This window comes from Cherax quadricarinatus, chromosome 6 (genome assembly GCF_038502225.1).
Source record: "Cherax quadricarinatus isolate ZL_2023a chromosome 6, ASM3850222v1, whole genome shotgun sequence".
In the NCBI taxonomy this organism is placed as follows: domain Eukaryota; kingdom Metazoa; phylum Arthropoda; class Malacostraca; order Decapoda; family Parastacidae; genus Cherax; species Cherax quadricarinatus.
The window spans coordinates 59,903,553-59,975,641 of NC_091297.1; positions in this window are offsets into that span (position 1 = coordinate 59,903,553).

The following is a 72,089-nucleotide window of genomic DNA, read 5'->3' on the forward strand; positions in this document are numbered from 1 at the left end:
ACGCCACCAACCACTCCATAAGTCTCAGTAGTACTAACAACTGGGGGCATCACCCTATCCACATCGTCCAAAACGCCCCTACCGTACTTTTATCACCACCCGGAGTAGGTAACAGTATCTATACGTTCACTGTTTTCATACCTCTCTCCGTTACCCTCCCTCCTCCCCACAACAAGGGCGGGAAATAGTCTCTACCACGGAAAAGATCCTGGACACGGCTTCAACTATGCTGACACCCCTGACACCCCCACCAACCCAAGACCTGAAGAATCCTCCCTGATAGAAGGCTTCCACCCACTCCCCCACTTTATCGGAACAAAATATGCACACAGGAAGGAGTGTTTCTCTCAGCTTATGTATGCTGAAAGCTTACCTTAATCACTATTTTAGGGATTAACTTTTTTGTCAGGTGATGAAAAGGTTTCACGCATCTTTAATGACCCTAATGTAATAGATAGATATTAAACCCCATTATCCAACCAACCACTCTGGCAGGTAATTCACTAATATACTGACTCCAAATCCTACATAGGATCCCACCCCCCTCATTCAGCACTCACCTGAAGCTCTGGGAGGCCTTCATCAGAGTTATTATTGACACGTCACCATCCCTCCCTTGACAGGGGTTAGCAAAGTACCCATCACGATCACAATTCTGTCACACAATAACCTGCACAGAACAGTAGAGCACTCAGCTCACATACTGAGTGTCCGTGGTTCGATCCTCGGCATGAGTGAAAACGTTGGACATGTTTTCTTACACCTGCTGTCCCTGTTCACCTAGCAGTAAGTAGGTACCTGGGTGTTAGTCGACTGTTGTGGGTCGCGTCATGAAGGGGAAGGGGTAGTGTACCTTAGATAGATCTGGGATTTGAAATAAACTGAGATAGGATAACAGCTTTTAGCTTATAAAAATGTTGTGAAAAAATGTATCATCGGCTGCCTCAAACGTCATTTGTGGCACCTTAGCACCACAGTCTGGATCGCAAGTTCCTCGCTGCCTCACAAGAGAACGAAAAGATTATGAATTGTTCCATATTGTTGTAAAATCCGATGCAAGTCTTGCACATTTTGGACTGTAAAAGTATTATGGCGCTGTGAAAAACCCAGTCACCCAAACTAACACTGCAGCCGACACAGAGATATCTTTACCTTCAAGACTTCTCCAAGAATTCTTCCTACACAATCATCATCACAAGCTTCATAGTCAACCAGTGATAGTTTACTTGCATGGTGCACATGAGATTGTCTCATCTACGATGACCAGAGTTTTCACTAAAAAGGCCGGCAACACTTCCTCACCGCGCCATCTGATAAATCAACTCAATTACGTTGATGTATCCGTGGTGCTGCCATGGTCTCACACCAGCTGCCATGGTCTCACACCAGCTGCCATGGTCTCACACCAGCTGCCACATCCATACCCAACCAACTCAGGAAGGGTAGAAAATAAAGAGCGCCCGACAGACAGTGTCAACAGCCAGGTGTCACCTGCGTCCCACCACTGACAGAGTAGCTCTGATTGTGTGGTAGGCAGGTATAATTTGTAGACAGTTAGGTAGGGACGTAGCCAGATAAGTAATTAGGTAAGTAGACAAGTAAATAGATATATAAGCAGGCATATAAATAAAGAGCAAACCTTTTAGGATGGGAGAAGAAAGGAAAAAAAAGAATTTTTTTATTACAGTTATAATCTGTCTTTTGTAGACAGGTCAGAGAGAGAGAGAGAGAGAGAGAGAGAGAGAGAGAGAGAGAGAGAGAGAGAGAGAGAGAGAGAGAGAGAGAGAGAGAGAGAGAGAGAGAGAGAGAGGCTGCTACTGCTAAGTACAAGGCATGGCGAAGGAAGAAGAGACATCCTACCACCTATAACAGGAACTTGCACAGGCAAGCCTGTAAGCATATGGGTGAAGTTCAACAGTGGGCCATCGGTAAATGGGAGGTGGACACTAAAAGAAAGCTAGCATCAGGTAGGGTAGGCACCAAAACTTGGTGGTCCCTGGTCAAGGACAGACAAGGTTATCTGCCTGATGAACTCATTCCACCTCTAAATCGACAAGATGGGACCACCTCTACTAGTAGACAAGAGAAAGCGGACCTCTTTGCCGAACACTTTGCTACCAAAATGCAAGTTCCTGATCCAGCAAGGGACCCTCCTTGGCTAGCTGCAAGAACTGTGTCAAAACTGTCAGTGGTGACAATAAGGCAGGAGGAGATGCATTTCCTTCTTAAATCGCTTGACCAAGAAAAGGCTGTGGGCCCAGACAAGTTGAGCCCAAGATTGCTGAGAAGATGTGCAGACCAGCTAGCAGCACCTCTAACTCGCATCTTTCAGCACTGCCTAGTACAGTGTAAATGGCCTTTTCTGTGGAAAGAGGCAAATGTAGTCCCTGTTCACTAAAAGAAGAGCAGAGCAGAAATCAGCAACTACAGATCAGTGTCACTGCTGTCAATCACTTACCTCTGATATACCTTTGAAGAGTTTCGAGAGTTTGTCTACTCTCTGAGCCCGGCCATGGGCCAGGCTCGTCTGGTGCTTGCCTGGTCAACCAGGCTGCTGCTGCTGGAGGCCCGCTGCCCCACATATTCATCACAATCTGGTTGATCTGGCACCTGGTGAAGATACTTGTCCAGTTTCCTCTTGAAGGCTTTTACACTTGTTCCAGCAGTGTTTCTGATATCTTCTGGTAAGATGTTGAAAAGTCTGGGACCCCGGATGTTGATACAGTGTTCCCTTATTGTCTTCACCGCACCCCTGCTCCTCACTGGGTTTATTTTACCCTCCTCCCATCTCTCTCACTCCAGTATGTTATTATGGCAGTGTGCAGATTTGGGACCAAGCTCTCGAGTACCTCTCAGGTATATATTATCATGTACCTCTCTCTCCTCCGCTCCAATGAGTACATGTTCAAGACTCACAGGCGTTCCCAGTAGTTTAGGTGCTTTACTGGCTCAGTGCGAGCCGTAAACGATGTCTGTATTTGTTCCAGCTCCGATATTTCTCCTACCTTGAACGGGGCCGTCAGCACTGAGCAATATTCTAAGTGAGGGAGCACTAACGATTTGAAGAGTGTCACCATCGGCATTATTTCCCTTGTTTTGGAAGTTCTCAATACCCACCCCGTCATCTTCCTGGCTGTCGTGATCTTTGTCTTATGATCTTTAACAGAAAGGTTCGCTGACATAATTATTCCTAGGTCATTTACGTGTTCCTTACGTTCTATTTGGTGACACTCTTGAGTTTTGTATATAGTGTTCCTTTTGAGTTCTTCATTCTTTCCATACCTAAGCAGCTGGAACTTATCACCATTGAACGTCATGTTGTTCTCCACTGCCCACTGGAAAACCCTGTTTATGTCTTCCTGTACTTTTTCAGTGTCCTCTACCGTACTGACTTTCATGCTTATTTTAGTGTCATCTGCAAATGATGATACAAAAGTGTGCCGAGTGTTTTTGTCTATGTCTGCTATGAGGATGAGGAACAGCAGAGGTGCCAGGACAGTACCTTGGGGCACTGAGCTTTTGACCTCGCTGATGCTGGATCTTGCCCTATTCACTACTACTTTTTGTGTTGTGTGTTAGGAAACCGAAAATTCATCTGCCTACCTTCCCCGTCACACAGTTAGCTGTGTGGTAGCACTGGACATTGCTGGTGCTTTCGACTGGGTGTGGCACCAGGGCCTCTTAGCAAAACTGCAAGCTCTGGGAATTGCAGGCTTTACGTTATGTCTTCTCAGTGATCACCTTCATGGTAGATTCCGGAATCAACAAGACATCCTATTGAGGTAAGTGTTCCACAAGGAAGCACGCTGGGACCATTGTTATGGAATGTCTACTTCAATGACTTTCTTCATCTCTTCCCAGAATCCCACGCATATGCAAATGACTGTACACTGACATTCACTTATCCAAGAGAAGAAATGCTAGCTGCTCTTATCTACATCAATCACCAGCTAAGAGCTTTATCAGCTTGGGGAAATAGATAGCAAGTAACTTTTGCACCTGAGAAAACACTAATGATGATGGTCTCTAGGCACCATGATGGTAATGCCGGTGCAGTAGTAAGGATGAATGGGTGGGTGTTGGTACCTGGGGAAGAAGTTGATATCCTTGGGGTGAAATTTGACTCCAAACTGTCCATGAAGAACCACGTTGTAAATCTTGCAAACAAGGCAGCCAGAAAGCTTACAGCACTTCGCCGAATTTCGCATCTGCTTTACAGTAGAGGTTGCAAGATTCTGTATGAAGCACAAGTATGCTCACACCTTGAGTATGCTCCACTTGCTTGGTTTGCTGCCCCCCCTTCATCTGTGACTGCTTGACAGAGTAGAGAACCGAGCAAGACGTCTCATCTCTCACCTGGACCAATCCTGGATAGATCTGTCATTTCAGCAGAGACTTCATCACAGGAGGGATGTGGGTGGCCTTACTGTTATGTACAAGGTCAATATTGTCAAAGTACCACACTTGGAACCACTTCGAGGACAGCGTGAAACAAGCTTCTATACCACCAGACGGGCAGAAAGCAGCAACTTCACTCTGGCTGTACCCTTCTCCAGAATATCACTTCATCTGAGATCATTTATCCCCAGGATGACTCGAGTATGGAACACATTCGCACAGCATAATGATGTCAACGAGATGAAGTCAGTTGATCAAATGAAAATACTGGCCCACAGATGGCTCCAACTTCATCCTGTTCCCTACTTGTATGTTTCATAACAATAAAAATGCTTTCAAATGAGCTGATGTAGGTAACAGCTCTTAGCTTGTCAATAAAGTTAGGAATCCTTAACCTGTACATAGCTTGTCAATAACGCTGTCAATAAAGCTAGGGATCCTTAACCTTGCCAAACCCTGTGTAAGAGAGAGAGAGAGAGAGAGAGAGAGAGAGAGAGAGAGAGAGAGAGAGAGAGAGAGAGAGAGAGAGAAAGAACGAATGAACTTTTACAGAGCGATTTGTGTAGCTAAAGTTGCGGAGTTCTGCCATCTGTCTCTCAGGGGTCGATCCCGCATTAAAAAGTTGAGGCAGCCAGCCTGCCTCCGAGTAAGTGATCTGATCCCATTACAACTTATACTTTGCTAAATTGCAAGAGTGTTCAAGTCTGGTGAAGAGGCACAAAAAATAGCTAAAGCCTTCATTAAAAGGAAGTTTCGCTCGATGAAGCTTCGATAGAGCGACATGTCGACGTGAGGTTTTGTCTCTGCGTCTCGCCATTTCCCATCAACTATCCTTTAACCTCCCCTCCTTCCTCCCGTCCCTCACCCACCCACCTCAGCCCCCTCCACAAACACGTCAAATCTTTCACTTTCCAATTTCCCCTCAACACTTCCCCTACCCCTCTCCTCCTCGCCCCTTCCCCTCCATTATTTCCCCCACCATGCGCTGATTAACTTCCTAGTTCCTACAACGGGCAACATGATTAGTGCCTTTCCTCCCTCCTTCTCTCCCTCCCCCCTCCCTTCTTCCCTATCTTCCTCCCTCCCAATCTCCCTCCATAAATGACAAAAAGGCACAATACTGTGACTGGAGCAGTACACAAATAACCCGCGCAAAAGAGAGAGGAGCTTATGACGACGTTCCGGTCCGACTTGGGCCATTTACAAAGTCACACTGCTTCCTTCTTTCGTTTCTGTTAGTGTGACTTTGTAATTGGTCGAAGTCGGACTGAAACGTCGTCATAAGCTCCTCTCTCTTATGTGCGAATTATTTGTGTAAATACTCCTTCCATAACTCCTTCATCTCTCCTCTTCCTGTAGGATGGCATTGTGCAGGAAGCAAGAAGAGAAGGGTTATTCTCTAAGGTTTCAACTGCTGTCTTCACTCTCAGTGGTGATCATTCTTCAGCACCATCTGTGATCACTCTTCAGCACCATCTGTGATCACTCTTCAGCACCATCTGTGATCACTCTTCAGCACCATCTGTGATCATTCTTCAGCACCATCTGTGATCACTCTTCAGCACCATCTGTGATCACTCTTCAGCACCATCTGTGATCACTCTTCAGCACCATCTGTGATCACTCTTCAGCACCATCTGTGATCACTCTTCAGCACCATCTGTGATCACTCTTCAGCACCATCTGTGATCACTCTTCAGCAACATCTGTGATCACTCTTCAGCACCATCTGTGATCACTCTTCAGCACCATCTGTGATCACTCTTCAGCACCATCTGTGATCACTCTTCAGCACCATCTGTGATCACTCTTCAGCACCATCTGTGATCACTCTTCAGCACCATCTGTGATCACTCTTCAGCACCATCTGTGATCACTCTTCAGCACCATCTGTGATCACTCTTCAGCACCATCTGTGATCACTCTTCAGCACCATCTGTGATCACTCTTCAGCACCATCTGTGATCACTCTTCAGCACCATCTGCTACCATCACTGTCCACCTGTTAGAAGCGCTGTCCACTTGTTGCCAATGGTGTCCACATGTTACTAGCAGTGATTACCTAATAACCCAGGATCTCTCTAGTTTTTAATTAGTTCTTCATTTAGTGACCAGACTAGGTGACGGTAGCTAGTTCACCTCCAGCCTTCGTAACCAGACTAGGCGATGGTAGCTAGTTCACCTCCAGTCTTGGTGACCAGACTAGGTGATGGTAGCTAGTTCACCTCCAGTCTTGGTGACCAAACTAGGTGATGGTAGCTAGTTCACCTCCAGTCTTGGTGACCAGACTAGGGGACGGTAGCTAGTTCACCTCCAGTCTTCGTGACCAGACTAGGTGACGGTAGCTAGTTCACCTCCGGTCTTCGTGACCAGACTAGGTGATGGTAGCTAGTTCACCTCCAGTCTTCGTGACTGTAAATAGACTGTCACTGGATAAAAAGACAGGAAACAAAAGCATCAGGTAGCTCAGCCCTCAGCCCTAGGGCTGACCCAGACTCAGCCCCCAGCCCTAGAACTGACCAAGACTCAGCCCCCAGCCCTAGGGCTGACCCAGACTCAGCCCCCAGCCCTAGGACTGACCCAGACTCAGCCCCCAGCCCTAGGGCTGACCCAGACTCAGCCCCCAGCCCTTGGGCTGACCCAGACTCAGCCCCCAGCCCTTGGGCTGACCCAGACTCAGCCCCCAGCCCTTGGGCTGACCCAGACTCAGCCCCTAGTCATTGTGCAAATCCAGATTTTGGCTAAAGACTCTTACACACCCACCACAGCCATAGCCCTTATTACAGATGTAGTAGAAGGGGAGTCCTCTTTCGGGGAAAATGTTGGCCTCCTTGAAACAGATGACGGTGTCTTTGGCTTGGCTATCGAAGACTGTAGTGCAGTTCTTGAATCTGCACAAATTGGGAATACATCCACCACGAATTGTATCCAACCAAAAGCAAAATGGTGCAAATTCTATGCTTGGGGCATCTGTAAGCATGGAATATCGGGAAAAACAAATGGGACATGCAACCTTGAGCATCCAAATGCCGCGACCTCCTGTCGAAATGAGTGTGTCTTTCTACGTCTTGCAGATTCTTCCACCCTGAGATGTGCCACTCTTCAGTCGTTAAAAAAACAATTTAACAACACCAGCTACCCCGCATACCACTTAAAAGGGACCAGGAGGTACACACCCCGTAAAATAAATCATAGTAGTTGCAGTAGTTACGACAACCCCACTCACAGTGATTTTTTAGTGACAGGAAACGAAGAAAGAAAATGGAAGGTACAGCCAGTGGCGTCCCCATGGCCCTCCATAACCACAGCTACTGATGCCAACAAGAAACATACAATACGACCTCGTTCATATTTACTAATATACAGGGCCTTAAGCCATACACGAACAAGAAAATACCTTTCATCAGTGGACTTCTAGGGGAGTCAAATGCGAGGTTTGGAGCCTTCACAGAGACCCACAAAAAAGATTACTTTGATAATCAAATATGGATAACTGGGTACAACCTTTTCAGATGCGGCAGAAAGAACAGGCAGCAAGGTTGGCCTGTATGTCAAAGAGTCGATCATTTACACGGAGATACTGAACGCCACAGATGATGTAGTTGAAGTTCTAACAATAAAAATCGAGAACAAAACTTAGTCATTGTGCTTGTATATAAGCACCAAATGCAACTTCCCAACAGTTCAAGGAACAACTAACGAAAATTGACTACTGTCTGGAAAACATTCCAGCCTCATCCCCAAACATCTTGCTGCTTGGTAGCTTCTATCTAAGACATACAAAATGGAAGAATGTAGCAAATACTGTTGTAACAGAAATAGTCCCTGGAAGCAGCCCAGATGAAAAGCCACACACACATGAGCTGCTGAATTTCTGTAATAAACACACCCTAAGTCAACAATTAGTGGAGCCAACAAGACTGGAGAACACACAAGACCTTATTTTCACAAATAACGAGGACCTGGTAAGAAACATAACAATATAAAAATCAACTAATTCTGATCACAATCTAATCGAAGTCCAGACTTACATGCACAGTGGTCCTGATCAGCAAAATGCATACAGCTATGAGGGTACCTTCACCAAATTCAACTTCAACAACAAGAATATCAACTGGGACCAGGTAAACCATGTCCTAAATGAAACATATTGGGAAAATATCTTAAATAACATGGACCCTAACTAGTGCCTTGAAAAGATCAACTTTCAGGTATCTGAAGTATGTTCAAAGAAGAGAAGAAGTAAACTGGAAAGAGAGAGTCGCACCCTGTACAGTAGAAGGCGAAGGACCACTGAGCCTCTTAAGAATGCTAGATTATCTGGAACACAGAAAGACGCGCTAACGAGGGAAGTGGAAAATATTGAGCTTAAGTTAAAGGACTCATACAGGATCCAGGAGAGACAAGAGGAGCAAAATGCAGTTAGTGACATTGAAGGAAATGCGAAATATTTCTTTTCACATGCCAAAAACAAGGCAAAAACCAAATCTAGTGCAGGGCCCCTGCTCAGACAAAATGGATCCTACATAGATGAGAACAAAGAAATAACTGAGATACTGAAATCTCAATATGACTCTGTGTTCAGCGAGCCACTAATCAGTCTGAAGATAGACAATCCATATAATTTTTTCATGAATGAGCCTCAAAACCCTGTCAATGTATGCCAAATTTCTGACATAACCCTAACTCCACTAGACTTTGAGAAAGCCACTGACAACATGCCCATGTACTCAGCCCCAAACCCAGACTCGTGGAACTCTGTGTTCATTAAGAACTGCAAGAAACCCATCTCGCAGGCTCTAAGTATGCTATGGAGAAGGAGCATAGACACAGGTGAGATTCCACAGTTACTAAAGACAATGGATATAGCACCACTCCATAAAGGTTGCAGTAAAGCAATAGCTAAGAACTATAGACAAATGGACAAATAGCTTTAAAGTCCTACATCATAAAAATCATAGAAAGAGTTCTAAGAAGCAGGACTGCAAACCACTTGGACTCCCAACAATTGCACAATCCAGGGCAACATGGGTTCAGAACAGGTCATTCCTACCTCTTGCAACTACTGAATCACTGTGATATGGTCTTGGATACACTGAAAAACAAACAGAATGCAGATATAGTATGCAAAGATTTTGCAAAAGCCTTTTACAAGTGAGATCATAAAATGTATGCCTAAGGGATAACTGGCAAAGTGGACAGATGGATCTTCAACTCTCTAACTCATCCAACACAAAGGGTAGGGGTAAACAGAGTTAAATCGGAAGCTGCCATAGTGAAGAGCTCTGTTCCACAAGGCACGGTACTCGCCCCTATCCTGTTCCTCATCCTCATATCAGACATAGACAGAGATGTAAACCATAGAACTTTATCATCCTTTGCAGACGATACTAGGATCTGCATGAAAGTGTCATCCACTGAGGACACGGCAGATCTCTAAGAAGATATAATCCAAGTTTTCCAATGGGCAACAGAGAACAATATAATGTTCAGTGAAGACAAGTTCCACTTCCTCCGTTATGGTAAACTGGAGGAAATAATAGCTAGAACTGAGTATAGTACAAACTCTAATCACACAACATAGTGGAAAAGTCATGCGAAGGACCTAGGAGTGGTAATGTCTGAGGATCTCACCTTCAAGGAACACAACAGTGCCACTATCACATCTGCGAGGAAACTGATAGGATGTATAATGAGAACAAGAGATGCCAAGCCAATGATGATCCTTATTACATCACTTGTTCTCTCTAGGGTGGAACACTGCTGTACATTGACATCTCCGTTCATGGCAGGTGAAATTGCAGATCTAGAGAATGTACAGAGAACCTTTACTGCACATATAAGTTCCATCAAACACCATAACTACTGGGAACGCTTGTAATCGCTTGACTTGTATTCACTGGAGCGCAGGCGAGAGAAATACATTATAATCTACTCCTGGAAAATCCTAGATGAACTGGTCCCTAATCTGCACACAAAAATCACTCCCTACGAAACCAAAAGACTTGGCAGGCGATGCAACATACCCCCAATGAAAAATAGGGGCACCATTAGTACATTAAGAGAAAACACAGTAAGTGTCCGGGGGCCAAGACTGTTCAACAGCCTCCCAGCAGCCATAAGGGGAATTACCAATAGACCCCTGGTTGTCTTCAAGAGGGAGTTGGACAGATACCCAAAATCAGTACTGGATCAACCGGGCAGTGGTTTGTACGTTGGACTACGTTCGGCCAGCAGAAACAGCCTCCTTTATCATTCCCTGATCCACCGGGAGGCCTGGTCATGGACCGGGCGGCGGGAGCGTTGATCCCCGGAGTACCCTCCAGGTAGACTCCATTTAGGTGACCAGGCTAGGTGACAGTAACTAGTTTACCTACAGTCTTCGTGACCAGGCTATGCGATGCTAGCTAGTTTACCATGGAGGGCAGAAACATCGGGAGTGTTTACACCGGTTGTCTATGTTCACCCATCAGTGAAATGGGTACCTGGGTGTTAGTCGACTGGTGTGGGTCGCATCCTGGGACAAAACTGACCTAATTTGCCCGAAATGCTCTGCATAACAAGCGGCTTTCTATATAGTAGTATGTCATTGATGTCAGCTAGGCCTGTATACCTTGTACATGTACTTGTAGTAAATATTATTATTATTATTATTATTATTATTATTATTATTATTATTATTATTATTATCATTATTATCATTATTATTATTATTATTATCATTATTATTATTATTATTATTATTATCATTATTATCATTATTATTATTATTATTATCATTATTATCATTATCATTATTATTATTATTATTATCATTATTATTATTATTATTATCATTATTATCATTATTATTATTATTATTATTATTATCATTATTATTATTATTATTATTATTATTATTATTATTATTATTATTATTATTATTATTATTATCATTATTATTATTATCATTATTATTATTATTATTATCATTATTATCATTATTATCATTATTATTATTATTATCATTATTATTATTATTATTATTATTATTATTATTATTAAGAGTCAGTCTGCTGGCAGTTACTCACAATGTCCTGTGTGATCGTGTTTGGGTTTGTAACTGGGTACTGTAATTTTTGTTATTAAATCATGTCATTATTTTTATCAGCACTGATTTTTATTTACTTCGTAAAGTAATCCGAACAACGTTTACGTCATCCTGTCCATGTGGACCTCAACAGTGCAATAAATGTTTTGATAAGTTGATAACTGAGACACTTGTACAACATTCAGGTGTCTTTCTGGAAACATTTCGGCAGATAGTGGCTTCTTCAGACCAGTGAAGAGAAAGCTGGAAGATAAGTTGGAGTTATTACGCTGTTTTTATTCTGTTATTTTCGAAAGAGAGATGATTTAGCTTTCTTCCCCGACACCTGTTCACTTTAACTTCCTATCCTCCTTGGTTTCTCCCTCCATAAACTCTCCTCTCCCCTCTTTTACCCCTCACAAATCCCTTCCTCGTTCTATGCCCTTTTTCTCTCCTTTCCCCTCCTACACAAACCTCTAGTTTCATATACGTCTCTTTATTTACCTTTCTATACCCCTCCCTTTCAGACAGCCTTTATCCCTTTTAATTTCAGACCCTCTTTCAATCTTCCTTTTCTTCTTCCCTTCTCCGTATATTCCTCCTTTACTTATCTCCCTCCCTGTTTACCTCACTTTTCTCTACTACCTTCTAAAAGTGATACCCTGACCTCTCTTCTTACAGCCCACTTTTACCTCCTTCCTTACTTCCCTTATCTCCTTCCCTCCTTTCTGTCTGTCTGTCTGTCTGTCTCTCTCTCTCTGTCTGTCTGTCTCTGTCTGTCTGTCTGTCTGTCTGTCTGTCTGTCTCTCTCTCTCTCTCTCTCTCTCTCTTTTTTTTTTACTCAGGGTTTGACAAGGTTAGGTTAAGGATCCCTAGCTTTATTGACAAGCTATTTACAGGTTAAGAATTCCTAACTTTATTGGCAAGCTAAGAGCTGTTACCTACATCAGCTCATTTGAAAGCATTTTTATTGTTATGAGACATACAAGTAGGGAACAGGATGAAGTTGGAGCTATCTGTGGGCCAGCATTTTCATTTGATCAACTGACTTTATCTCGTTGACATCATTATGCTGTACTAATGTGTTCCATACTCGACTCATCCTGGGTATATATGATCTCAGATGGAGTGATGTCCTGGAGAAGGGTACAGCCAGAGTGAAGTTGCTGCTTTCTGCCCGTCTTGTGGCATAAAAGCTTGTTTCACGCTGTCCTCGAAGTGGATCCAAGTGTGGTACTTTGACAATATTGGCCTTGTACATAACAGTAAGGCCACCCACATCCCTCTCTCTGTCTCTCTCCCTCTCTCTCCCCCTTTCTGTCTCTCTCTCTGTCTCTGTCTCTCTCTGTCTCTCTCTGTCTTTCTCTGTCTCTCTCTGTCTCTGTCTCTCTGTCTCTGTCTCTGTCTCTCTGTCTGTCTCTGTCTCTGTCTGTCTGTCTCTCTCTCTCCCTCTCTCTTCCTCTCTCTGTCTCTGTCTCTGTCTCTGTCTCTGTCTCTCTCTGTCTCTCTGTCTCTCTCTCTCTCTCTGTGTCTGTCTCTGTCTGTCTGTCTGTCTGTCTCTCTCTCTCTCTCTCTCTCTCTCCCTTCTCTCCTCAATCATCTCTTTTGCTTCTATGCAGTTCAACAATCAAGAGAACTTCCCAGATTTCTTCTTCCTCTATTCCTCTTTCCTTTTCTTCATTACCCCTTTCCCCTACATCTCTTCCCTTCTCCTTCCATCCATCTCCTCCTCTCCCTTCGCCTGTACTCCCCTTCCTCTGCAACACTCCCTCCACCCCCCCCCCCCGGTCCCTCCACTCCCAGCATCAGTCCTCCCACAACCTCGAACTTATTCCCCCAACGATCCAATAATATTGAATCAGAAGGGGGGGGGGGGGTAAACGGATGTTTTGAGCGTGACGGTCGAACTGAAACTGAACCTCTACAGTAACACAGTACACGGACACGGTGCAGCAATCACAGTACAGCATTCACGGTACAGCAATCATGGTACAGCAACCATAGTACAACAATCATGGTACAGCAATCACCGTACAGCAATCATATTGCAGCAATTACGATGCAGCAATCATGGAACTGTAATCATGGTACACTAATCATGGTACAGCAATCAGGGTAAAGCAATCACCATATAGCAATCATGGAACAGCAACCATTGTACAAAAATCACGTTACAGGAATCATAGTACAGCAATAACGGTACAGAAATCACGTTACAGTAACCATAATGCAGCAATTATGGTGTAACAATCATGGTTCAGTAATCACGGTACACCAGTCATGTTAGAGCAATCATTCTACAGTAATCACGGTACAGCAATCACGGTATAACAACCATAGTACAAAAATCATGGTACAGAAACCTTGGTACAGCATTCATAAAGCAGCAATTATGGTGCAGCAATCATGGTGCAGTAATCTTGGTACACTAATCACGGTACAGCAATCATGGTACATCAGTCATGGTACATCCATAATGGTAAAGCAGTAACAATACAGCAACCATAGTACAGGAATCACAGTATGGCAATCACAGTACAACAATCATAGTACATCAATCGTGGCACAACAATAATGGTACGGTAGTCATGGTACAACAACCATAATACAGCAATTATGATGCAGCAATCATGGTACAGCAATCATGGTACGGTAGTCATGGTACAGCAATTACGTTAGAGAAATCACAGTAAGGCAATCATGGTACAGCAATCTCGGTACAGCAACAAAGGTAGAGCAATAACGGAACAGCAGTCAATGGTACAGCAATCATGGCACAACAATTATGTTGCAGCAGTCATGATATAGCAACACACTGCAGTGAGTGTGCCGTGAAAAAGCACTGGGTAGAAAAATCATGGTACAGCAGCCATGTTACAGGAATCACGGCTCAGCAGCCATGGTGCAATAATCATGGTACAGCAGTAACGGTACAGCATCCATTTTACAGCGATGATGGCACAGCAATCATGTCACAGCAATCACCATACATAAATCACGGTCAGGAATCATGGTACAGCAATCACTGTACAGCAATCATGGTGCAGCAATCACTGTACAGCAATCATGGTGCAGCAATCACCATACAGAAATCACGGTCATGAAGCATGATGCATCAATCGCAGTATAGAAGTCACGGTACAGCAATCATGGTACAGCAGTCACGGTACAACGACCATGGTACAGCAATCACGGTACAGAAATCACGGTACAACATTCATAATACAACAATCACGGTACAGGAACCATGGTACAGCAGTCACGGTACAGCAATCATGGTACGGCAATCATGGTAGAGCAACGCAAGGTAGGGAGAGTGCGGTGAAACATCAATGGGTACAGCAATCACGGTACAGCCATCATGGTACATCAGTCATGGTACAGCAATCATGGTAAAGCAATCACGGTATAACAATCATGGTACAGCAATCATGGTGCAGAAATCACGGTTCAGCAATCACAGTACAGTAACCAAAGTAAAGAAATCATGATACAGCAGCCATAGTACACCAATTATGGTGCAGCAATTATGGTGCAGCATTCAAGGTGCAGAAATCACGGTCCAGTAATCAGAGTACAGCAACCAAAGTAAAGAAATCATGGTACAGCAGTCATAGTACACCAGTTATGGTACAGCAATTATGGTGCAGCAATCATGGCGCAGTAATCATACCTGGAGTATACCTGGAGAGTATTTCTGGGGTCAATGACCCCCGGCCCGGTCTGATATCAGGCCTCGTGATGGATCAGGTTATGATCAACCAGGCCGTTACTGCTGGCCGCACGAAAACTGACACACGATCCACGCCCGGCTGGTCAGGTACTGACCTTAGGTGCCTGTCCAGTGCCTTCTTGAAGACAGCCAGGTGTCTATTGGTAATCCCCCTTATGAATGCTGGGAGGCCCTGACACTTGTGTTGTCTCTGAGTGTACTCGTGGCGCCCCCGCCGAGTATGTCAGCCTGTGACATACCTGTAACTCACACAGGCGGGCCTCACTTTACTGTGCTTCTCTTTACAACATTTGGTAATACAGTGGTTTTCAAATCTTCTCATTCTTCATTTTGCAGACAATAAATATATTCAAAACTCACTATGAGCTAGGACGAAAATGTTTTAAAGTAAGCAATGTGTGTAATATAAATACATTTTTTAGGCCTACCTCTATTGCTCACTTAGTATATGACAGTGTAATCATGTTATCAGGCTTATATATGAATTGAAAGTGAAAAAGGCTATGTTTCACTTTACAAAGATTTCTCGCTTTACAGCGGTAGCTTGGAACCTGCCGTATAAGCGGGGCTCCTGCATCAATAGTTCTACTTGCGAAGCTCAGCCTGAGACCAAACTTTAGCACTGACTGCCTGATCAACCAAACCATTTCTACCATCATTCCGTAGTCCTAATAGCCATCATATCCTGATTGATCTGCCACAATTTGCATAAGTCCATCCATGAATAACTGTTCTGATACCAACAGAAACCAAAAACTAAGTGATTAAATAACAAAAAATCAACTGAAGCCGCAAAGTTATATACATAAATAATTTATGTGAACAAAACAATGGTGAGCAATTACAAAAAATATCTATATAGAGTATTGTTCTCCAGCTTCACAACAAATAAAAATTAAAAGACTGCAATGATAAGGAATGAATCCCATGCTGATTGTTTCACAGTATTATCGAATATATTAATTTCAAAAGGCATTAATGTAAGTTGTAAATATTTTTTTGAAATTTTAGTCAGCCTCAGATCTGGCTTTCAGATTACCAGTGACTGGGCAGCACATGACACATAACTGCAATACAAGATTTTGTTCTCACTTTTCTGTTAATGTGAGAAGAAAAAAACAAAAAAGTTCTGATGATATATCAGTTCAAGAAATTTTGTTAACAGCAACCATCACTTAAACAATTGTGTTAACAGCAACCATCACTTAAACAATTGTGTTAACAGCAACCATCACTTAAACAATTGTGTTAACAGCAACCATCACTTAAACAATTGTGTTAACAGCAACCATCACTTAAACAATTGTGTTAACAGCAACCATCACTTAAACAATTGTGTTAACAGCAACCATCACTTAAACAATTGTGTTAACAGCAACCATCACTTAAACAATTGTGTTAACAGCAACCATCACTTAAACAATTGTGTTAACAGCAACCATCACTTAAACAATTGTGTTAACAGCAACCATCACTTAAACAATTGTGTTAACAGCAACCATCACTTAAACAATTGTGTTAACAGCAACCATCACTTAAACAGTTGTGTTAACAGCAACCATCACTTAAACAATTGTGTTAACAGCACCCATCACTTAAACAATTGTGTTAACAGCACCCATCACTTAAACAATTGTGTTAACAGCAACCATCACTTAAACAATTGTGTTAACAGCAACCATCACTTAAACAATTGTGTTAACAGCAACCATCACTTAAACAATTGTGTTAACAGCAACCATCACTTAAACAATTGTGTTAACAGCAACCATCACTTAAACAATTGTGTTAACTGCAACCACCACTTAAACAATTGTGTTAACAGAAACCACCACTTAAACAATTGTGTTAACTGCAACCACCACTTAAACAATTGTGTTAACAGAAACCACCACTTAAACAATTATGTTAGCAGAAACCACCACTTAAAAAATTGTGTTAATAGCAACCACCACTTATACAATTGTGTTAACAGCAACCATCACTTAAACAATTGTGTTAACAGAAACCACCACTTAAACAATTGTGTTAACAGAAACCACCACTTAAAAAATTGTGTTAACAGCAACCACCACTTAAACAATTGTGTTAGCAGCAACCATCACTTAAACAATTGTGTTAACAGAAACCACCACTAAAACAACTGTGTTAACAGCAACCACCACTTAAACAATTTTGCTAACAGCAACCACCACTTAAAAAATTGTGTTAACAGCATCCACCACTTAAACAATTGTGTTAACAGCATCCACCACATAAACATTTGTGTTAACAGCAACTATCACTTAAACAGTTGTGTTAACAGCAACCACCACTTAAACAGTTGTGTTAACAGCAACCATCACTTAAACAGTTGTGTTAACAGCAATCACCACGTAAACAGTTGTGTTAACAGCAACCACCACTTAAACAGTTGTGTTAACAGCAACCACCACTTAAACAGTTATGTTAACAGCATCCACCACTTAAACAGTTGTGTTAACAGTAACCACCACTTAAACAGTTGTGTTAACAGCAACCACCACTTAAGCAGCTGTGTTAACAGTAACCACCACTTAAACAGTTGTGTTAACAGCAACCACCACTTAAACAGTTGTGTTAACAGCAACCACCACTTAAACAGTTGTGTTAACAGCAACCACCACTTAAACAGTTGTGTTAACAGCAACCACCACTTAAACAGTTATGTTAACAGCAGCCACCACTTAAACAGTTATGTTAACAGCAACCACCACTTAAACAGTTGTGTTAACAGCAACCACCACTTAAACAGTTATGTTAAGAGCAACCACCACTAAAACAGTTATGTTAAGAGCAACCGCCACTTAAACAGTTGTGTTAACAGCAACCACCACTTAAACAGTTATGTTAACAGCAACCGCCACTTAAACAGTTGTGTTAACAGCAACCACCACTTAAACAGTTGTGTTAACAGCAACCACCACTTAAACAGTTATGTTAACAACCACCACTTAAACAGTTGTGTTAACAGCAACCACCACTTAAACAGTTATGTTAACAGCAACCACCACTTAAGCAGTTATGTTAACAACCACCACTTAAACAGTTGTGTTAACAGCACCACCACTTAAACAGTTACGTTAACAGCAATCACCACTTAAACAGTTATGTTAACAGCAACCACCACTTAAACAGTTGTGTTAACAGCAGCCACCACATAAACAGTTATGTTAACAGCAACCACCACTTAAACAGTTATGTTAACAGCAACCACCACTTAAACAGTTATGTTAACAGCAACCACCACTTAAACAGTTGTGTTAACAGCAACCACCACTTAAACAGTTGTGTTAACAGCAACCACCACTTAAACAGTTGTGTTAACAGCAACCACCACTTAAACAGTTGTGTTAACAGCAACCACCACTTAAACAGTTATGTTACCAGCAACCACCACTTAAACAGTTATGTTAAGAACGACCACCACTTAAACAGTTATGTTAACAGCAACCGCCACTTAAACAGTTGTGTTAACAGCAACCACCACTTAAACAGTTGTGTTAACAGCAACCACCACTTAAACAGTTATGTTAACAGCAACCACCACTTAAACAGTTATGTTAACAGCAACCACCACTTAAACAGTTGTGTTAACAGCAACCACCACTTAAACAGTTATGTTAACAGCAACCACCACTTAAACAGTTGTGTTAACAGCAACCACCAATTAAACAGTTATGTTAACAGCAACCACCACTTAAACAGTTGTGTTAACAGCAGCCACCACATAAACAGTTATGTTAACAGCAACTACCACTTAAACAGTTATGTTAACAGCAACCACCACTTAAACAGTTATGTTAACAGCAACCACCACTTAAACAGTTATGTTAACAGCAAGCACCACTTAAACAGTTGTGTTAACAGCAACCACCACTTAAACAGTTATGTTAACAGCAACCACCGCTTAAACAGTTGTGTTAACAGCAACCACCACTTAAACAGTTGTGTTAACAGCAACCACCACTTAAACAGTTGTGTTAACAACCACCACTTAAACAGTTGTGTTAACAGCAACCACCACTTAAACAGTTGTGTTAACAGCAACCACCACTTAAACAGTTGTGTTAACAGCAACCACCACTTAAACAGTTATGTTAACAGCAACCACCACTTAAACAGTTATGTTAAGAGCGACCACCACTTAAACAGTTATGTTAACAGCAACCGCCACTTAAACAGTTATGTTAACACCAAGCACCACTTAAACAGTTGTGTTAACAGCAACCACCACTTAAACAGTCATGTTAACAGCAACCACCACTTAAACAGTTGTGTTAACAGCAACCACCACTTAAACAGTTGTGTTAACAGCAACCACCACTTAAACAGTTATGTTAACAGCAACCGCCACTTAAACAGTTGTGTTAACAGCAACCACCACTTAAACAGTTGTGTTAACAGCAACCACCACTTAAACAGGTATGTTAACAGCAACCACCACTTAAACAGTTGTGTTAACAGCAACCACCACTTAAACAGTTGTGTTAACAGCAACCACCACTTAAACAGTTATGTTAACAGCAACCACCACTTAAACAGTTATGTTAACAGCAACCACCACTTAAACAGTTATGTTAACAGCAACCACCACTTAAACAGTTATGTTAACAGCAACCGCCACTTAAACAGTTGTGTTAACAGCAACCACCACTTAAACAGTTATGTTAACAGCAACAACCACTTAAACAGTTGTGTTAACAGCAACCACCACTTAAACAGTTGTGTTAACAGCAACCTCCACTTAAACAGTTGTGTTAACAGCAACCACCACTTAAACAGTTGTGTTAACAGCAACCACCACTTAAACAGTTGTGTTAACAGCAACCACCACTTAAAGAGTTGTGTTAACAGCAACCACCACTTAAACAGTTATGTTAACAGCAACCACCACTTAAACAGTTATGTTAACAGCAACCACCACTTAAACAGTTATGTTAACAGCAACCACCACTTAAACAGTTGTGTTAACAGCAACCACTACTTAAACAGTTGTGTTAACAGGAACCACTGCTTAAACAGTTGTGTTAACAACCACCACTTAAACAGTTGTGTTAACAGCAACCACCACTTAAACAGTTGTGTTAACAGCAACCTCCACTTAAACAGTTGTGTTAACAACAACCACCACTTAAACAGTTATGTTAACAGCAACCACCACTTAAACAGTTATGTTAACAGCAACCACCACTTAAACAGTTGTGTTAACAGCAACCACCACTTAAACAGTTGTGTTAACAGCAACCACCACTTAAACAGTTATGTTAACAGCAACCACCACTTAAACAGTTGTGTTAACAGCAACCACCACTTAAACAGTTGTGTTAACAGCATCCACCACTTAAACAGTTATGTTAACAGCAACCACCACTTAAACAGTTGTGTTAACAGCATCCACCACTTAAACAGTTGTGTTAACAGCATCCACCACTTAAACAGTTATGTTAACAGCAACCACCACCTAAACAGTTGTGTTAACAGCAACCAAGACAGTGCTCTTTCTCATGTATAAAATTTCCGTATAATATTACTCTGAATTTACCTGTAAAAATGCTGACATTACTGTGTAGTTACAACTGTACAGAAAACATAGTTCAGCAATAATGGTACAGCAATCAGGGTACAGCAATCATTGTACAGTAGTCACAGTACAGCAGTCACGGTACAGCAATCACGGTACAGGAATCATTGTACAGTAGTCACTGTACAGCAGTCATGGTACAGCAATCAGGGTACAGCAGTCATGGTGCAGCAGTTATAGTGCAGCAATCATGGTACAGTAGTCACAATACAGCAGTCATGGTACAGCAATCAGGGTACAGCATCATGGTGCAGCAGTTATAGTGCAGCAATCACGGTACTGCAATCATGTTACAGCAATCATGGTTCTGCAATCACATTGCAGTAATTATGGTGCAGCAATCAAGTTACAATAATTATTACCAACACAGGTAAAGAATGGCCTGTAACCTGGTTTTAATGTTTTTTTGGGGATCAAAACAAACTCAGCGGTACTATTTAACTTGTATTTTCCTTCATCAGATATATATATATATATATATATATATATATATATATATATATATATATATATATATATATATATATATATATATATATATATATATATAAAACTATGTACACTTAAGTACACTATGTACAGGAGTTGAATATAAGTGTATCATGGTGACAAAGACTGGCAAACAGAAGCCAGAAAGAGAAAGTACCGTACTCAATCAGCTGCTAGACGAATCTGGCAAATGCTGACCACGAGTGATGCCACTTCGCCTCAGCACTTGGCGGGCCCACCTGTAATTGGTTAATGAACCAAGGTACTGATTTAACGATTGGTACCATTATCGTTAAACCCTTAGCACCTGGTTCGCTGGCTGGGATGCAGCCTATGTGGGAGTGTGCACATACACCGAATAAACTGTAACACTCTTTGCATGCCACAGTAATCATGGTACACCAATCATGGTACAACAATCATGGTTCATCAGTCATGATACAGCAATTATGGCAAAGTATTCACGATATAGCAGTCATGGCACAACTGTCATGGTACAGCAATCGCAATACAGTAATCACAGTACAGCAATAATGGTAGAGAAATTATAGTACAGTAATTACGGTACAACAATCACGGTATAGCAATAATAGTACAGCAATCATGGTACAATGGTACAACAATCACTGTGCACCAATTATGGTGCAGCAATCATGGTACAATAATCATGGTACAACAGTCATTTTACAGCAATCATCGTGCATCAGTTATTGTACAGCAATCACTGTACAGTAATCATGATAGAGCTATAATGGTATAGCAGTCACGGTACAGCAACCATGGTACAGCAGTCACGGTACAGCCATTATGGCACAGCACTCACTGTACATCAGTTATGGTACAGCAATCACGGTACAGAAATCTTCGTACAGCAATCAAGGTACGAAAATAATGGTACAGCAATCATGATACAGGAGTCATGGTACAAGAATCATGATACAGGAATCATGGTACAGCAATCATGGCGCAGCGATCATGATAAAACAGCACACTACAGTGAGAGAGTGCAGTGAAACAGCACGGGGTACAATAATTTTGGTACAGCAATCATGATACAGGAATCATGGTACAGCAATCACGGTGCAGCAATCATGATACAACAACACACTACAGTGAGAGAGTGCGGTGAAACATCACTGGGTACATTAATTATGGTACAGCAATCACGGTACATCAGTCATGGTAAAACAATGATGGTATAGCAACTATGGTACAACTATCATGATACAAAAATCACGATAGAGCAATCATAATACAGCAATCATGGAACAGCAACCGTGGTACAGCAATTATGGTACAGCAGTCGCGGTACAAAAATCACGGTACATCAATCATGGTACAGGATTCACGAAACAGTAGCCATGGTACAGCAGTAACGATACAGAAATCACGGTACATCAATCATGGCACAGCTTTCACAGTACAGCAACCATGGTACAGTATTCACAGTGCAGCCATTATGGTACAGCAATCACTGTACATCAGTCATCGTACAGCAATCATGGTACACAAATCATGGTACTTCACTCATGGTACAGTGTTACAAAAAACGCGATGTCTAATAATGGTAGAGATCTCCAATGAATACTAGCATCCAACCTGTTACTGGGTGTTTGTAACAAGTAGCCAGTATGCTGGTCCAATTATCCATTAGAATTTAATAAGATTCAATAGTGCTTCAGGATTACAACTGGTAGGCTACTAACTAAAGAAATTAAAATTTAATAAGTTTATTAATAACAATAAAGTTGAAGATTGAGACACTTATGCAACATATGAGAATCTTTGTTTAGGAAACGTTTCGCCACACAGTGGCTTCATCAGTCCAATACAAAGTAGAAAGGCGTAAGGAGAGGAGTTTGAGGTAATCAGTCCCTCAGCCTGGAGTCGATGTGTTCAGTCCATCATTCTTGTAGAGTGTACAGCATAGGGCCGTAGACGTGGCTTATATACTGTAGTGAGGTGAGATGAAGCAGGAGGAGGTGGGGTCATAGTGGTACCATCCACTAGTCGAAGTAGGTCCTCGTCCTCGTTACAAAGAATTCTTCAACACTTGTCCAACCTTTGGACGAGGACCTACTTCGACTAGTGGATGGTGCCACTATGACCTCGCCTCCTCCTGCTTCACCTCACCTCACTACAGTATATAAGCCACGTCTACGGCCCTATGCTGTACATTCTACAAGATTGATGGACTGAACACATCGACTCCAGGCTGAGGGACTGATTACCTCAAACTCCTCCTCTCCTTACGCCTTTCTACTTTGTACTGGACTGATGAAGCCACTGTGTGGCGATACGTTTCTGAACAAAGATTCCCATATGTTGCATAAGTGTCTCAATCTTCAACTTGTCGGTTTTTCAAACCATTCATCACAACAATAAAGTTGTCTAGGCATATATTACCAAAGTAAATTAAAGTAATCAACTGAATATAATATAGGATGCAAGTTGCTACACTTCTCTCGTGTACAGTAGTATTGTGCTGAAGGCACATATCACATCTTTATGTCTTTTAAGTACCGTCTGGTACATTGTTAGCATTAATAACATAATACAAATACATACAAGTAAGTTTGTGTGTGTGTGTGTAAGTGCCCTAAGTAGTTCGCTATGTCTCAAGACTCGACTAGACTTAGCCAGTGACTGACTAAAAGTCTTCACATAAACTAGCTTCTTGACCAACCTGGCAATCAGAACAGCTTGCTTGAACAATAAAACGACTGATAAGCTGAACAGCAATATAACAAGCAACAGCGACACAGAATCAGGAACAAGGAGATAATATAACAGATCCTCCACAAAAATCACAAAACTCCCATACAACTGAATCTAAGTTCAGCATTAGAAAATCCCCGACTGTGACAGTACACAGATACCAGTACAAATTAGGTCAAAAGCTACAGCTCAGGACCTGAGTTTCTCAGAGTGTCTATGAGACACACAACCTCTGTACAACGTCGAAAATCACTATGTCTAGGCTATGTTCTGTGAACAGAGTTATACAGAACCTACAACAAGAAAGCGACAGAGACGATCTTCCAACAAGGGCCAGCAAGGGACAGCTGGAGAGGGACGTCTTGTTGGAAGCAACGTCAACCAGAAAGAAAGTGAGCGAAGGCCAGGCAGTCTTTCCTCCAGGTGAGGTGTGATCATCCCCCCTGATCACGTGACTCTCCGTGGACTGCTGCTGCCCAGCAACACAGAGAAGCCGGCAGGGAAACAAGTGGAGCAGTAGTTAGACAAGGCCGTCAGCTACTTAACACTCACGAACTATGAGCACTGAATAATATATAAATGTTAGATCCTAGCTAATAATATAACTAAGTCAAATAATAATATAAAGCAATATATTTACGATTTAGCTAATATCACAAATATAAGCAATATAAAATTATATGAACAGGTAATATACATTATATACATTGTGACCCATTCAGGGGTCGCAACATACAGCAATTATGGTACAGAAATAACGGTGCAACAATTATAGTACAGCAATCATAGTACAGCAGTCATGGTACTGTAATAATGGTATGACATTCGCGATACAGAAATCACGGTACAACAATCACAGTGCAGCAAATATGTAATCACGGTACAGCAACCATGGTACCGCAAACACGGCACTGCAACCATGGAATAGCAATCACGGTACAGCACTCATTGTACAGCAACCATGGTACAGAAATCAGGGTACAGTAATCATGGTAGAGCAACCACAATACAGCAACCAGATTACAGCATTCATGGTACAGCCATCCATCATGGTACAGCAATCATGGCGCAGAAATTATGGTAAAACAATCATGGTACAGCACCCCTGGTACAGAAATCACGGTACAGCAATCATAGTTCAGCAATCATGATACAATAATCATGGTACAGCAATCATGGCACAGCAATAACAGTAAAGAAATCACGATACAGCAGTCATGGTACACCAGTCACGGTACAGCAACCATGGTACAGCAATCACGGTATAGCAATCATGGTGTAGCAATCACCATACAGAAATCACTGTCACGAATCATGTTACAACAATCATGGTACAGCAATCACGGTACAGAAACCACGATCGGTAATCATGGTAAAGCAAATCACGGTACATAAATCACGCTGCAGCAATCATGGTGCACTAGTCATGGTACAGTAACCATGGGACAGCATTCACGGTGTAGCAATCATGGTATAGCAATCAGGATACAGGAATCATGGTACAGCAATCATGGTGCAACAATCACCATACATAAATCACTGTCACGAATCATGATACAGCAATCATGGTACAGCAATTACGGTACAGAAATCACGAAACAGCAATTGTGGTACAGCAATTACGGTACAGCACCCATGTACAGCAAACACGGTACAGCTATCATGGTACAACAATTACAGTACAGCAACCATGGAACAGCAATCACTGTACAACAAACATCTTACAGCAATCATGGTAGAGGAATCACGGTACAGGAATCGTTGTACAGCAATCATGGTAGAGCAATCATTATACAGGAATCATTATACAGGAATCATGGTGCAGCAACACATGGCAGTGAGAGTGCGGTGAAACAGAAATAGGTATAGCAACCATGGTACAGCTATCATTAAACATCAGTCATGTTAAAGCATTCACGGTATGACAGTCACGGTACAGCTATCATGGTATGCAAATCACGGTACAGCAATCATAGGACGGCAATCTTGGTACAGCAATCATGGTACAGCAATCATGGTACAGTAATCATAGTACAGCAATCACGGTACATAAACAACGGCATAGCAACCATGTTACAGCAGTCACGTTACAGCAACCATGGTACCGCAATCACGGTACAATAACCATGTTACCGCTCTCTCGGTACAGCAATATGACACAGCAACCATAGTACAGAAATCATGATTCAGCAAACATGGTACACCAGTCATGGTGCAGCAATTCTGGTGCAGAATTCATGGAACAGAATAATCGTACAGCAATCAGAGCAGAGCAATAATGGTACAGCAATCACGGCACAGCAAACATGGTACAGCAATCACAGTACAGCAATCATGGTACATAAGTCAAGGAACAGCAGTCATTTTACAGCAATCACGGTAGAGCAACCATAATACAGGAATCATGGTACAGCAGTGAAGATGCAGCAATTATTGTGTAGCAGTCTTGGTAGAGTAGTCATGGTATAGCAATTACTGAACAGAAAACATGGTACATTAGTCGTGATTCAGCAATCATGGTAATGCAATCATGATACAGCTATCATGGTACAGCAATCACGGTACAGCAATCGTTGTACAGCAATCATGGTGCATCAATCACAGTACAGCAATCATGATACAGCAATCATGGTACAGCAATCATGATACAGAAGTCGCGGTCAGTAATCATGGTGCAGCAATCATAGTACAGAAATCATGCTGCAGCAATTATGGTACAGAAATCACGGTATAACAACCATGTTACAGCAATCACGGTATATCACTCTTGGTACAGTAATCATTGTAGAGCAATCACGATAAAGAAATCATGGTACAGGAATCATGGTTGAGCAGTCACTGAACAGCAACCATAGTACAGCAATCACGGAACAGCATTCATGGTATAACAATCATGCACAGAAGTCACGGTGCAGGAATCATGGAACAGCAATCCTGGTACAGCAATCTTGATACAGGAATCATAGGACAGCAATCATGGTGCAGCAATCATCGTATAGCAACAAACTGCACTGACAGACTGCAGGGAAACAGCACTGTGTACAGCAATCATTGTACATCAGTCATGGTACAGCAATCATGGTAATGCAATCACTGTATAACAATCATGGTATAGCAATCATGGTACAGTAACCATGGTACAGCAATCATGGTTCAGAAATCACTGTACAACAATCATGGTACAGCAGTCACGGTACAGCAACAATGGTACCACAATCACTGTTCAGCAACCATGGTACCGCAAGTATGGTGCAGCAATCATGGTGCATCAATCATGGTACAGTAATCACGGTACAGTGATCATGGTACATCAATCATACTGGATCAGTCATGGTACAGCAGTCATGGTATTGGTCATGGTATTGCAGTTATTTTACAACTATCATCGTACAGCAGTCATGATACAGCAATCGTGGTACAGCAGTCATGGTAAAACTATCATGGTACAACAATCATGGTACATGAAATATGATACAGCAATCATGGTACAGGAATCATGGTAGAAGAATCATGGTACAGCAATCATGGTGCAGCAATCATGGTACAATAATAATTGTGCATCAGTCACGGTACAGCAATCATGGTAATGCAATCACGGAATAGCAATCATGGTACAGCAATCATGGTACAGTAATCATAGTACAGCAATCACGGTTCAGAAATCACTGTGCAGCAATCACGGTACAGCAATCACGGTACAGAAACAATGGTGCCGCAATCACTGTCGAACAACCATGGTACCGCAATTATGGTGCAGCAATCATGGTGCATCAATCATGGTACAGTAACCATGGTACAGCAATCAGGGTACACCAATCATGGTAGATCAGTCATAGTACAGCAATCATGGTACAAGAACCATGATAGAGCAATCATGGTGCAGCAATCATGGTGCAGCAATCATGGTACACGAATCATGGTTCAGCAATCATGGAACAAGAATAATGGTACAGCAATCATTGTGCAGCAATCATAATAAAGTAATCATGGCACAGCAATCATGGTGCAGCAATCATGATACAGCAAACCATACCACGGGCGGGGTTAGAACCAGCGATCAGAGAGTCTCAAAACTCCAGACCGTCGCGGGTTCTATCCCCGCCCGTGGTATGGTTTGTCTGCAATCGTGTCATTACGATTTTGTGAGTCATGTTAACGGCTTTGAGGGGACTTGAGCTAGAGTTCGTCACGGCCACGCTAGCTGGAGATTCGCCTGTAAAAACTTGCATTTGTGGTCACAGTGGTGCCTGTGCTAACCTTCCTATGGTGTAGAAATATACCTGGTCCAGTGGCTAACGCGACGGTCTGGAGTTTTGAGAATCTCTGATCGCGGGTTCTATCCCCGCCCGTGGTATGGTTTGTTTGCAATCGTGTCATTGCGATTTCGTGAGTCATGATACAGCAATCATGGTTCAGGAACCATGGTGCAGTAATCGTGGTACAGCAGTCATGGTATAACACACTGCAGTGAGAGAGTGCGGTGAAACAGCACTGGGTACAGCAATCATGGTATAGGAATCATAATATAAATAATGGTACAACAATCATGGTGCAGCAATCACGGTACAACAATCAAGGTACTGCAATCATGATATAGCAATAATGCTAAAGCAATCATGGTACAGCAATTACGATACAGCAATTACGATACAGCAATTATGGTACAGCAATCATGATTCAACAATTATCGTACACAATTATGGTACATCAACCATGATAGAGCAATCATGGTGCATCAGTCACGGCACTGCAGCACACTGCAGTGAGAGAGTGCAGTGTAACAGCACTGGGTACAGTAGTCATGGAACAGCAACACACTACAATCAGAGAGTGCGGTGAAACAGCACTGGGTACAATAATCATAGTACAACAGCACACTGCAGTAAGAGAGTGTGGTGAAACAGCACTGGGTACAGCAATCATGGTACAGCAGCACACTGCAGCGAAAGAGTGCATAGAAACAGCAAAGAGTACAACATTCATGGTACAGAAACACACGGCAGAAGAGAGAGTGGTGAAACAGCACTGGGTACAGTAGTCATGGTAAAGGAACACTCAGCAGTGAGAGAGTGCGGTGAAACAGCACTGGGTGCAGAAGTCATGGTAAAGCAGCACACAGCAGAGAAAGAGTGTGGTGAAACAGCACTGGGTGCAGCCATCATGGTACAGCAACATACAACAGCGAGAGAGTCCGACGAAACAGCACAGGGTACAGCAATCGTGGTACAGCAAAGCACAGCAGTGAGAAAGTGTGGTGAAACAGCACCGGGTAGAGCAATCATAGTACAGCAACACAACGCAGTGAGAGAGTGCGGTGAAACAGCACCGGGTGCAGCCATCATGGAACAGCAACACAACGCAGTGAGAGAGTGCTGTGAAACAACAATGGGTACAGCAATCGTGATACAACACACTGCAGTGAGAGAGTGCAGTGAAACAGCACTGGGTACAGCAATCATGGTACAGCAACGTACAGCAGTGAGAGAGTGTGGTTAAACAGCACTGGGAACAGAAGTCATGGTAAAGCAGCACACAACAGCGAAACAGTGTGGTGAAACAGCACTGGGTACAGCCATCATAGAACAGCAACACACAACAGTGAGAGTGCGGTGAAACAGCACTGGGTACAGAAGTCATGGTAAAGCAGCACACAGCAGTGAAAGAGTGTGGTGAAGCAGCACTCGGTACAGCCATCATGGAACAGCAACACACAGCAGTGAGAGAGTCCGGTGAAAAAGCACTGGGAACAGCAATCGTGGTACAGCAACATTCTGCAGTGAGAAAGTGCGGTGAAGCAGCACTGGGTACAGTAGTCATGGTACAGCAACACACTACAATCAGAGAGTGCGGTGAAACAGCACTGGGTACAATAATCATAGTACAACAGCACACTGCAGTAAGAGAGTGTGGTGAAACAGCACTGGGTACAGCAATCATGGTACAGCAGCACACTGCAGTGAAGGAGTACATAGAAACAGCAATGAGTACAACAATCATGGTACAGAAACACACGGCAGAAGAGAGAGTGGTGAAACAGCACTGGGTGCAGAAGTCATGGTAAAGCAGCACACAGCAGTGAAAGAGTGTGGTGAAACAGCACTGGGTACAGCCATCATGGTACAGCAACACACAACAGCGAGAGAGTCCGATGAAACAGCACAGTACAGCAATCGTGGTACAGCAACACACAGTAGTGAGTGCTGTGAAACAACAATGGGTACAGCAATCATGGTACAACAGCACACTGCAGTGAAAGAGTGCATAGAAACAGCAATGAGTACAACAATCATGGTACAGAAACACACGGCAGAAGAGAGAGTGGTGAAACAGCACTGGGTACAGTAGTCATGGTAAAGGAACACTCAGCAGTGAGAAAGTGCGGTGAAACAGCACTGGGTGCAGAAGTCATGGTAAAGCAGCACACTGCAGTGAAAGAGTGCATAGAAACAGCAATGAGTACAACAATCATGGTATAGAAACACACGGCAGAAGAGAGAGTGGTGAAACAGCACTGGGTACAGTAGTCATGGTAAAGCAACACACAGCAGTGAGAAAGTGTGGTGAAACAGCACCGGGTAGAGCAATCATAGTACAGCAACACAACGCAGTGAGAGAGTGCGGTGAAACAGCACCGGGTGCAGCCATCATGGAACAGCAACACACAACAGTGAGAGAGTCCGGTGAAAAAGCACTGGGAACAGCAATCGTGGTAAAGCAACACTCAGCAGTGAGAGAGTGCGGTGAAGCAGCACTGGGTACAGCAGTCATGGTACAGCAAGACACAGCAGTGAGTATGGTGAAACTGCACTGGGCACAGCAGTCATGGTAGAGCAACACACTGCATCGAGAGAGTGCGGTGAAACAGCATTGGGAACAGCAGTCATTATAAAGCAAAACACAGCAGTGAGAGAGTGTGATAAAACAGCACTGGGTACAGCAATCACGGAACAGCAACACACAGTAGTGAGAGAGTGAGGTGAAACAGCAATGGGTACAGCAGTCGTGATGCAGTAATAGACAGCAGTGAGAGAATGTGGTGAAAGAACACTGGGTACAGAAATCATGGTACAGCAGCACTATAATGGGGTTGTTTGGTAGGCTGTAGAGCGGTGTTAATGATATACATCTTCGGAGGCTTCTTACTTTATTGTTAAGTAGTGGTGGGTTACACAGGCTTGTGTGTTTGTGCCCATGGCCCGGGCAGGGCCATGCCCACGAGAGAGAGCTGGGAGGACTTGTGTGTTGATGCCAGGCCGCTGTGTGAGTGAGAGCGAGGCAAGTCTGGGCATACTGAAGTGGCAAGGCCTATAGATGGCAGCACCTGAGTGGCGCGAAATATGAACTAAGCTGGCAGACAGCATGGGCTGTCTGTGCAGACAGTACAGGCTGTCTACATATGCTCGGCCACCTATCGCGCGTCGTCCCGACGCGACAATACTGGTAGTAAAAGAAACTCGGTCTCTCTCTCGTAGGAACAGGGCACAGAACACAAAATAAAAACATATATATACATATGGACATGGAAAAAAAACTTCCTACAGGGAGGGAAGAAAAAACATGTGGGGTGTGCTAAACATCGTGGTCATAGGCAGTGAGAGTCGATGGGCATCACTGCACGCCTTCCTGCGTCTGGACAGATACTGCAACACGGGAGACATCGCTGCGGCTGAGCTGTGACGTAACAGGGTACGGTCTCCTCTGGAACGGTGAAGCAGACATCGTAGGAGTCGCTGCAGGTTTTCACTCAACCTGGGGCACGACATGCTGGTGCCCTCGAGTGAGGCGTCGACAAAACTCGGCAACTGGGCAGGACTTCTGGCAAGCGACTCAGGAGGACACTTCTCGACTGGTACTGTCGCTGGGCTGTCACTGCCGGCGAGCGTGGAGCGAGTTGTGGAGCGAGTCGTGGCAGAGACGACTGGGCGAAACATCTGGGAGTCGTAACATCATACACCAGACTGCAGTGAGAGAGCTAGCAGTCAAAGTGACATCTTCTATGTGCAGGCTGCTCACTGAAGCTTGTGACACGAGGCTGACACAGCGCCTGCCGACAGGGCTGGCTGCGGCTTGACGAGTATCATCTCTCGACAGCTGGAGTTATAGCAGAGGTTAGCCTAAGCGTCCCCAGACTTGTTTCTCTACATATAACTGCACTCTGACGGTCTGGAGGTGAAGTGAAACAAATCTCGATGGGAATCGTAGCAGGTACGATTCTGCAGAACAACACGAGCAACGAGCATAAAAGCTTTCTGTACAAGAGGGCTCGTACGCTCAGGGCTGAGTAATCAGCTGTCAAACACTGGTCACGCGGGTGACATAACACAGTGGTGCTACTCAGGTCTGGCTGACTCAGACCTCACTGGACACACGAAACTTTAAAAACACACCGCTGTACATACGGTACAACATGGCTTAACTAGCAAATGATGCTTTTCTGTGCACAAAACTGACACTAAGACATATACTAAAATGTGAGAACACTGACTAAGAGGAATTAATTAACACACGACATATATCTTCTCTCAATCTTCTCGACAATATTGAAATAATTACTGAACACTCAATGGTGACATCATGTGATGTCAGGCGTGATGTCGCGAGGTGACGTCAGCAGACATCTCAAGGTGACGTCAGGCAGACATCGTGAGGTGACGTCAGCAGACATCTCGAGGTGACGTCAGGCAGACATCGTGAGGTGACGTCAGCAGACATCGTGAGGTGACGTCAGCAGACATCGTGACGTCATGAAGTCGGGCAGCATCGTGGGTGGCGTCGATGTGATGCGGGCAGCAGACCACAGCATGAGGCCTTGGGACATCTGGTAACTCACGTGGCTTTGTAGGTCTACGTGACATCGGCCACACCCACATGACGTCGTGATCCACGTAGCTTCGAGTGGCCTCGGGCACTCGGATACACAGCACTGGCAATGAATTCATACGAAAAACAGCAGAAAACACAGCAGAGGGAGTGGGCAGTGGTGAGTGGTGTATGGTAGACGGGTGAGCGTGAGTAGGGCGAGCATGGGCAAGGTGAGGAACAGCCACTTCCTCTCCTCTCCTCCCCCACCCACAAATACGTAGAGAGCTCACACTGGACGCAGAAATCACCACAAAACTCACCTCTGGCTTGCTGAAACAGCTGTGCTGAGCTGAACAACAACAGCAACATACAAGTGATGCTGAACACGTGACTTGAGAAACAGCGTGGGACACTGTAGCGTGGGACGCTGTAGCGTGGGGTCACTTACAATTCTCGGAGAATTTCGGCAAATTTCGGCTGGATCCTGCTTGTACCTGTGTCTGGATCCTCAAACGTGCAGACACGACATCAGGATAACTCGTTGAGAGACGGATGCTTCTTGTGTAGGGTGATGAAGTGAAGATGACTTCATACCTCTTCCTCTCTCCAGGCAAACACAACTGCTGCGAGCACCGCTGTCACCATTTATAACGAGTTTGTTTAGTAGGCTGTAGAGCGGTGTTAATGATATACATCTTCGGAGGCTTCTTACTTTATTGTTAAGTAGTGGTGGGTTACACAGGCTTGTGTGTTTGTGCCCATGGCCCGGGCAGGGCCATGCCCACGAGAGAGAGCTGGGAGGACTTGTGTGTTGATGCCAGGCCGCTGTGTGAGTGAGAGCGAGGCAAGTCTGGGCATACTGAAGTGGCAAGGCCTATAGATGGCAGCACCTGAGTGGCGCGAAATATGAACTAAGCTGGCAGACAGCATGGGCTGTCTGTGCAGACAGTACAGGCTGTCTACAGCACAGAGCAGTGAGAGAGTGCGGTAAAACAGCACTGGGTACAGCAACAGTGATACAACAAAACACTGCAGTGAGTGCGATGAAACAGCACTGGGTACAGCAACACACAGCCGTGAAACAGTGTCGTGAAACAACATTGGGTACGGCAGTCATGGTAAAGCAGCACACAGCAATGAGAGAATGTAGTGAAACAGCCCTGGGTACAGGCATCATGGTACAGCAACACACAGCAGTGAGAGAGTGCGGTGAAACATCACTGGGTACAGCAATCATGGTACAGCAACACACAGCAGTGAGAGAGTGCGGTGAAACAACAATGGGTACAGCAATCATGGTTCAGCAACACACAGCAGTGAGAGAGTGTCGTGAAACAACAGTGGGTACAGCAGTCATGGTACAGCAACACACAGCAGTGAGAGAATGTGGTGAAACAGCACTGCGTACAGCAGTCATGGTAAAGCAGCAAACAGCAGTGAGAGAGTGATGAAAGAGTATTGGGTACATCAATCATGGTACAACAACACAGAACAGTGAGAGAGTGCGGTGAAACAGCACTGGGTACAGCAATCATGGCACAGCAACATACTGCAGTGAGAGATTGCGCTGAAACATCACTGGGTACAGCAATCATGGTACAGTGACACACAGCAGTGAGAGAGTGTTGTGAAACAACACTGGGTACAGCAGTCAGGGTACAGCAACACACAGCAGTGAGAGAGTGCGGTGAAACAGCGCTGGGTACAGCAAACATGGGAAAACAACACTCAGCAGTGAGTGTGGTGAAACAGCACTGGGAACAGCAATCATGGTGCAGCAGCACACTGCATTGAGAGAGCGTTTTGAAACAGTACCGAGTACAGCAGTCATGGTACAGCAACACATAGCAGTGAGAGAGTGTGGTGAAATAAGAATGGGTGCAGCAACTATGGTACAGCAACACACTGGTGAGAAAGAGTTCTGTGAAACATCATTGAGTACAGCAATCATGGTACAGCAACACACTGCAGTGAGAGAGTACAGTGAAACTGCACTGGGTACAGCAATCATGGGATAGGAACACTCAGCAGTGAGAGAGTACAGTGAAACTGCACTAGGTACAGCAATCATGGTACAGCAATGCATAGCAGTGAGAGAGTTTGGTGATACAACACTGGGTGCAGCATTCATGGCAAAGCAGAACACAGCAGTGAGAGAGTGAGATATAACAGCACTGGGTACAGCAATCATGGTACAGCAACACACATCAGTGAGAGAGTGCGGTGAAACAGCACTGGGTACAGCAATCAAGGCACAGTAACACTGCAGTGAGAGAGTGTGGTGAAACAGCACTGGGTACAGCAATCATGGTACGGCTACACACTGCAGTGAGAGGGTACGGTGAAACAGCACTGGGTACAGCAGTCATGGTACAGCAATAGAGAGCAGTTAGAGAGTGCGGTGAAACAGCACTGGGTACAGCAATCATGGTAGAGCAACACACAGTAGTGAGTGCGGTGAAACACCACTGGTTACAGCAGTCATGGTACAGCAACGCACATCAGTGAGAGAGTGCGGTGAAACAGCACTGGGTACATCACTCATTGTACAGCAACACACTGCAGTGAGCGAGTGCGGTGAAACAGCATTGGGTACAGCAGTCATGGTAAAGGAACGAGTAGCAGTGAGAGAGTGTTGTGAAACAACAATGGAGACAGCACTCAGGGTACAGCAATCAGGGTACAGTAACACACAGCAGCGAGAGAGTGTGGTGAAACAGCACTGGGTACAGCAATCATGGTACAGCAACGCACAGCAGCGAGAGAGTGTGGTGAAACAGCACTGGGTACAGAAGTCATTGTAAAGCAGCACACATCAGTATAAGAGTGTGGTGAAACAGCACTGGGTTCAGCCATCATGGTAGAGCAATACACAACAGTGAGAGAGTCCGGTGAAACAGCACTGGGTACAGCAATCGAGGTACAGCAACATACTGCAGTCAGAGAGTGCGGTGAAGCAACGCTGGGTACAGCCGTCACAGTACAGCAAGACACAGCAGTGAGTATGGTGAAACTGCACTGGGCAAACAGCACTGGGTACAGCAGTCATGGTAGAGCATCACTCTGCATCGAGAGTGTGCAGTGAAATAGCACTGGGTAAAGCAATCATGGTACGCCAACTCACTGCAGTGAGTGCGGTGAAACAGCACTGGGTGCAGCAATCATGGTACAGCAATACATAGCAGTGAAAGTTTGGTGATACAACACTGGGTACAGCATTCATGGTACAGCAATACACTGCAATGAGAGAGGGCGGTGAAAATGCAGAGAGTACAGAAATCATGGTAAAGCAACACACTGCAGTGAGATAGTGCGGTGAAACAGCATTGGGTACAGCAGATATTGTAAAGCAAAACACAGCAGTGAGAGAGTGTGATGAAACAGCACTGGGTACAGCGATCATGGTACAGCAACACAAAGCAGTGAGAGAGTGCGGTGACACAGTACTGGGTACAGCAATCATGGTACAGCAACACACTTAAGTGAGAGAGTGCGGTGAAACAGCACTGATTACAGCAATCATGGTACAGCAACACACTGCAGTGAAAGAGTACGGTGAAACAGCATTGGGCACAGCAGTCGTGGTGTAGTAGTAGACAGCAGTGAGAGAATGTGGTGAAACAACACTGGATACAACAATCATGGTACAGCAAAACACAGCAGTGAGAGAATGCGGTAAAACAGCACTGGGTACAGCACTCATGGTTCAGCAACACACAGCAGTGAGAGAGTGTCGTGAAACAACATTGGGTACGGCAATCATGGTGCAGCAGCACACAGCAATGAGAGAATGTAGTGAAACAGAACTGGGTACAGGAATCATGGTACAGCAACACACAGCAGTGAGAGAGTGCGGTGAAACAGCACTGTGTAGAGCGATTTTGGTACAACAACATACTGCAGTGAGAGGGGGCGGTGAAACAGCACTGGGTACAGCAATCATGGCACAGCAACACACAGCAGTGAGAGAGTGTGGCGAAACAGCACTGCGTACAGCAGTCATGGTAAAGCAGCACACAGCAGTGAGAGAGTGATGAAAGAGCACGGGGTACAGCAATCATGGTACAGCAACACAGAGCAGTGAGAGAGTGCGGTGAAACAGCACTGGGTACAGCAATCGCGGTGCAGCAACATACTACAATGAGAGAGTGCGTTGAAACATCACTGTGTACAGCAATCATGGTACAGCAACACACTGCAGTGAGAGTGCGGTGAAATAGCACTAGGTACAGCAATTATGGTGCAACAGCATACTGCAGTGAGAGAGAGTGGTGAAGCAGTACTGGGTACAGCAGTCGTGGTACAGCAACACACTGCAGTGAGAGAGTGCGGTGAAACAGCACTGGGTACAGCACTCATGGTTCAGCAACACACAGCAGTGAGAGAGTGTCGTGAAACAACACTGGGTACAGCAATCATGGTACAGCAGCGCATAGCAGTGAGTGTGATGAAACAGCACTGGGTACAGCATTCATGGTATAGCAACACACAGCAGTGAGAGAGTGCGGCAAAACAGCAGTGAGCACAACAATCATGGTACAGCAATATACTGCAGTGAGAGAGTGCGGTGGAACAGCACTGGGTACAGCAATCACGGTACAGTAACACACAGCAGTGAGAGAGTGTGGTGAAATAGCAATGGGTACAGCAGTCGTGGTACAGCAACACACTGTAGTGAGAGAGTGCGGTGAAACAGCACTGGGTACAACACTCATGGTACAGCAACACACAGCAGTGAGAGAGCGCGGTGAAACAGCACTGCGTACAACAGTCATGGTAAAACAGCACACGGCAGTGTTGTGAAACAGCACTGGGTACAGCAATCATGGTATAGTAACACACAGCAGTGAGAGAGTGCTGCAAAAACAGCACTGTGTACAGCAATCATGGTACAGCAAAATACTGCAGTGAGAGAGTGCGGTGAAACAGCACTGGGTACAGCAATCATGGTACAGTAACACACAACAGTGAGAGAGTGTGGTGAAATAGCACTGGGTTCAGCATTCATGGTACAGCAACACACTGCAGTGAGAGAGCGTTGTGAAACAGTACTGGGTACAGCAGTCATGGTACAGCAACACTTAGCAGTGAGAGAGTGTGGTGAAACAACAATGGGTACAACAATCATGGTAGAGCAACACGCTGCAGTGAAAGAGTTCGGTGAAACAGCACTGAGTACAGCGATCATGGTACAGCAACACATACTGCAGTGAAAGAGAGTGGAGAAACAGAACTAGGTACAGCAATCTTGGGAAAGCAACACCCAGCAGTGAGAGAGTACGGTGAAACTGCACTGGGTACAGCAATCATAGTACAGCAATGCATAACAGTGAGAGAGTTTGGTGATACAACACTGTGTACAGCATTCATGGCAAAGCAGAACACAGCAGTGAGAGAGTGTAATGAAACAGCACTGGGTACAGTAGTCATGGTACAGCAACACACAGCAGTGAGAGAGTGCGGTGAAACAACACTGAGTACAGCAATTATGGTACAACAACACTCTGCAGTGAGAGATTGCGATGAAACAGCATTGTGTACAGCAGTCATGGTAAAGCAACACACAGCAGTGAGAAAGTGTGGTGAAATAGCACTGGGTACAGCATACATGGTACAGCAATACACAGCAGTTCGAGAGTGCGTTGAAACAGCTATCGGTACAGGAATCATGGTACAGCAACACACTGCAGTAAGAGAGTGCTGTGAAAAAGCACTGGGAACAGCAATCATTTTACAGCAACACACTGCAGTGAGAGAGTGCAGTGAAACAGCACTGAGTACAGCAATCATGGTACAGCAACACACTCCAGTGAGAGAGTACGGTGAAACAGCACTGGGTACAGCAGTCATGGTACAGCAGCACACATCAGTGAGTGAGTGCGGTGAAACAGAATTGGGATTTCACTGAGACGACAAACCAAAATTAATACAAAAATAATTGTTATTAAGATGCTCCAGCATTTAGGGGTTTCAAACTGATCCGTGCAGGCATTCCCTAGGTATGACATTGGAATCAATGACCTAGAGTCTACCTGGAGGAAATTACGGGGATGTACGCCCCCGTGGCCCAGTCCTTGACCAAGCGTCCCCGTGGATCTGGGCCTGATCAACTGATCAACTGCCGGCCGCACCGATCCGGCACCGATTTTAAATATGTCCTGCTCTCACTCTTGAAGGCAACCAGTGATCTACTGGTAACTTCCCTTATGCCTGGTGGGAGGCTGTTGAATAGTCTTGAGCCCCTACTTTTCATTGGGGGTATGTTGCACCGCCTGCTCAGTCTTTAGCTTTCGTGGGGAGTGATTTCTGTGTTCAGATTATGATTTTCCAAGTGTAGATTATGATGTATCTCTCTCGCCTGCGCTCTAGCAAATGCAAGTCAAGCGCTTCCAAGCGATTTAAGGTGTTTGACGGAACTTATATGTGCACTAAAAGTTCTCTGTATGTTCTCTAGATGTGCAATTTCAACTGCTTTGAATGAAGATGTTAATGTACTGCAGTATTCCAGCCTAGAGAGACCAAGTGATTTAAAATGATCATCATTGGCTTGGCATCTCTTATTCTGAATGCTATCATTATCAATCCTATCATTTTCTTCGAAGATGTGGTAGTGGCACTGTTGTGATCTTTGAAAGTGAGATCCTCAGACATTACTACTGCCAGGTTCTTCACATTACTTTCTCGCTCTTTAGTATGACTAGAGTTTATAAAATACTCAGTTCCAGTTATTATATCCTCCAATTTTCCATAACGTAGTAGTTGGAATTTGTCTTCACGGAGTATCAAATTATTTTCCGTTGTCCATTGGAAAACTTTGTTTATATCTTCTTGGAGGTTAACCGCGTCCTCAATGGATGACAGTCTCACGCAGATCCTAGTATCGTCTGCAAAGGATGACACGGTGCTATGGGTTACATATCTGTCTATGTCTGATTTGAGGGTGAGGAACAGGATGGGAGGAGTACTGTGTCTTGTGGAAAATTATTGATAAATGCCACCAATAATAAAAATTTGAAGCCTATCAGAGAAGCTAATCTCCAGTAATTGATCTGTGTCCAACGATTCCATGATTTTAATTTTTTTGTTAAACTTCAGATTCGTAGTTATTCAGTCTAAACTTATAAGGCATCATTATTCTTACAAAAGGCCACATTTATTGAATAAAAAATTAACATCACCCATTAAATACTGAAGCCGTTCAGCGGAGGTGAACTGAATTTTTTGTTACTTGGTTAAACAACAATAAAAATACCACACTATTTTAAACATAACATTTTCAGATCTGCTGCTCCTACATATCTGAATTTCACTCTCCGCTCTCGTCGATTTTATAGGCACATTTTATGTCTGAAGCTCTGCCCCTGAGGATTTTGGGAGTTATTCCAGTCATTCCATGATGCTAAGAATTGGTCCAACAACTTTATTCATAGGGCACGTGAACATGGCAATTATTTCACAAATTTGGTCAAATAACAGGAGGCTGAAATTAATCCTTAAAAGCATACCACTGCCACGAGTGTCCGCGCAACATGAAGCAGGTCTAGTTCGCTAGGTCATGTTGTTAGTAGGATCGAAGGCGGAGTGCATAAGCCGACATGTATATTGCGTGGTCTCCTGAGGAGGGACAATGTGTCGTGGAGCATGTATGTATGTATATATATATTTAGGGAGGTACAACCTCAAGAACTGACTAGAGACCCTTATCTTCAGAGAGAGAAGAGAATGAATGTACTGTGTATATGTGCGTGTGGGCACATGTACATCTTATCAGTTTCCTCACAGATGTGATAGTGGCATTGTTGTGGTTCTTGACGGTGAACTCTTCGGACATTACCACACCCAGGTCCTTCATATTACTTTTCCGCTCTATTGTGTAATTAGAGTTTGTAGTATACTCAGTCCCAGCTATTATTTCCTCCGATTTTCCATAGCAGAGTAGTTGGAATTTGTCTTCATTGAACATCATATTGTTCTCTGTTACCAATTTGAAAACTTGGTTTATATCTTCATGGGGATTTCCGTGTCCTCTATGGATGACACTCTCATGCAGTTCCTAGTATCGTCTGCAATGGTTTACATTTCTCTCTATGTCTGATATGAGAATGAGGAACAGGATAGGTGCGAGTACCGTGCCTTGTAGAAGAGAGTTCTTCATTATGGCAGTTTCTGATTTAACTATGTTTACCACTACTCTTTGTGTTCGATTGGTTAGAAAGTTGAAGATCCATTTGCCTACTTTACCAGTTATCCCTTTAGCACGCATTTTGTGTACTATTACACCATGATCGCACTTGTCAAAGTCTTTTGCAAAATCTGTGTATACTACATCTGCATTTTGTTTGTTTTTCAGCGCATCTAAGACCACATCATATTGCTCTAGCAGTTGTGAGAGGCAGGAGCAACCTGCTCTGATACCATATTGCCCTGGATTGTGCAAATTTTTGGGAGTCCAAGTGGTTTGCTATCCTTCTTCTTAGAACTCTTTCTAAGATTTTTATGATGTGAGACGTTAAGCTATTGGTCTATAGTTCTTACCTAATGCTTTGCTGCCACCTTTAATGGGTGAGGCTATATCCATTGTTTTTAGTGAATGTGGAATCTCACCTGTGTTTATGTTCCTCCATAGCATACTTAGGGCCCCCGTGAGAGGGATTTCTTGCAGTTCTTAATGAACACAGAGTTTCACAAGTCTGGGCCTGGGGCTTAGTGCATGATCATGTCGTCGATGGCTTTCTCAAAGTCTAGTGGAGTTAGGGTTATGTCAGAAATTTACCATACATTGGCAGGGTTTTGAGGCTCATTCATGAAAATTTTTTTTGGATTGTCTATCTTTACACTGTTTAGTGGCTCGTTGAACACAGAGTCACGTTCAGTATCTCACTCATTTCTATGTTGTCATCTGTGTAGGATCCGTCTAGAAGTGGTTTTTACCTTGTTTTTGGCATATGAAAAGAAATATTTCGAATTTCTTTCAATTTCACTTATCTATTTTAGCTCCTCTTGTCTCTCCTGGATCCTGAATGAGTCCTTTTAACTTAAACTTAATATTTCCCACTTCCGTGGTTAACGCTTCCTTCCATGTTCCAGATAATCTAGCAATCTTGATCAGCTTAGTGATCCTTCATCTTCTACTTTACAGGGAGCGTCTCTACTTCTCTCCTATTTTTCGTAAGGGGAGTATGTCCTAAACATACTTCAGCTACCAGGAGGTTGATCTTTTCAAGGCACTGGTTAGGGTCCATGTTATTTAAGATATCTTCCCAACAAGTTTCGTTTAGGGCATAGTTTACCTGGTCTCAGTTGATGTTAGTAGTAGGGGTGGCGGCTCAGCGCAGCAAGATGGCCACTGTGCGCATGGTCCTTCTTTCCAGTCCCTCGCCCGCCTAGCCCTGCCCTGAGATGCCCCGCCCCGCGACGCCCCGCCCCGCGACGCCCCGCGCCGACCCGCGCCCTCGTCCGCCTCGCTCCGCCCCGCGACGCCCTGCGCCGCTCCTACAGCATCTTCTACTGTGGCGCCCGGATCGCCCCCGCTCCTCGATTTTTTTTCGATTCTTTTTCGAATTTTTTTGAATTTCATAATTTTTGAAGGCTCCCCTATGGAAATCAGAGGTACATTTTCACTCTTCCCTATGGGTACTCCTATGAGAAGACCTCCCCACTTCCCCTAAGATCCCAAAATTTTACAGAGTTACCAAATTTCCATTTTTTCAATAACACAAAGAAAAAGATTTGAGTTTTACCCACTTTTCGAAGATTTTTTGTAGTCACCAACTCCGCCGATCAACACCTCCATCCCCCCTACACCTCCCACCACCCACTTCCATCCCCCCTACACCTTCCACCACCCACTTCCATCTCCCCTACACCTCCCACCACCCACTTCCATCTCCCCCCTACACCTCCCACCACCCACTTCCACACCCACCTACACACTCCACCACCCACCTACACACTCCACCACCCACTTCCATCCCCCCTACACCTCCCACCACCCACTTCCATCCCCCCTACACCTCCCACCACCCACTTCCATCCACCCTACACCTCCCACCACCCACTTCTATCTCCCCTACACCTCCCACCACCCACTTCCATCCCCCCTACACCTCCCACAACCCACTTCCATCTCCCCTACACCTCCCACCACCCACTTCCATCCCCCCTACACCTCCCACCACCCACTTCCATCCCCCTACACCTCCCACCACCCACTTCCATCTCCCCTACACCTCCCACCACCCACTTCCATCCCCCCAACACCACCCCCCACCCCCTTCCAACCCCCCTACACCACCCACCACCCACTTCCATCTCCCCTACACCTCCCACCACCCACTTCCATCCCCCCTACACCTCCCACAACCCACTTCCATCTCCCCTACACCTCCCACCACCCACTTCCATCCACCCAACACCTCCCACCACCCACTTCCATCCCCCCAACCCCTCCCACCACCCACTTCCATCCCCCCTACACCTCCCACCACCCACTTCCATCCCCCCTACACCTCCCACCACCCACTTCCATCCCCCCCTACACCTCCCACCACCCACTTCCATCCCCCCTACACCTCCCACACCCACTTCCATCTCCCCTACACCTCCCACCACCCACTTCCATCCTCCCTACACCTCCCACCACCCACTTCCATCCCCCCTACACCTCCCACCACCCACTTCCATCTCCCCTACACCTCCCACCACCCACTTCCATCTCCCCTACACCTCCCACCACCCACTTCCATCCCCCCTACACCTCCCACCACCCACTTCCATCTCCCCTACACCTCTTACTACCCACTTCCATCCCCCCTACACCTCCCACCACCCACTTCCATCCCCCCAACACCTACCACAACCCACTTCCATCCCCCCTACACCTCCCACCACCCACTTCCATCCCCCCTACACCTCCCACCACCCACTTCCATCCCCCCTACACCTCCCACAACCCACTTCCATCTCCCCCTACACCCACCACCCACTTCCATCTCCCCTACACCTCCCACCACCCACTTCCATCCCCGCTACACCTCCCACCACCCACTTTCATCCCCCCTACACCTCCCACCACCCACTTCCATCCCCCCTACACCTCCCACCACCCACTTCCATCTCCCCTACACCTCCCACCACCCACTTCCATCTCCCCTACACCTCCCACCACCCACTTCCATCTCCCCTACACCTCCCACCACCCACTTCCATCTCCCCTACACCTCCCACCACCCACTTCCATCTCCCATACACCTCCCACCACCCACTTCCATCTCCCCTACACCTCCCACCACCCACTTCCATCCCCCCTACACCTCCCTCCACCCACTTCCATCCCCCCTACACCTCCCACCACCCACTTCCATCTCCCCTACACCTCCCACCACCCACTTCCATCCCCCCTACACCTCCCACCACCCACTTCCATCCCCCCTACACCTCCCACCACCCACTTCCATCCCCCCTACACCTCCCACCACCCACTTCCATTCCCCCTACACCTCCCACCACCCACTTCCATCCCCCCTACACCTCCCACCACCCACTTCCATCTCCCCTACACCTCCCACCACCCACTTCCATCCCCCCTACACCTCCCACCACCCACTTCCATCTCCCCTACACCACCCACCACCCACTTCTATCCCCCCTACACCTCCCACCACCCACTTCCATCCCCCCTACTCCTCCCACCACCCACTTCCATCCCCCCTACACCTCCCACCACCCACTTCCATCCCCACTACACCGCGCACCACCCACATCCATCCCCCCTACACCTCCCACCACCCACTTCCATCCCCCCTACACCTCCCACCACCCACTTCCATCCCCCCTACACCTCCCACCACCCACTTCCATCCCCCCTACACCTCCCACCACCCACTTCCATCCCCCCTACACCTCCCACCACTCACTTCAATACTCACGTAGGCTGGTAGTACGTATAATTACAGATAAAGGTGTGTAACGCCCTTACAGCCGTACCTATCTCCTTGCTCACACTCGTAACACTGACTGCCTGGCCGCCCACGTACCCATAGAGGGTCTTTGAATAGTGCCAGGTCAGCGTTCAGACAGTGACTCAGGCAGAGACGGTTGGTCGTTGAGTCAACGGTACACTGGTTACTGGTAACTGGTTACTACTACTGAGAGCTCGGCGACGCTAACGTATGTCGTCCCGACATACAACTAATACAAACTAGAGATGGCAGGTGTACGGCTTGGGCTGATTCTATACAATGTCAAAGTACACAACAATTAAACATTATAACATACATAAGTAGAACATTGGAATGGAAGCTTACGTAACTGAAACTGTAATGCAATACAAGGTATAATATAGCACAACTTAAAACTCAACAAATGAACATCGAACTCAACGTTGAGATTACAAGTGATAAAAAAAAATTTTGATCGATCGATCTGTATTCATGTGATCTACGGATTCTGAGGAAGGAATATATACAAAGAAAGAGTGTTTAACAGAAAGGCAGATTCGGTGCACTCAAATCTAGACTGTTAACTCTCAGAATGCGGAGAGAACATGAACACAAAAAAAAAATTCTTGAATACTGATAAGTTGATACTGTAATTATTCATCTATACAGGTTATTTACATTTAACCCCAACTCTGCTAGGGTGAGATTGACATATGCAGAATGGGTGTCATCTCTGGGAGGATCAAACTCTGTAGCATTGGCTAACTCATGCTGTATTTGAGGCAAATCTGAATTGGAAGTTACAAATGATACTTGAGGATTTCTCAATACCTGTCGTGTACGTAGGGAATAACGACATTCAGGTTGATCGTCTGACTGAGTATCAGAGGAAGAGAGTACAGGATCAGGAGGATTGTCAGAGTCTGTCACATTAGTCTGGGTTGGAACATCATTATCATCACATACTAACTTCATATGATCTAAATGCGATTCTTTATACTGACCAGTACTAATCTCTCTAACCTTATACTTATTACCAGTGATATGTTCAACTACTCGATAAGGACCAACAAACTTTTGATCAAGCTTTGGCATTGCAGACGTTTTGTTAAAGTTAATCAGCATAACTCTCGAACCTACTTTGATTTTGGATGGCTTTGCTCGAGTGTTTGCGACTCTTGTAAATTCTGCTGTTGATTTATGAAGTGTTTCACGGATTCTTCTAAAAACACTTTGAGCTAAGCTGGTACGAGTTGCTATGAAATCATCAGGGTTGTAATTTGGTTTCGGATTAGAATATAACAACTCATAAGGCAAACGTTTATCTACACCATACAATGCATAATGTGGAGTGTCACCTATAGAAACATTGTAAGCAGAATTTATAGCACACTGCACATCAGGTATAACTTCATCCCAAGTTTCACTGTTGGGATTGATAGTGGCTCTCAAGACATCAAGTACTTTCTTATTGGTTCGTTCCGCTAACCCATTGCTGGCAGGATGATGAGGAACAATGGTGGATTTAGAGATCTTGTACAAGGTACACAAATTTTCAAGAATCTCATTACAGAATTCACCTCCATTATCTGTTACTAGGGACTTAGGGGTGGTATGCCTGCAGATAATGCGTTCTTTAAACGCTTTAGCTACTGTCTCGGCAGTCTTATCTGCAATAGGAACTAACTCACAATATCTGGTGAAATGGTCTACCATAACACACAGATGTTTGTTACCTTGGAGGGAACATTGGAAATTAGTTAACAAATCTAGCGCAACTCTTTCCCACGGTTCGCTAGTAGTTGGATATACTTGGATTGGATTAGGACCATTAGCATTGCCTTTATGTTGCATGCAGACACTACATTTCTTAACATACTCAGAAATATCAGTTGCCATACGAGGCCAAAAGTATTTCAATCTGGCTTGTTTTACTGAACGATCCATACCAGGGTGTGCAACACCTGGTACATCGTGAACTAGCTGTAAGGCTACATTCACTAGTGACTGTGGAATTACTAACTGGTATACTCTTCTGCTAGGAGTACCCAACTCGGCTGTTCGATACAGTAATTCTTGGTTCATGACAAAGTCACTGATGGGTGCTGGTGGCTTCACAGTCAGAATAAGATCTTCCTGGAGCAGGAATCGAATCACACCAGACCACATGGGATCTGTTCGTTGAGCATTCTTTACATCTTCAGCACTAAATGGAGGGTCTGCAGTTACTATACTAACATGTCGCGATAAGGCATCTGCGACTACATTTGACTTGCCAGGTAAATGCTCAAAGGTGGGATTGAACTCTTGGATAGTCAAGGTCCATCTGGCTAACCTTCCAGTAGGTTGTTTGTTCTGGAATAAAGGTATCAGTGGAGCATGGTCTGTCAAGACATGAACAGAGTACTGATAAATAATGTCTTGGAAGTGCTTTAAAGACCATACTATTGCTAAAGCTTCTTGCTCAGTTACTGTATAATTACGTTCAGCCTTCGTAAGGACTCGGCTAGCAAATGCAACTGCGTTGTACTTGCCATCGGTCTTCTGAGCTAGTACGGCACCTATGCCAATTGAACTAGCATCAGTTGTCAGATAGAAGGGCTTAGAAAAATCTGGAAATTTCAAAATTGGAGCAGATGTTAGCTTTTCTTTTAGAGTTTGGAATGCTCTTTCTTGACGGAAGGTCCAAACAAAAGGAGCATCTTTCTTAAGCAACTCAGTTAGAGGAGCAGCTATGGAAGAAAAATTGGCAATGAAAGATCTATAAAAACCTGCTAAGCCCACAAAGGATCTTACGGCATCAGCAGTTTTGGGAGTTGGAAAATTTAGTACTGCAGTTACTTTACTTTGGTCAGTCGTAACCCCTCTAGGAGTGACTACGTGACCAAGAAACTTAATTTCTGATCTGAAAAATTGACATTTAGACAGTTTGATCTTTAAATTGGCTTCTTCAAGCTTACCAAGTACTACATCAAGTCTTTTCAAGTGTGTATCCACGTCTTTAGACATGACGATTACGTCATCTAAGTACACCATAAGTGCATTACCTATGAGACCTCTAAAGATATTAGTCATGAGCCTTGAGAACGTGATAGGGGAAGATCGTAATCCAAACGCCATACGGAGGAAGTGATAATGACCTGTAGGAGTGGAGAATGCAGTTAGCTCTTGGCTGTCCTCGTGAAGAGGGACTTGCCAAAACCCTTGTAACAAATCTAGGGTTGAAAAGACTTTGTTATCTCCGATATTACGTAAAAGATCACCCAGTACAGGGAGTGGAAAGCGATCTGGAATGGTTTTCGCGTTTAACTTCCTAAAGTCAATCACTGGGCGCCAAGTACCATCCTTCTTAGGTACTAGTATCAAGGGTGCATTCCAAGGTGAATTGCTAGGTGCAATAACTCCATCATCAAGCATTTGATTGATCAATTCTTCTGCGACAGCAACTTGTGAATGAGGCATTCTGTACGCAGGTATGTAGATAGGTCTAGTACCAGGTTCAAGTGGAATACGATGGGACAATAAGTTCGTTATACCCATCTTCTCACCTGGTAAAGCAATGGCTTTACGACGTTTGTTCAACAGAGTCAACAAACGCTTGACTTCATCTGGGAAGTCAGTGGGAGCTAAGTCTTTCTCCTCAACTGGTGGAACAGATTGATCCAGTGAAGTGGATGAGGTCTCCCCGGCAGAAATAGCACCGACCCACTGGTCAGGTGACAACTCATCCTCTACCTGAACAGGGTAAGGATAGTGAACAAGGTCAACAAGATTGGTATTTGCTCTGAGGCGAACACTGTGACCAGAAGTGTTGGCCAGGTAGAAATGGATCTTACTATCTCTTACAACATGTAAGGATGGTTCAACAAATAGACCTTTTACTTTGCAGGAATCACTGTCAACTAGGACGTTATCACCATCTGGAACACTAGGAACAACTACAGACACTCTAGTGAGAGCACTAGCCGCAACAGAGACGTCTTTCTGCAGACGGCATGTGACATCAACAAGAGATGGCATTACTAGTTTCAAGTAATCGTTTTCTGACAAGGCATCCCCTGTGGAGAAACTACTACTCGAACTAGCAGGCATTGCAGGGATAGGTTGTGCACTCAAGGCAATCTGAGTGTCCTCGGACACTTGAGGCATCGGACTATCCTGCAAGTCTGAAGGTATAGGTGGAACACTGATGGGAGTGACAGAATTACCAGTGCCTGACCGCTTGGGTACGCTACTGGAGAATGCATTAGCTTGTAAGGACTTAATCCGTACATCATACTCTGCAGCAGTATAACAGATTTCTGATCCAAGCTGGTAACCCCAGAATGGAACGATCAAGTCGTCAATTTGGGCATGCCATCGATAAGGGTCGAGCACAATGCGTAAGTCTCGCATGGAAGCAAATCCCAGTAGAAGGTCACCAGGGAAAGTAATCTGGTCGACAACAAGGAAGGAAGCAGTGAAGTCTCTACCTTGGATAGAAAAGGTTAGGGAAGTCCGACCTCGGACACGCAGGTGAGAACCAGATACTCCACTAAGGGAGGACACATGAGTCGGTTCTACGAGAAGGACATGTCGTAACTGCTTATCCTTAAACAAACTAGACCTAATAATATTGACTTGCGCACCAGAGTCCATGAACAAATGAACGGGCGCATTATAAACAGATGCTTGCACTATAGGGCCTATGGTTGCATTGGAAGTTATGTGCAAACAAAAAGGTGGATTGTCATCAGAAAAGACTTGTTCTACTTCATCCCCAAAATCATCTATGTCAGAGACATGTGAAGCAACATCATCAGCAGGGTTGTCATTCTCGAGACTGCTTAAGGCTTCAAAGGAATTGTGAACGGGGATGGTGTACTCATTATCACCTACTGTCACCATGGGACGGTTTGACTGGGGCGCTCGAATTCCCCCGAATTGGAAGAACGAGCCTGGTTCTGGTTATTTTGAGAACCACGATATCTGTTTCCTCTACGGGTTCTGCGGTTGGAACGGCCACGGAAAGACCTAGAGTACTGAAGGTTATAGAGAGCATTGCACTCAGATGTGTCATGTCCATGTATTCTATGATAAGTACAGTAGGGAAGATCTGGGTACTCATCATCAGTACGACGTCTCTTAGGGTAACTATCAGGACAATTAATTGCAATATGGCCACGGAAACCACAGTTGTAACAATTCCGCCGACTATGGTTACTGAATGTACTATGAATACTACGAGGTGTATAACGACTCTGTACACTGGTTCTTGGTGATCTCTGAGATGGTTGACGACCACGATTTGTCTCTGTGGCGCAAACAAGAGGTGGTGCAGACTGAGGCATATGTGTGACATTACTTTTGATACAAGGGAAAGTACCCTGGGGGCACAAGGAACGTACATGATTTAAGGCTGTAAGTGGTTCCATCGTCACAGTTGGAGGATGAGCCTCATAAGCACACACAGAAGCAGGTGGCATTAGTTCTTTAATTGCTCCAAAAGCTGCTATTTTAGCAAACGATGCTGTGGATGGTTTAGCCTCTTCAGGGAGAAAAGATGATGACTGGACAGCATTGATAAATGATGATAAAAGTTTGTCTAATCTAACAGCAAATGCACTCAACGATTCATTACTCATGGGTGTAGCATTCACTAGTTCCCTAAGAACGACATATGGATCAGCTGTTTTTACTGGGACAAGGAAAGAACGAATCAGTTCCTCATATTGTGACCACTTAGTAAGATTCCTGAAGTCTCGCATATCAAGGAGATCAACAACGTGAACAGCAGCAGGAGATCGATAAAGAGCTTCTTTAGCAAGTCTGATAAGACTTTCCTCTGAAGGAGGACCTTCAACTAGAGCACTAGCACGAGAACGAATGGCTGCAAACCATGCTTCAAGACTATGTACATGGCCATTGAATAAAGGTAACGCATCAAGGGAATCACGAGTATAACTATAGTATCTCGGTATCTGGGTCGGTCTGTCAGTCGCTAAGGAACTGTGAGGACTGATGACAGGGGCAACAGTAGCCTGAGAGGTCGGAGTGTCGACATTCACTAAAGTATCACTTGACGGTATGTGAGACATAATGGCAAAGTAGCACGAGAACAAATAAGGCAAAAATAATGAACAATAAAAATGATATAAAATTCTAGAATTGAAATAAAAGATATACAACTAATTCTGCAGAAGGAATAAAAAAAAATGTCTAAGATACACTGCAAGAGGAAGGACAACTCAAGGTCAAGAAAAAATTTACATTGAAATATACAAGTAAAAATATTACTGGAGACTGAATTAAATGCAAAATGAGCTGTCTTTACTCTTGCTAATAAAGAAATTAATTAATTAAATTTTAAATCAATGTAAAAGTATAAAATAAAATTATTAAATTGTTAACTGGGAAATTTAAGTATTTTCTAAGAATGCATAAACGAGATTAAAATATAATTCATAAAAATATCAATAAAAGAAAATAATTCACTGCAGAACAAGTTCAACAAAATAATTCACTTCAGAACAAGTGCAACAAAATAATTCACTGCAGAACAAGTGCAACAAAATAAGGTGTAGAAATAATCACTGCAGTAATAAAGTGTCACTGGGAAAACTCAGGTTAAATGATAAAATAAAAAGATGAAGAAAAAACTGATTGAACACTTTAACTCTTAATTGTAAATTAGACAAAACAATTTACTCAAACAGAGTAAAGAAAACACTTTACGTTAAAAGTAATTGAAATTTCATCAAGAGTGAATTTGTTCAAAGAAATATAAAAATATGAATAAAATAAAACAAAGGAACAAAACGGGTAGGTTAACACTTACAGTGGCAGGGCACACTTCATTATTATAATATATTCTTACAACAAAATCCTGCTGTGACTGATACGACAATACAACAAAATCTTGCTGTGACTGATACGACAAAAATTTGCTGGCAAAAATAATGGTACACAGTCTGCGAAAAAATTAGAGGAATGAGACACTGCTGGCATACGAAAAAAAGACACACATAGAAATAAATGGATAATTTGGTATACTGGGGTGAATATCACTGCATGAAATACAATGACAATTACTGGAGAATACAACGCTGAAAGAATACAATAAAAAAAAATGAATCACTTCACACAGAGTGACTGACTGGTACACTACACAATAATACTTACTAGAGACAGGAGTAGCATAAAGAAAAAAAAAAAAACACAGATAAAAAAATATAAGATAAGTGAAAACACTGAAAAATATTGTAAAAATAATGAGTCAAAGAAATACTGCGTTTACACTGAAAACACAAGGTTTAGAGTACACAAGCAATTTACTATAAATGTCTCACACACGCAAATGTCGTTAAATGCAAGAAAAATGTCTCTAAATTATCACTGAAGTCTGTAGTAGTCGGGTGATTACTGGTGATGAGGGTACGGTGAGGGCTGACGTCTCCTACACTAGTTGTCGGAAGAAATGCGCTTCTCGGTATAATTGGGTTTTATCGACACTCTTGACCAATTATGTGAGCCAAAACAGTATTAGGACCCGGTACAAGGGTGCAAACAACCACAGGTAGATGAGGTGGGTGGCTGGTGGTGGGTGGCTGGTGGTGGTGGTGGGAGTGGTGGAGGTAGAGTGTGGTGGGTGAGAGACTCTCGCTGGGGCACTGCCGCGCACCCCACTCTACCCACGAAGGTGGCTTGATAAGCCACTCTATGCCACAGGAATGGTGAAAACCACTCTTAGCATCCAACAGGGAGCACAAAGCGATATAGACAATACTTCAGAGGAACTTGGCTTACTTCTTACTGCGTGGCTTACTTCTCTCTCTCAGCTGGGTTAGAAGCTGGGTTGGCTGACTGGCTTACCCCACAAGAATGGCTGACTGGAAGACGTGTAACGATGCACAAAGCACGGAGGAGCAGTTGGATGACAGGAGACAGGCTGGATGATAGGCTGACTGGCGTTCACTTCCACAGTCTGGCTTACTGACTGGCTTAATTGCAAAATCCGGGTCAACCCCTCGGAGATTGAAGCAATTAGCACACGAACTAAGCCAGGAAGCTTGAAACGGCTGCAACAGGCTTGCAGGCTGGAGGTTGTGAGGAGAGTAAGGCGGCTGGCTGGAGGTTCACCTTTGACCCTGCCGCTACTCACAAACAGCCTTCTAACGTCTTGAATTACCTTTAAAAACGTAAATCCACGCTCCACACCGCTGTCACCATTTATCATGTGGGAGTTCGACACGTGGATTAGGTAAGAAATACTCACGTAGGCTGGTAGTACGTATAATTACAGATAAAGGTGTGTAACGCCCGCAGCCGTACCTATCTCCTTGCTCACACTCGTATCACTGACTGCCTGGCCGCCCACGTACCCATAGAGGGTCTTTGAATAGTGCCAGGTCAGCATTCAGACAGTGACTCAGAGAGACGGTTGGTCGTTGAGTCCACGGTACACTGGGTACTGGTAACTGGTTACTACTACTGAGAGCTCAGCGACACTAACGTATGTTGTCCCGACATACAACTAATACAAACTAGAGATGGCAGGTGTACGGCTTGGGCTGATTCTATACAATGTCAAAGTACACAACAATTAAACATTATAACATACATAAGTAGAACATTGGAATGGAAGCTTACGTAACTGAAACTGTAATGCAATACAAGGTATAATATAGCACAATTTAAAACTCAACAAATGAACAACGAACTCAACGTTGAGATTACAAGTGATAAAAAAAAATTTTGATTGATCGATCTGTATTCATGTGATCTACGGATTCTGAGGAAGGAATATATACAAAGAAAGAGTGTTTAACAGAAAGGCAGATTCGGTGCACTCAAATCTAGACTGTTAACTCTCAGAATGCGGAGAGAACATGAACACAAAAAAAAAATTCTTGAATACTGATAAGTTGATACTGTAATTATTCATCTATACAGGTTATTTACATTTAACCCCAACTCTGCTAGGGTGAGATTGACATATGCAGAATGGGTGTCATCTCTGGGAGGATCAAACTCTGTAGCATTGGCTAACTCATGCTGTATTTGAGGCAAATCTGAATTGGATGTTACAAATGATACTTGAGGATTTCTCAATACCTGTCGTGTACGTAGGGAATAACGACATTCAGGTTGATCGTCTGACTGAATATCAGAGGAAGAGAGTACAGGATCAGGAGGATTGTCAGAGTCTGTCACATTAGTCTGGGTTGGAACATCATTATCATCACATACTAACTTCATATGATCTAAATGCGATTCTTTATACTGACCAGTACTAATCTCTCTAACCTTATACTTATTACCAGTGATATGTTCAACTACTCGATAAGGACCAACAAACTTTTGATCAAGCTTTGGCATTGCAGACGTTTTGTTAAAGTTAATCAGCATAACTCTCGAACCTACTTTGATTTTGGATGGCTTTGCTCGAGTGTTTGCGACTCTTGTAAATTCTGCTGTTGATTTATGAAGTGTTTCACGGATTCTTCTAAAAACACTTTGAGCTAAGCTGGTACGAGTTGCTATGAAATCATCAGGGTTGTAATTTGGTTTCGGATTAGAATATAACAACTCATAAGGCAAACGTTTATCTACACCATACAATGCATAATGTGGAGTGTCACCTATAGAAACATTGTAAGCAGAATTTATAGCACACTGCACATCAGGTATAACTTCATCCCAAGTTTCACTGTTGGGATTGATAGTGGCTCTCAAGACATCAAGTACTTTCTTATTGGTTCGTTCCGCTAACCCATTGCTGGCAGGATGATGAGGAACAATGGTGGATTTAGAGATCTTGTACAAGGTGCACAAATTTTCAAGAATTTCATTACAGAATTCACCTCCATTATCTGTTACTAGGGACTTAGGGGTGGTATGCCTGCAGATAATGCGTTCTTTAAACGCTTTAGCTACTGTCTCGGCAGTCTTATCTGCAATAGGAACTAACTCACAATATCTGGTGAAATGGTCTACCATAACACACAGATGTTTGTTACCTTGGAGGGAACATTGGAAATTAGTTAACAAATCTAGCGCAACTCTTTCCCACGGTTCGCTAGTAGTTGGATATACTTGGATTGGATTAGGACCATTAGCATTACCTTTATGTTGCATGCAGACACTACATTTCTTAACATACTCAGAAATATCAGTTGCCATACGAGGCCAAAAGTATTTCAATCTGGCTTGTTTTACTGAACGATCCATACCAGGGTGTGCAACACCTGGTACATCGTGAACTAGCTGTAAGGCTACATTCACTAGTGACTGTGGAATTACTAACTGGTATACTCTTCTGCTAGGAGTACCCAACTCGGCTGTTCGATACAGTAATTCTTGGTTCATGACAAAGTCACTGATGGGTGCTGGTGGCTTCACAGTCAGAATAAGATCTTCCTGGAGCAGGAATCGAATCACACCAGACCACATGGGATCTGTTCGTTGAGCATTCTTTACATCTTCAGCACTAAATGGAGGGTCTGCAGTTACTATACTAACATGTCGCGATAAGGCATCTGCGACTACATTTGACTTGCCAGGTAAATGCTCAAAGGTGGGATTGAACTCTTGGATAGTCAAGGTCCATCTGGCTAACCTTCCAGTAGGTTGTTTGTTCTGGAATAAAGGTATCAGTGGAGCATGGTCTGTCAAGACATGAACAGAGTACTGATAAATAATGTCTCGGAAGTGCTTTAAAGACCATACTATTGCTAAAGCTTCTTGCTCAGTTACTGTATAATTACGTTCAGCCTTCGTAAGGACTCGGCTAGCAAATGCAACTGCGTTGTACTTGCCATCGGTCTTCTGAGCTAGTACGGCACCTATGCCAATTGAACTAGCATCAGTTGTCAGATAGAAGGGCTTAGAAAAATCTGGAAATTTCAAAATTGGAGCAGATGTTAGCTTTTCTTTTAGAGTTTGGAATGCTCTTTCTTGACGGAAGGTCCAAACAAAAGGAGCATCTTTCTTAAGCAACTCAGTTAGAGGAGCAGCTATGGAAGAAAAATTGGCAATGAAAGATCTATAAAAACCTGCTAAGCCCACAAAGGATCTTACGGCATCAGCAGTTTTGGGAGTTGGAAAATTTAGTACTGCAGTTACTTTACTTTGGTCAGTCGTAACCCCTCTAGGAGTGACTACGTGACCAAGAAACTTAATTTCTGATCTGAAAAATTGACATTTAGACAGTTTGATCTTTAAATTGGCTTCTTCAAGCTTACCAAGTACTACATCAAGTCTTTTCAAGTGTGTATCCACGTCTTTAGACATGACGATTACGTCATCTAAGTACACCATAAGTGCATTACCTATGAGACCTCTAAAGATATTAGTCATGAGCCTTGAGAACGTGATAGGGGAAGATCGTAATCCAAACACCATACGGAGGAAGTGATAATGACCTGTAGGAGTGGAGAATGCAGTTAGCTCTTGGCTGTCCTCGTGAAGAGGGACTTGCCAAAACCCTTGTAACAAATCCAGGGTTGAAAAGACTTTGTTATCTCCGATGTTACGTAAAAGATCACCCAGTACAGAGAGTGGAAAGCGATCTGGAATGGTTTTCGCGTTTAACTTCCTAAAGTCAATCAGTGAGTGCCAAGTACCATCCTTCTTAGGTACTAGTATCAATGGTGCATTCCAAGGTGAATTGCTAGGTGCAATAACTCCATCATCGAGCATTTGATTGATCAATTCTTCTGCGACAGCAACTTGTGAATGAGGCATTCTGTACGCAGGTATGTAGATAGGTCTAGTACCAGGTTCAAGTGGAATACGAGTGGACAATAAGTTCGTTATACCCATCTTCTCACCTGGTAAAGCAATGGCTTTACGACATTTGTTCAACAGAGTCAACAAACGCTTGACTTCATCTGGGAAGTCAGTGGGAGCTAAGTCTTTCTCCTCAACTGGTGGAACAGATTGATCCAGTGAAGTGGATGAGGTCTCCCGGCAGAAATAGCACCGACCCACTGGTCAGGTGACAACTCATCCTCTACCTGAACAGGGTAAGGATAGTGAACAAGGTCAACAAGATTGGTATTTGCTCTGAGGCGAACACTGTGACCAGAAGTGTTGGCCAGGAAGAAATGGATCTTACTATCTCTTACAACATGTAAGGATGGTTCAACAAATAGACCTTTTACTTTGCAGGAATCACTGTCAACTAGGACGTTATCACCATCTGGAACACTAGGAACAACTACAGACACTCTAGTGAGAGCACTAGCCGCAACAGAGACGTCTTTCTGCAGACGGCATGTGACATCAACAAGAGATGGCATTACTAGTTTCAAGTAATCGTTTTCCGACAAGGCGTCCCCTGTGGAGAAACTACTACTTGAACTAGCAGACATTGCAGGGATAGGTTCAGCACTCAAGGCAATCTGAGCGTCCTCGGACACTTGAGGCATCTGGACTATCCTGCAAGTCTGAAGGTTAGCAGGAACACTGATGGGAGTGACAGAATTACCAGTGCCTGACCGCTTGGGTACGCTACTGGAGAATGCATTAGCTTGTAAGGACTTAATTCGTACATCATACTCTGCAGCAGTATGGCAGATCTCGGATCCAAGCTGGTAACCCCAGAATGGAACGATCAAGTCGTCAATTTGGGCATGCCATCGATAAGGGTCGAGCACAATGCGTAAGTCTCGCATGGAAGCAAAGCCCAGTAGAAGGTCACCAGGGAAAGTAATCTGGTCGACAACAAGGAAGGAAGCAGTGAAGTCTCTACCTTGGATAGAAAATGTTAGGGAAGTCCGACCTCGGACACGCAGGTGAGAACCAGCTACTCCACTAAGGGAGGACACATGAGTCGGTTCTACGAGAAGGACATGTCTTAACTGCTTATCCTTAAACAAACTAGACCTAATAATATTGACTTGCACACCAGAGTCCATGAACAAATGAACGGGTGCATTATGAACAGATGCTTGCACTATAGGGCCTATGGTTGCATTGGAAGTTATGTGCAAACAAAAAGGTGGATTGTCATCAGAAAATACTTGTTCTACTTCATCCCCAAAATCATCTACGTCAGAGACATGTGAAGCAACATCATCAGCAGGATTGTCATTCTCGAGACTGCTTAAGGCTTCAAAGGAATTGTGAACGGGGATGGTGTACTCATTATCACCTACTGTCACCATGGGACGGTTTGACTGGGGCGCTCGAATTCCCCCGAATTGGAAGAATGAGCCTGGTTCTGGTTAGTTTGAGAGTTGGAAGAATAAGCCTGGTTCTGGTTATTTTGAGAACCACGATATCTGTTTCCTCTACGGGTTCTGCGGTTGGAACGGCCACGGAAAGACCTAGAGTACTGAAGGTTATAGAGAGCATTGCACTCAGATGTGTCATGTCCATGTATTCTATAATAAGTACAGTAGGGAAGATCTGGGTACTCATTATCAGTACGACGTCTCTTAGGGTAACTATCAGGACAATTAATTGCAATATGGCCACAGAAACCACAGTTGTAACAAGTTCGCCGACTATGGTTACTGAATGCACAATGAATACTACGAGGTTTATAATTGGTCCTTGGTGATCGCTGAGATGGTTGACGACCACGATTTGTCTCTGTGGCGCAAACAAGAGGTGGTGCAGACTGAGGCATAGGTGTGAAATTACTTTTAATACATTGGAAAGTACCCTGGGGGCACAAGGAACGTACATGATTTAAGGCTGTAAGTGGTTCCATCGTCACAGTTGGGAGATGAGCCTCCTAAGCACACACGGAAGCAGGCGGCATTAGTTCTTTGATTGCTCCAAAAGCTGCTATTTTAGCAAGCGATTCTGTAAATGGTTTAGCCTCTTCAGGGAGAAAAGCTGATGACTGGACAGCATTGATAAATGATGATAAAAGTTTGTCTAATCTAACAGCAAATGCACTCAACGATTCATTACTCATGGGTGTAGCATTCACTAGTTCCCTAAGAACGACATATGGATCAACTGTTTTTACTGGGACAAGGAAAGAACGAATCAGTTCCTCATATTGTGACCACTTAGTAAGATTCCTGAAATCACGCATATCAAGGACATCAACAATGTGAACAGCAGCAGGGGATCGATGAAGAGCTTCTTTAGCAAGTCTGATAAGACTTTCCTCTGAAGGAGGACCTTCAACTAGAGCATTAACACGAGAACGAATGGCAGTAAACCATGCTTCAAGACTATGTACATGGCCATTGAATAAAGGTAACGCATCAAGGGAATCACGAGTATAACTATAGTATCTCAGTGTCTGGGTCGGTCTGTCAGTCGCTAAGGAACTGTGAGGACTGATGACAGGGGCAACAGTAGCCTGAGAGGTCTGAGTGTCGACATTCACTAAAGTATCACTTGACGGTATGTCAGACATAATGGCAAAGTTGCACGAGAACAAATAAGGCAAAAATAATGAACAATAAAAATGATACAAAATGCTAGAATTGAAATAAAAGAGATGCAACTAATTCTGCAGAAGTAATAAAAAAAATGTCTAAGATACACTGCAAGAGGAAGGACAACTCAAAGTAAAGGACTACTGTCCAAGAAAAAAAAAATTACATTGAAATATACAAGTAAAATTATTACTGGAGACTGAATTAAAGGCAAAATGAGCTGTCTTTACTCTTGCTAATAAAGAAATTAATTAATAAAATTTTAAATCAATGTAAAAAGTAGAAAATAAAATTACTAAATTGTTAACTGGGAAATTTAAGTATTTTCTAAGAATACATAAACAAAATTAAAATATAATTCATAAAAATATCAATAAAAGAAAATAATTCACTGCAGAACAAGTGCAACAAAATAATTCACTGCAGAACAAGTGCAACAAAATAATTCACTGCAGAACAAGTGCAACAAAATAATTCACTGCAGAACAAGTGCAAAAAAATAATTCACTGCAGAACAAGTGCAACAAAATAATTCACTGCAGAACAAGTGCAACAAAATAATTCACTGCAGAACAAGTGCAACAAAATAATTCACTGCAGAACAAGTGCAACAAAATAATTCACTGCAGAACAAGTGCAACAAAATAATTCACTGCAGAACAAGTGCAACAAAATAATTCACTGCAGAACAAGTGCAACAAAATAATTCACTACAGAACAAGTGCAACAAAATAATTCACTGCAGAACAAGTGCAACAAAATAATTCACTGCAGAACAAGTGCAACAAAATAAGGTGTAGAAATAATCACTGCAGTAATAAAGTGTCACTGGGAAAACTCAGGTTAAATAATGAAATAAAAATATGAAGAAAGAAACTGATTGAACACTTTAACTCTTAATTGTAAATTAGACAAAACAATTTACTCAAACAGAGTAAAGAAAACACTTTACGTTAAAAGTAATTGAAATTGCATCAAGAGTGAATTTGTTCAAAGAAATATAAAAATATGAATAAAAATAAAACAAAGGAACAAAACGGGAAGTGTCACACTTACAGTGGCAGGGCACACAACACTTACAGTGGCAGGGCACACAACACTTACAGTGGCAGGGCACACAACACTTACAGTGGCAGGGTACACAACACTTACAGTGGCAGGGCACACAACACTTAATCACGTATTCATTATTTTAGTATATTCTTACAATAAAATCTTGCTGTGACTGATACGACAAAAATTTGCTGGCAAAAATAATGGTACACAAGTCTGCGAAAAAATTAGAGGAATGAGACACTGCTGGCATACGAAAAAAAGACACACTTAGAAATAAATGGATAATTTGGTATACTGGGGTGAATATCACTGCATGAAATACAATGACAATTACTGGAGAATACAACACTGAAAGAATACACGATAAAAAAATGAATCACTTCACACAGAGTGACTGACTGGTACACTACACAATAATACTTACTACAGACAAAGAGTAGCATAAAAAAAAACACAGATAAAAAAAATATGAGATGAGCGATAACACTGAAAAATATTGCAAAAACAATGAGTCAAAGAAACACTGAGTCTACACTGAAAACACAAGGTTTAGAGTACACAAGAAATTTACTATAAATGTCTCACACACGCAAATGTCTTTAAAAGCAAGAAAAATGTCTCTAAACAGAAAATTATCGCTGAAGGCTGGAGTAGTAGACAGGATGACTGGTGATGAGGAAGGTTGTCCTGCGCGGTGATGGCGCCGACACTCACACTGTCGTCGTGAAGAAATGCGCTTTCTCAGTGAACTCGCATAATTGGCTTTATCGTCGGCGCTCAGCTACATCTCTTGACCAATTATGTGAGCCAAAACAGTATTAGGACCCGGTACAAGGGTGCAAACAACCACAGGTAGATGAGGTGGGTGGCTGGTGGTGGGTGGTTAGTGGTGGGTGGGTGGAGGGAGAGTGTATAGCGGTGGGTGAGATGACTCTCGCTGGTGCTCTGGCGCGCACTCCACTCACTACCCACGAAGGTGGCTTGATAAGCCACTCTATGCCACAGGAATGGTGAAAACCACACTTAGCATCCAACTGGGAGCACAAAGCGATATATGAGACAATGCTTCAGAGGCTCTGAACTTGCGTGGCTTACTTCTCTCTCTCAGCTGGGTTAGAACCTGGGTTGGCTGACTGGCTTACCCCACGAGAATGGCTGACTGGAAGACGTGTAACGATGCACACAGCACGGAGGAGCAGGTGGATGACAGGAGACAGGCTGGATGATAGGGTGACTGGCGTTCACTTCCAGTCTGGCGTACTGACTGGCTTAATTGTAAAATCCGGGTCAACCCCTCGGAGATTGAAGCAATTAGCACACGAACTAAGCCAGGAAGCTTGAAACGGCTGCAACAGGAGTCTACAGACAGTGACTAGGCAGACAGCTGGCAGTGAGTCAACCACCGACTGGTTACTGGTAACTGGCTGCCACCAGTGAGACCTACCCTCCCACCACCCACTCCATCCCCCACACCTCCCACCACCCACTTCATCCCCACCTCTCACCACCCACTTCCATCCCCTACACCTCCCACCACCCACTTCCATCTCCCACAAATCTTCCCACCACCACCTCCATCTCCCCACACCTGGCAAACACCACCTCCATCTCCTCACACCCTCCCACCACCCACTTCCCCATCCCCACACCTCCCACCACTCCACCTCCATCCCACACCTCACCACCCACTCCATCCTCACACCTCCCAACACCCACCTCCATCCCCCACACTCCCACCACCCACTCCATCTCGCCTGATGACCTCCACCAACTACCTCCCATCCCCCCACACCTCCACCACCCACTTCCATCTCCCCACACCTCCCACCCACCCAGCCTCCCCATCTCTCCCCTACATCTCCACCCCACTTCCATCCCCCCAGCACCCCCAACACCACTCCATCCCCACACCTCCCCACCTCACCCACCTCCATCCCCTACACCTCCCACCACCCACTTCACCCCACACCTCCCACCACCCACTTCCATCTCCCCACACCTACCACCACCCACCCATCTCCCACACCTCCCACCACGCACTCCATCTCCTACACCCCACCACCCACTTCCATCTCCCACACCTCCCACCCACCCACTTCCATCTCCCTACACCTCCCACCCACCCACTCCCATCCCCACACCTCCCACCACCCACTTCCCATCCCCACACTCCCACCTCCACCACTCTATCTCCCTACACTCCCACCACCCACTTCCATCCCCTCTACACCTCCCAACACCCACTCCATCTCCTCACACCTCCCACCACCCACTTCCATCCCCTACACCTCCCTCCACCCACTCCATCCCCTACACCTCCCACCACCCACTCCATCTCCCCACACCTCCCCACCACCCAATTTCCATCCCCTACACCTCCCACCACCCACTTCCATCCCCACACCCTCCCACCCACCCACTTCCATCCTCACACCTCCCACTACCCACTCTCCTCCATCTCTCCCACACTCTCCCACTCACCCACTCCACCCCCACACTCCCACTGCCCACTTCATCCCCACCCTCACCACCATTTCATCCCACTCCACCACCCACTTCCCATCTCTCACCTCCCAACACCATCACACATCTCCCACACTTCCACCACCACTTCATCCCCCCACTCCACCACCACTCCATCTCCCCCTACACCTCCCACCACCCACTCTCCATCCCCAACACCTCCCACCACCCACTTCCATCTCCCACACCTCCCACTCACCCACTTCCATCCCCTACACCTCCCACCACCCACTTCCATCCCCTACACCCTCCCACCACCCACTCCATCCCCCCACACCTCCCACTCACCCACCTCCATCCCCTACCCTCCCACCACCCACTTTCATCCCCTGTACACCTCCCACCACCCACTTCCACCCCACACCTCCCACTCATCCACTCTCCATCCTCCCTACACCTCCCACCACCCACTTCCATCCCCACCTCCCAACACCCACTCCCCCATCCTCCCACACCTCCCACCACCCACTTCCCATCCCCACTCCACTCACCTTACTCTATCCCCTGGCACCTCTCACCACCCACTTCCCATCCTCCCTACACCTCCCACTCACCCACTTCCATCCCCACACCTCCCACCACTCTCCATCTCTCACACCTCCCACCACCCACTTCCATCCCTGGCACCTCCCACCACCCACTTCCCATCCTCCCCTACACCTCCCACCCACCCACTTCCATCCCCTACACCTCCCAACCACCCACTTCCATCCCCACACCTCCTCCCACCACCACTCGATCTCCTCACCTCCCACCACCCACTTCCATCCCCACACCTCCCACCCACCCACTTCCATCTCCCACACCTCCCACCCACCCACCCATCCTCACACCTCCCACCACCCACTTCTCCATCCTTATACCTCCCACCACCCACTTCCCATCCTCCCACCTCCCACCACCCATCATCCCTGCTACACCTCCCACCACCCACTCTCTTCTGATCCCCTACACCTCCCACCACCTACTCCATCTCCCACACCTCCCACCATCCACTTCATCCTCTACACACCTCCCACCACCCACTTCCATCCCCTACACCCACCCACTTCCATCCCCCCTACACCTCCCACCACCCACTTCCATCTCCCCTACACCTCCCCACCACCCACTTCCATCCCCCCTACACCTCCCACCACCCACTTCCATCCCCCCTACACCTCCCACCAACCACTTCCATCACCCCAACACCTCCCACCCCCCACGTCCATCCCCCCTACACCTCCCACCACCCACTTTCATCCCCCCTACACCTCCCACCACCCACTTCCATCTCCCCTACACCTCCCACCATCCACTTCCATCCCCCCTACACCTCCCACCACCCACTTCCATCCCCCTACACCTCCCACCACCCACTTCCATCCCCCCTACACCTCCCACCACCCACTTCCATCTACACCTCCCATCCATCCCCCCTACACCTCCCACCACTCACTTCCATCTACACCTCCCATCTCTCCCCTACACCTCCCAGCACCCACTTCCATCTCCCCTACACCTCCCACCACCCACTTCCATCTCCCCTACACCTCCCACCACCCACTTCCATCCCCCCTACACCTCCCACCACCCACTTCCATCTCCCCTATACCTCCCACCACCCACTTCCATCTCCCCTACACCTCCCACCACCCACTTCCATCTCCCCTACACCTCCCACCACCCACTTCCATCTCCCCTACACCTCCCACCACCCACTTCCATCTCCCCTACACCTCCCACCACCCACTTCCATCTCCCCTACACCTCCCACCACCCACTTCCATCTCCCCTACACCTCCCACCACCCACTTCCATCTCACGTACACCTCCCACCACCCACTTCCATCCCCCCTACACCTCCCACCACCCACTTCCATCTCCCCTACACCTCCCACCACCCACTTCCATCTCCCCTACACCTCCCACCACCCACTTCCATCTCCCCTACACCTCCCACCACCCACTTCCATCTCCCCTACAACTCCCACCACCCACTTCCATCTCCCCTACACCTCCCACCACCCACTTCCATCTCCCCTACACCTCCCACCACCCACTTCCATCTCCCGTACACCTCCCACCACCCACTTCCATCCCCCCTACACCTCCCACCACCCACTTCCATCTTCCCTACACCTCCCACCCCCCACATCCATCCCCCCTACACCTCCCACCACCCACTTCCATCTCCCCTACACCTCCCACCACCCACTTCCATCTCCCCTACACCTCCCACCACCCACTTCCATCTTCCCTACACCTCCCACCACCCACTTCCATCCCCCCTACACCTCCAACCACCCACTTCCATCTCCCCTACACCTCCCACCACCCACTTCCATCTCCCCTACGCCTCCCACCACCCACTTCCATCCCCCCTACACCTCCCACCACCCACTTCCATCCCCCCTACACCTCCCACCACCCACTTCCATCCTCCCTACACCTCCCACCACCCACTTCCATCCCCCCTACACCTCCCACCACCCACTTCCATCCCCCCTACACCTCTCACCACCCACTTCCATCCCCCCTACACCTCCCACCACCCACTTCCATCCCCCCTACACCTCCCACCACCCACTTCCATCTCCCCTACACCTCCCACCACCCACTTCCATCCCCCTACACCTCCCACCACCCACTTCCATCTCCCCTACACCTCCCACCACCCACTTCCATCCCCCCTACACCTCCCACCACCCACTTCCATCTCCCCTACACCTCCCACCACCCACTTCCATTCCCCCTTACACCTACCACCACCCACTTCCATCCCCTATACACCTCCCACCACCCACTTCCATACCCCCAACACCTCCCACCACCCACTTCCATCACCCCTACACCTCCCACCACCCACTTCCCTCCCCCCTACACCTCCCACCACCCACTTCCATCCCCGCTACACCTCCCACCACCCACTTCCATCCCCCCTACACCTCCCACCACTCACTTCCATCCCCCCTACACCTCCCACCACCCACTTCCATCTCCCCTACACCTCCCAGCACCCACTTCCATCTCCCCTACACCTCCCACCACCCACTTCCATCTCCCCTACACCTCCCACCACCCACTTCCATCTCCCCTACACCTCCCACCACCCACTTCCATCCCCCCTACACCTCCCACCACCCACTTCCATCCCCCCTACACCTCCCACCACCCACTTCCATCCCCCCTACACCTCCCACCGCCCACTTCCATCCCCCCTACACCTCCCACCACCCAATTCCATCCCCTCTACACCTCCCACTACCCACTTCCATCCCCCCTACACCTCCCACCACCCACTTCCATCTCCCCTACACCTCCCACCACCCACTTCCATCGCCCCTACACCTCCCACCACCCACTTCCATCCCCCCTACACCTCCCACCACCCACTTCCATCCCCCCTACACCTTCCACCACCCACTTCCATCTCCCCTACATCTCCCACCACCCACTTCCATCTCCCCAATATTCCTGCTCCATCTCCTTGGATCAAGATTTACTCTCATCCCCCCTACGCCTCCCACCACCCACTTCCATCTCCCCAATATTCCTGCTCCTTCTCCTTGGATCAAGATTTACTCTCATCCCCCCTACGCCTCCCACCACCCACTTCCATCTCCCCAATATTCCTGCTCCTTCTCCTTGGATCAAGACCCACTTCCATCTCCCCTACGCCTCCCACCACCCACTTCCATCTCCCCAATATTCCTGCTCCTTCTCCTTAGTTCAGGATCACCACCATCACCCTCTAACCCAATATTCCTGCTCCATCTCCTTGGATCAAGATTTACTCTCATCCCCCCTACGCCTCCCACCACCCACTTCCATCTCCCATGCCCTCTATGCCCAAATATTCCTGCTCCATCTCCTCGGATCAAGAGTTACCCTTCACTCCCTTGGATCAAGATCACCACCATTACCATATATACTCAATATTCCTACTCCATCTCCTTGGAACAAGGTTTACCCTCCATCTCCTCAGATCAAAATCAACTCCATCTCATTGGATCAAGATTTATTCTCCACTTCCTTTGATCAAATTTTTGGGTCCTCCCTATGAGGGATGTTCATACTTATGCAGGCCTAAACAAGTAACTTCCTCTTATTGACTTGAACCAACTTGCATGACGTCACCCCACCTGTGTTTACTCGGCGGTCAGTGACGTCACTTGATAAACACCCATGACCTCACTCAGGACACAACAGGCTGAATCAGGTCTGTCACCACAACAACCTCAACAACCCACAACTTATAACCTCTTTTTCGATATCTTTAGTTCAACAACAGGAGTGAAATCTTATTGAAATCTTAATTCGTGACAAGTGAATCTTTGGTCGTATTGTGTAAAATATTGTGCATTGTTGTGGGGACCTGTGGATATTGTGGATTGTTGTGGGGACCTGTGGATATTGTGGACTGTTGTGGGGACCTGTGGATATTGTGGATTGTTGTGGGGACCTGTGGATATTGTGGATTGTTGTCCGGACCTGTGGATATTGTGGACTGTTGTGGGGACCTGTGGATATTGTGGATTGTTGTGGGGACCTGTGGATGTTGTGGATTGTTGTGGGGACCTGTGGATATTGTGGATTGTTGTGGGGACCTGTGGATATTGTGGATTGTTGTGGGGACCTGTGGATATTGTGGACTGTTGTGGGGACCTGTGGATATTGTGGATTGTTGTGGGGACCTGTGGATATTAACGAAAATGAGAAATTATTTGGGTTATCCTGGGTTAAGAGTGAAAATTTGTATTAGTCATTAAACAATTATGGAAAAATTGTATCGAAAGAGGAAAAATTGTGAATAAAATGATAAGTGATGTGGGTTGTGGGTATTGTTGTTGAACTAGAGATGCCGAAAAAGAGGTTATAAGTTGTGAATTGTTGAGGGTGTTGTGGTGACAGACCTGATTCGGCCTGTTGTGTCCTGAGTGAGGTCATGAGTGTTTATCAAGTGACGTCACCGACCGCCGAGTAAACACGGGTGGGGTGACGTCATGCAAGTTAAAGTCAATAAGAGGAAGTTACTTGTTTAGGCCTGCATACGTATGAACATCCCCCATAGGGGGAAGTGGAGAATAAATCTTGATTCAAGGAGAAGGAGAGGGTGATCTTGAACTGAGGAGGTGTGAGCAGAGTGCCTCTGCTCCCTCTCTCAGGACCCACGCAGAGGTGTGTGTGTGTGTATGTACTCACCTATATGTGGTTGCAGGGGTCGATTCATTGCTTCTGACCCCGCCTCTTCACTGGTCGATACTAAGTCACTCTCTCCCTGCTCCTTGAACTTTATCATACCACTTCTTAAAGCTATATATGGAACTTGCTTCCACTACTTCACTCTCCAGATTATTTCACTTCCTGACACTCTAAGGCTAAAGAAATACTTCCTAACATCCCTATGACTTATCTGGGTTTTCAGCTTCCATTTGTGGCCCCTTGTTCTAGTATCTCATCTCTGAAACATTCGAACCCTCTCCACCTTGTCAATTCCTCTCAGTATTTTATAAGTCGTTATCATGTCCTCCCTATCCCTCCTATCCTCTAGTGTCATCAGGTTGAGTTCCCTTAACCTCTCCTCATAAGATATACCCCTCATTTCCGGGACTAATCTTGTTGCAAATTTTTGCGCTTTCTCCAATTTCGTGACGTATACGACTAGGTGTGGGTTCCATACTGGTGCTGCATACTCCAGTATAGGCCTGATGTACACGGTGTACAATGTCGTGAATGACTCCTTACTCAGATGTCTAAATGCTAGTCTCAGGTTTGCCAAGTGCCCATATGCTGCATCAGTTATTTGATTGATGTGTGCCTCAGGGGACATGTTCGTTATAATGCTTATCCCAAGATCCTTTTCTTTAAGTGACGTTTCGAGCCTTTGATTCCCTAACCTGTACTCCGTTTGCGGTCTTCTGTGCCCTTCCACAACCTTCATGACTTTACACTTACTGGGGTTAAACTACAAGAGCCATTTGTAGGACCAGACTTGTAGTCTGTCCAGATCCCCATGTAATCTTAAGTAATCTTCGCCGCTTGTATTCTCCTCATCAGTTTCACATCATCAGCGAATAGTGACACTTCCGAATCTATTTCTTCCATCGCATCATTCACGTATTCAAGAAACACCACCGGACCTGGGACTGACCCTTGTGAAAGCCCACTCGACACATGCGCCCACTCTGACACTTCATCACGTACCAACACTCGCTGTTTCCTTCTCTGATCCTTTGCAGTACTTTCCTTATCATTCCTGCCTGCTCCTCTAATTTTTGTACCAGTCTCTTGCGTGGTCCTGTGTCAAAAGCCTTTTCGAAGTCCAAAATAATGCAATCTACCCATCCCTCTCTTTCCTGTCTTACTTCTGTTACCATACTGTAGAACTCAAGTAGATTTCTATCACATGATTTCCCATCTCTGAAACCATGCTGATTGTCATGTTTGAGCCCAATATTTTCAATGTGTTCCACCACTCTTCTCCTGATAATCTTTTCCATGACTTTACATACTATACAAGTCAGTGACACTGGTCTGTAGTTTAACATTGCCTGTCTGTCTCCTTTCTTAAAAATTGGAACTACATTTGCTGTCTTCCACCCCTCAGGCAATTGCGCAGTTTCGGAAGATTTACTGAAGATTGCTGCTAGCGGCACACACAGGTCCTCTGCTCCCTCTCTCAGTATCTATGTAGATATGTTATCTGGGCCCACCGCCTTTGAGGTATCTAGTTCACTCAGCAGTTTCTTCACCTCTTCATTGGTTAAGTGTATTGTGTCCAACACCTGCTGGTGCACCCTACTTTCACGGTTTGCTGGAAGCATTCTTGTCTCTATTGTGAATACTTCTCTAAATCTTGTGTTACGTTCATCACATACTTCCTGATCCCTTTTTGTGAGCTCCCCTCCTTCTTTCCTCAGCCTGATACCTGGTTCTTGACGGTTGTTTTTCACCTAATGTGACTGTGTAACAACTTTGGTTCAGATTTGGCTTTTGATGCTCATCTTGTTCTTGAGTTCTTTGCCTTTTATACCTTTTCCATGCTCTAGCACACTTGGCATTGGCCTCTTTACACCTCCAGTTAAACCATGGGCTCACTCTGGTCTTACCATTTTTTCTGTTACCCTTCGGCATGAACTTCTCTGCCTGCCTGCACTTAGTGGTCACTAGGTCCATCATTTCATTCACTGTCTTTCTTCTAGTTCTCTTTCCCACTGCACTTCATGCAAAAAAATTCTCATGCCTATGTAGTCCCCTTTTTTGAAGTTCGGCTTCTCTCGTTGTTCTCGTGCTGCTGTATTCTCCACTGTTAACTCTACAAGGTATTCAAAACTCAGGACATCATGATCACTAGCGCCAACAAGGGGCCTTTCATGTGTGATATCCCCTATGTCTGAACTATTCAAGGTGAATATGAGATCCAGCCTTGCTGCAGCATCTTCTTCTCTCTCTCTGGTTGTATTCCTAGCATGTTGGTGCATGAAGTTATCCAATACAGTCTCTAACATCTCAGCCCTCCATGTTTCTGGTCCCCCATGTGGCTCTAGGTTTTCCCAGTCAATCTCTTTATGATTGAAATCTTCCATTATGAGTAATATTGTCTTACCTATATGAGCCTTCCTGACCACTTCAGCTAGTGTATCCACCATTGCCCTATTGCGCTCATCATACTCTTGTCTTGGTCACGTGCTGTTCAGTCGTGGGTTATACATCACTGCTATCATCAACTTTGGACCCCCAGTCTGAAGTGTTCCTACAATGAAGTCGTCTGTTTTCCTTTTGTCCATTCCTCCAATTTCCTCAAAACTCCACTGGTTTTTGATAAGCAGTGTTACTCCTCCGCTTCCTCAGTTCTTTCTGTCTTTTCTCAGGATCTGATATCCAGGTGGAAAGATAGCATCTGTTATTATCCCTGTAAGTTTCTGTCTCTGTTAGTGCTATGATGTCAGGTGATGCATCAATGATTTGTTCTTGCCACTCTTCACTCTTATTTGCTATTCCATCTGCATGGGTGTCCCATACCTTAAGCTTCCTTTCCATTACTGTATTTTGGGAGATGGAAGAGGAAGGTGCAGGCTGGGGATGTGGGAGGCAGGGGAAAATATTATGGGAGGCTTCTGTGATTGTGAAATTAGTGTTTAGGTGGGTGTGGGCTATGGAGTGTGGTTTGTTTCTGGTTATTGTATTTGGTTGATATGGGGTGACAGGGCTGAGCTTTCCTGTCTGTCGTTGCCTGTGTGTGTGTGTGTGTGTGTGTGTGTGTGTGTGTGTGTGTGTGTGTGTGTGTGTGTGTGTGTGTGTGTGAAGGTGACAGTCCCGTCACCTTCACACACAGTACTCTCACCTACACAATAAAATTATACCATAGAAACAATATTTTCGTCGTAATAAATAAAAAAAACTTTTTTAGTTCATTGTACATTACAAATTATATATCCATTAATCATCGTCCAAGTTGGCCTCCATAAAACACCTCTTTCACAACGTTTTTTTCCATAATCTAAAACTATAAAACATTGCAATAAAACAAATTAAACACTACAAAAAAAGAAATATATAAACGTGTGAACATAATTACCAGTTAACCTGTTACCTGACTCTCTCGCTCCACTACATAAATTAAAAACGTGTAACTTATTAGCTTGGAATTAAACGAGAATTTTTAATTTAGAATTATTTTGTTGTAAAAAGTATGTTAATGCTGAATAATAATAATAATAATTACATTCAATTATTACATAGAAGAATGCGCTGAAACCGTATGGGGCATAGAGTTACATGAAGGATTGTGGACATATATGAAAGATTACCAATATTTTTATGTTCGTATGGATGTTCCTGGAAATGAAAGATAATTAGATTTAATCCAAGGAAGAACTCTTCACCAGCTTCAATGCATACTTCTCCTCCCCCTTTGAAATGGAGACTGAGAGTTACAATTATTATATTCTTAATTTGCTTTTAGTTTACTCCCCCTGATGGTAGTTCCTTTATGTACTTGTGGAGGAAGATACGGGGGTGTTTATTGTCTTGGTTGCTATGGCCTGTGGTAGTTGTGTGTCCATGTAGGCGGTAGTGATGCAGGGAACCCAAGCTAAACACTGCAACACTGCAACACTGCCCTGTGTGTCTGCCATACGGGTGACCTGTGTGAAGATTGAGATACTTATGCAACATATAGGAATCTTTATTCAGAAAACGTTTCGCCACACAGTGGCTTCATCAGTCCAATACAAAGCAGAAGGTGTAAGGAGAGGAGGAGTTTGAGGTAATCAGTCCCTCAGCCTGGAGTCGATGTGTTCAGTCAATCTTGTAGAATGTACAGCATAGGGCCGTAGACATGGCTTATATACTGTAGTCAGGTGAGGCGAAGCAGGAGGAGGTGGGGTCATAG